General features: G+C 44.5%; 1 protein-coding gene across 1 annotated transcript; it reads right to left on the reverse strand.

The window, feature by feature from the left end:
* Positions 1 to 2,617: 2,617 nt before the first annotated feature.
* Positions 2,618 to 33,467, reverse strand: LOC310646086 (uncharacterized protein; the record flags this gene model as incomplete). The annotated part of the gene is made up of 14 exons (XM_083372304.1): positions 2,618 to 7,403; positions 8,306 to 8,423; positions 9,064 to 9,253; positions 10,001 to 10,110; positions 11,242 to 11,403; positions 12,250 to 12,425; positions 14,106 to 14,294; positions 16,332 to 16,398; positions 17,404 to 17,481; positions 18,597 to 18,681; positions 19,094 to 19,135; positions 25,736 to 25,885; positions 26,243 to 26,416; positions 33,388 to 33,467. The coding sequence occupies 14 exons, from the start codon at positions 33,465 to 33,467 to the stop codon at positions 5,719 to 5,721; spliced, it is 3,306 nt and encodes a 1,101-aa protein (XP_083228430.1). The 3' UTR covers positions 2,618 to 5,718.
* Between the last annotated feature and the right edge of the window lie 38,622 nt (positions 33,468 to 72,089).

The following is a 72,089-nucleotide window of genomic DNA, read 5'->3' on the forward strand; positions in this document are numbered from 1 at the left end:
CAAGCCGGTCTCTTAGTCGTTCTTCTAAGTTCGAGAACTTGCAAAGGTGTGAGGTCTGCCTTAGGCCCACGATAAACTCTGAAGCTGTCTCTCTGGGTAGCTGCACTCTTTGGTCAAATTTAAAACGCCACACCATCTCCGACATCTTGGGCTGAAAATGCCTGGTCAGCTTCTTCTTAAGGTCTGCAAATGATACTGCTTTGATGGGTTTCAGTGCAAAAAGATTCTCTGCTAGGTCAAAAGTTGCTAGTCCACACACGCACAGCAACGTGGCGGCTTTTAGGCCTTCCTCTGCAATTTGGTTTGCTTGTAGATAGTTCTCCACTTGCGAGAGGTAAGATGGCCATTCTTCTGGATGCTTTACATTGAACTCTCTGAGTTTGCAGACCTTCGGCATCTTTTCTCAATTCCTGTGTTCTTGGATCCTGCTTCTTAGGCTCAGGGAATGCGTCCACTGAGCACGCGGCCGCTAGTGTGGCTTTACTAGCTGGCCAAGAGAGGGGGGGGAAATGCCTCTTCCCTCCAGCGTGGACTGCTGACCCCTCGTTGACTTCAGCCCTTTAAACAGCGAAGCAGGATCCCACCCTCGTCGCCACTGTTAAGTCATGGGCTCTGGTGAGCAGGAATGACGACACAAGACTGAGTACAGAGAAACTCATCCTTTTATTCTTGCTGGAACTGTACTTAAGCTTGGGCTGCACCAAGCCACAATATATAGCCTAGCCCTAAGGTGGCAGCCTATAGGTTTGAACCCATGCTTGCCGCCTGGGGCTGACCAATTGCAGGACCGGAGACGGCCTGTCTGGGTTGCTGGAGAGCTCTCCAGCAACGCACGTGGTGTAATACCACAAGCCCAATACATAACAGTTGCCAAGACTGAACAACAATGCTTTAGCCAGCTGTAGCTGTAAGAGAACTTTGGCTCTAAGTGTCAGAGTTGACCTGAGTGACAATCCCCAGCCCAGAGACCTGTGGATGCCCTTTGAGGTGCTGGGAAAAGATGTTCAGTAGGCTTAAGGGATGAAGTGTGCTCCTTAAAATTTGTATTAAAAACATCAGATCATAGCCAACTGTCCTAAATGGCAGGCCAAAAGGGGAAAGAGTTAGGGTGAGATATGTTGCTCACATGCCAGAAGTGTCCATTATCTCAAAAAAATTGTATGACTCTTTAAAGACCTTTGAGCAGGTTTAGACTTTGTGTAAGAATTAAAAATGAAATCAAGAGAGGTGGAAGTGTCCCTGATACCAAGAAAGGTCTCTAGGGATAGAGAACTTTGGTGCTTTGGATGCCAGAATCCCTATTCAGGTTGCTAGTCAAACTTCTGTGCTGATAAAAGAATCCATGAAGACATTGTCTGCCCTGGAAAATAAATTTTTGAATGGTATAATTTAGCCCTTATATAGAGTCATAGAATCATAGGGCTGGAAGGGGCCTTGGACTCCAACGCTACCCAAAGCAGAAGTCCTTATCCTTTTTTTAATAAACTAGATGTATCTAATGGCAGAAAGTGAAGAAGAACGAAAGAGCCTCTTGTTGCGGGTGAAGAAGGAGAGTACAAAACTTGGGTTGAAACTAAACATCAAGAAAACCAAAATCATGGCATCCGGCCCTCTCAATTCCTGGCAAATAGATGGGGAAGAAATGGAGGTAGTGACAGATTACTGCAGATGGGGACTGTAGCCAAGAAATTAAAAGACGCTTGCTCCTTGGGAGGAAAGCCATGGCAAATCTAGACAGCACACTAAAAAGCAGAGACATCACCCTGTCAACAAAAGTGCGTATAGTCAAGGCTATGGTTTTCCCAGTTGCAATGTATGGCAGTGAAAGCTGGACCATAAGAAAGGCTGAGCGCCAAAGAATTGAAGCCTTTGAACTATGGTGCTGGAGAAGACTCCTGCAAGTTCCTTGGACTGCAAGGCGATCAAACCGGTCAGTCCTAGAGGAGATCAACCCTGACTGCTCTTTAGAAGGCCAGATCCTGAAGCTAAAACTCAAATACTTTGGCCACCTAATGAGAAGGAAGGACTCACTGGAGAAGAGCCTAATGCTGGGAAAGATTGAGGGCAATAGAAGAAGGGGACGACAGAGAATGAGGTGGCTGGATGGAGTCACTGAAGCAGTAGGCGTGAGCTTAGATGGACTCCAGAAGATGGTAGAGGACAGGAAGGCCTGGAGGAACATTGTCCATAGGGTTGCAATGGGTCGGACACGACTTCGCAACTAACAACAACAACAACAGATGTATCTAGCTCCCATTCAATGTACAATTTAGCCTCTGGATCCCTTATCATCTTTGTTGCTCTTCTCTGCACTCTTTCTCAGTGTCTTTTTTGTATTGTGGTGAGCAGTACTGGACACAGTATTCCAAGTGTGGTCTTAAAGCAGTATAAAGCAGTGCTAACATTCCACATGATTTTGATTCTATTATACCTCTATTGATATAGCCCAGGACTACATTGACTTTTTTGGCAGCTGCAGCACAAGGCTGGATGAATTGCTGAATTACATGCTTCTTAGCCTTGCTGATTAAGGTTTCTGCTTTAAGGGATATGAATTGAGAAAAATGAGCCAGGATTTTGACAAATACAACCATATTTCTTTTATTTAAATATTTACAACAATAGTTTAGAAATGTCATGAACGAAAGATGGCCTCTTTAAAGAGTTAATGTGCAAGAGGCTGTGGATGGTTTATAACTCGTCTTCCAATCACAACAGCTGACCAACTTGGGAAGAAGAAAAATGAATAAAAACAGATTTATAAGGATAAATAAGAGAAATGGAATGAGTTTTAATCAGCTTTTAAGAAAACAGAAGTTCTTCATATAACCCAAATTGCTACCTTCAAGGTTATTCAGCAGGGGTTAAAAAGAAAATCAAGATGGTGGTTGTGCCTGAATGATCAAAGCCTTTTTTACATGTGTTGCAGGTGTAACACACATAAAAAAGGAGTGAGGTTTGACTGTGTGATCGCAGCAGCCATCTCAACTTCTTTGGGGCACCTCATGCTGTGGAACATCTCCCCACCCAACCTGGCTTGCAAATGAAAGATATTTAAAATTGTTGTTGTTGTTGTCATTTAAGATTAGTCCACAACTATTAGAGGCAAATAAAACTGCCTTTATTTTTTTTTGAAATGAGAGTTTTGCCACAATCCAATTACTTTTGCTACATAATCTTTATTTGTGTGTGTGTGTGTGTGTGTGTGTATGTGTTGTGTGAATATCAAGACCATTGACTGCCTTGCATTTCTCTCAGCAACAGGACAGAAGCAGTTTGTTCCTGCTGGATGGATATATATATATACACATACATAATGCCTTCCCCTCAATCTTAAATAATTCCCAGAAAATCTTAATCCACAATCTTTTCTCTGTTTCTGCAATCTCTACTTCCATCCTCTCCTTCTACCAACTTCAATGCTTTTTCTTTCTTTCTTTCGACCCACACTCTTTCCCACTGGCCAGAGATATCTTTTCCTTTCCACAGATCATGGTCACCTTTCTGTAAACGGGCCCTCCACCCCCTGAATTCCTGCCTTTGGAATTCTAGGTCCCAACATCTCTGGATGGATGGACTGCCTGCAAATTAAGCTAACAGTAACCTGGAAATAGTAATGTGTGGAAAGTGAACTCCTTCGGGTGAGGAGCAACACAAATGCTCAGGCAATCTCTGCTGTATAGCTGAGGGCACCAAGGCATGCTGTTGGAGGAAGAAAAGCATGGGGCTCAAAGGAGGGGACTCCTTCTGATGCCAAGAGTATTGTGAGAAATGTGCTTCCTGTTTAATGAAGAACCACATTTCTTTGGAAGTAGTGCAGGAGAAGGGCAACAGAAGTCAATGAATGGTGTTTGAAAGGACTCATGAACTTCTGCTAACCTGGCATCTCCTGGGACACATGAGCAGATCTTCCAGTGTGGAAAATAGTCAGTTGTCCACCGCCTCAATTTTACTTGTCCAACATACCTCTTACCTTGTCACATACTCACACACTTGTCCAATATGTCACACTAGGGGGTCAAAAAGGTCAAGATGGTGGCCACAATGTGTGATGAAAGCCCACCTTGCTTTTCTTCACAACAGGGCTTTGTTTGCATAGCCATGATTAACAGCTTGACTTTTTTGACCCCATTCCCGTAGCCATCCCAGTCTACATTGTGCAAAACTAAAACATTCTCAGTTTTAACAGTGTGATAAAGACTTCCATCTACATCTTCATTGCTGAATGACAACAACCCAGAATCTCAAAAATCCCACTGTGTCAACTGCTGACAACTGCGCTTTTCTTCTGCCTTCATAAGGTTGTAGGAGAAGCAAAGATGCCTTACACCCCAAGGCAGGAAGAACAATTTCACATGACTCTTCAACAGGATGGGGAAGTTTGATAAGACTGCCAGAATGCATGGTGGGGAAACTACCATTCTTTGCAGGTATTGCACTGCATTGCAAATGAAAGAAGAGTTTCCTGACATTTTTCTTAAACCCATCTTTGGTGGAGTTTGAGATTTTCCACACTTGGGCTGCATCTGGAGTCTGCCTTTCTTCATCTCAAGAGTTCATGCCAGGCTTTGCCAATGCTAGAACAGCAGACATAAGTCACACACACACAGGTATGTGCATGCACACACAGATTCAGGGACAAGGCTGAAACTTCAAGCAAAGGCAGAGGATGAAAACATAAACTGGGAAGAAGAAAAAGATTGGAATAGCAGCTAAAACTTTTGGATTTCCAAGTGATGCATCATGTTAGGTAGATGACTATGGCCTAATTGGTTGGGTTGGCAATATATATAAACTATGATTGTATTGTTGTAATAGAAACTGTATTGTATCACTTTAAATGTGTGATGATTGGCCAACGCTGTTTTTCCAATGGCCATAAGAGGGAGCTAGAGACATAGCTTCTTTCTCTGTGTTATTCTCTCTGTTACATTTGCTGTTACTTGCTGATTATTGTGGTTTGTGGGTTTATTACTGTTTGCTGAACCTGAAGAACTGTGTTTTGACTTACAGACTGGTAAGAAGACTCTGTATTGGATAATCTTTGGACTATTGTTATTTGCTACCATCTCTTTACTCGTGTATGGCCTGGACTGATTTTTTTTCAACTGTGCTATTGTATTATTCCACAAGTAAAACTTTTTTTACACACCTCAGTGTATCTGTGTGGTTGCTGCATAAACTTGACTATTCTTGGTAACCGCTTTTTCTATGCAAGCTCTCTTTAGCTCAAGAGGTACTCTGCACATCCTTATCACATTCAAAAAACAAACTATTGTTAATGAAGTATAACAGCTTTGTGGCATTTTTCAATGTGTTTTCAAAAATGCAAAACAAAATTGTGAAAACTTTAGAAGGGTAAAATTATTAGTTCATTATTAGGTTTGGTGTGACTTTTGAATCAAACTGAACAATTTTGTGTGTGTTTTTTTTCCTTCTTCCTTCCTTCCTGCTCATCTCTCCATGATGTAAAGCTGGAAAATATTCAACTACTTCAGCTACAAGAAATACACTGGAAATTGTGCTAGACAAATGCTGCCTCAGATGAACATAATTCCTGTTCTTTGTACCGGGCAGGAAAAAGACTAGCTTAGAAAAAAAAGGTCCTGCTGTTTGAAGGTCCTGCATGTGGGCCAGCTGAGGCAGCTGTGAGATTCTTCCCATCCCTTATTTTACAGAAGACCTTCATGCTCCCTCCCTCCTGCCAGGTGTGGGCCCTTAAACGAAGGTCTCCTCTGCAAACATTAAACTGTTGTGCTCCTCAGTTGGGACACTGGGGCAGGACTGACTTCTAAGCCACTCAACTTTGCTCCGGATCAGTTCCTTCTCCACCATTTCTGTTCCTGATTGGGCAAAGTCTTTGGGATTGTCCTGGCTGAAGTACTCCCAGACTGTGTGGCAAATGGAAGCTGGGAGAAAGAAGTGGAAAGTGCCATTGCTCTCCTGGCTGAGCTTCCCTTCTGGATGTGTCGGCAGCTGCCCTGGGTCTTCTGCCAGAGGAGCCCCTTGCAAAATCTTCTCCTGTGATGACTGCCCCACAGATCCTTGGTGGTACCTCCTTGAAACAGAATGGAGTACCAAAGGAGTGTTTTGTCCATAAAAGACTGTCTGGGGTATGTGAACTTGTACAGTTTGTAGGCTCTTGGAAGTGGCTTCACTGCTACTATGTTTTCCATCCAAGCTGGTACCCTTCTTGCTCATAGTTGCAATTGCTTCCTCTGGCACCACTGGGGAATCATTTGGACTTCGCTCTTTGGCGGACATGTACACTGTTATCTTGGTGCGCTTCCAACTCTCTTGACTGTGAAGAGCAGATTCTGCACATTTGACCTCTAAATGCTTTGCAGATTTCTCCCTCTGTACATACTGGTTCACTGGAGCAGAGCCTTCAGGAAAATGGTGCCTGTGGTTAGGGTCTTCAGAACCGTGTCTTCCAAGAACCAGAGAGGGCATCTCAGTGAACTGAGACTCCTTCTGGTTTTTGTCCAAGCTGCCCTCATTTCCTAGATTCCCAGTCACATTAAGGGGCATGAAAACCTGCCCTGCACCTCTGCTGTGGTTTTTCTCTTTATCCTCCACTTGCCTATCAGTGCAAGAGTCCATATTGCTAGGGCCTAAGGGCAAAGGAGGAGTAAAGGGTTTGTGCCATTCTTTCAAAGACCTCTTAGGTATTTTGGGGGACAAAGCATGGAGCCTGATGGAAGTACCAAACATGAATGGCAGGGTGGAGACATCCATGGGGCTGAAGGCAGAGGACTCAGAGCAGTAGGAGAATGCACTGTCTAGGGAGCTTAATGAGGAAGCTGAGGGAGAAGTGGTGATGGAAGACAGGCTGGAGAAGCTGGACCAGTTGGACAAGTTTGTCTGCTGAGTGCTGATCTTTTTTGCCATGTTGCTGCACAGAGGTGATTTGCAGAAGCTTTGCCTTGCTCTGCTCAGCCCAGGGCTCAAACCTTCATCAATAAGCTTCTGACTCTCCAGCTGCAACTGCTTGAGCCTATGGATGTAATCGCCATGGGTATGCATGATGGTGGCATCACAACTGGATTGCCGGGCCACTGGCTCATGGTCCTGGGCAGGAAACTGAGAACTCAGGCAAACACTGGGCTCTGAGGAGCATCGGTTCCTTGCAGGGCTGAGTGAACTAATGGATCCAAGAGAGCAGAAGGAACTTTCTTCTTCGAGGCGGTCATAACTGTCAGTACTTGCATTCTTCCTGGCTTTATTCTGGTAACAAGCTGTGATTTCACTGAACAAATCCCAGTCTTCTTGTTCCTCACTGAGAATCAGCCCTCCAGATGGGCTGAACAGGCCATCATCTCCTTCAAGCCCATAATGTTGTTGGGCTCTTTCTTGGTAAATGGTTGCATATTCCATCTCATCTGAGGAATCGTTGTGCTGAACTGCAGAGGGAAGAAAGAATATTGAAGGACAGAAGATAGAACCTATGGGAGCATTTGTTGCCTAAGCCTGAAAAATGCCCCTCCCCCACCACCCCAATTATCTTTGACATTGTGTGGAGAGTAAATTACTAAGAAGCGCATTTCTAGAAATTTATTTTAAAAGGAGTTTTCACAGGTAGGATGGCCTAAAAACATTTCCAATGGTGTGACTGCATCTTGTTCAGAAGCAGATACAAATTCAGCAATAAAAGATGCAACCCTGTCAGAAAGTGGCCATTTCCTCTTGGGTCCTTTTCTTGTCCTGGTCCTTGCAGAGTTACGGCCAGATGAGGAGGCCTTTAATGATATGATAATCTGATTTAATAAATCTTTCCCCCTGTTTCTGATTGGTTGATGCTTAATAAGAACAATTTCTGAGTCATCTCTTGATGGATTTAGAGTGCTGCTTATGGATATGCCTGATTTTAATTTTGAATACTATTTTTAGGGTCGGCCATCTGCAGTTTCTCTTCAACTAAAAAGCTTTTGATGAGGGTATGTAATAAGGAAGAACCAGGTTCTGAGAATCTGAGACATTTGAAAGAGTCTTGTTTGGAGTTGTCCTTCTCTCTCTCTCTCTCTCTCTCTCTCTCTCTCTCTCTCTCTCTCTCTCTCTCTCTCTCTCTCTCTCTCTCTCTCTCTCTCTCTCATGGTTGAAGCCCCACCCTCTTTCCACATGTACTGAATATGCAGTGCACATGAAAAGAGGACAACGTTGCAATCATGCAGTTGTAGTGCCTTTCTTGATTTTTTAAAATTCCCTCTGCAGTTGGCCCTGCCCTTGCTAATGCTGTTAAATGTGGCCCACATCTTTGTATCCCTGGAAAAGATAAAATAAATTAATACTCTAGCAACAATCTTACCTAGTAAGTCATCCACACTTTGGGACTTTTTCTTTTCTGGCCTTTGGAACAGGGAAGCAATGTCCCCTCCAAAAATTTCAGCGGAGTTTTCAATTAGGAATTGCACCAACATGGCCACCTACCAAAAGGAACAGTCCCAGGTCAGAATGGGAGAAACAGCCTTGGGTGTCATACTGGGAGCCCTGAAGAAGACAAAGGCCCGAGTTGCATAGCAGGCTAAGCCAGGATGTTTGGTCAATTTTTGCTTCTCTAACAATCCATGTTTATGCAGGTTGAATGTAAATGGGAAGCAGGACATAACAGAATAACAGACTTGGAGGGGAACTTGGAGGTCTTCTAGTCCAACCCACTGCTCAAGTATCAAGGCTAGACTGACTCCAGGCTTGCCCAGACTGCTGAGATCCAGATGAGCTGAACTCCCACTCCCTTTATTCCCAGCCGTTCCCACTGATGGCCAGGGGGGTCTGAAGTATGTGGGGGGGGGGGCGCAGAGCCCAGCCTGCCTGGGCTGCAGGTTGGGGAAGTCAGGTTTTCATCATGTGATTTTTCTATCTCGGGCTGTGTGGCAAAGAGCCAAAGCACATTGTCAGCTCTGAGATACACTGAAGTTGTTTAAATGCAGAGTGGCCTTCAATAAGCAGAGCTATGGATGAGGGAAGACATATTAGCAGAGAGGAAAAGCTGTTGTCCTTTGGGATTGAGTGACTCTTGGGAAGAGCAGATTTGGGAAAAGATGAGATCACCCCAAGAGAGGTCACCTTCTTGGTTGACTTGCTCTCCTCCTCAGGTCCAGTGGGACTGGGAAGCCACAGCATATTCGGGGCGATGCAAAGAGCCAGGTTGAAGGCATTCATCTGATTCTCCACCGCATTCCGCTCAATATGGTGCAAGACCCCAAACAGGTGTCTGAGCAAAAGGAGATTGGCCTCCGGAAGTTGCTTCACTAAGCTGTCCAAAGAAAAGAGACCAAGGTGAACCCTCTGGAAATCATGGGTGCTCAGTGTGCAGATCCCCACAGGCACAGAGACTCCTCAAGTGAACTGCTTTAGTGGTGGGACTTCAGCAGAGGTCCTCCCCTGCCTGGAAGTCTTCAGCAGAAACTGGATTTCTGGGGGAGAATTCCAAGAACTGGATGCCAAGAGGAGAACTCAGGAAGGCCTATCCCTCCTGCTGGTGGAGAGTAAAAGCCACCACTCTGTGAACAAGAAGAGAGTTGCTACACAGTGGCAGGTTCTTTTCTCCCTTCAGCAACTGATTATCTGAACTGACTGATGTTTGCAGCCTCCATGTGGAAATGTGTCAAGAACATTGAGCTATAGAAAAGTGAAATGCACAGACTATGGGGAGGCCTCGTTAGGTTCATGACTTCACAGGGAAATGGAATCTCTGGTTGCTGAACCCCAGCTCTTAGCAGCCCTGGCCAGCCTGAAGGTGCTGAGGGACACTGAAGTCATCATTCAGAGGCATTGCCAGCTCACAGGCTGCCAAAGGGTATGCATGATATGGCCTCCCTGACCACCTTGCCCAAGCAGTGGAATACACATGCTCTGAACAACTCCATGCACGTGATGCCCTGAGCATGTGAAAGTGGTAACAACCCAGCTTCATACAGGAGTCCATTCCCCACGATATGTGGCTGATTTGGGCCTGAGGTCATGGGCGAAGCCAAAGATGATGAGAGAAAGTGCCACCCACCTCTGGATAGCTTCAATCTTGTGTGCTCCACTTTCCTTCTCCATGGCTTCCATCCATAGATTATGCATGTCTGAGGATAGAACACTGTCAGGTATGTTTCGCAGAAAGTCCTAAATTTAAATACACACATGCAGAGTAGTTTAGTCAGTCACACAATCAGCAAGTTAGCTTTGAGTTTTCTTTGAAAGCACTTTTATCGATTCAGCCTTCAGGAATCAGCCATTTGGCCTCAGGATTCTGAGGTCACAATCTGAGGGTGGCAAAAATGGTCTTGAGAGTCACATGTGGATGATGAGTTTCCATCTTCTTCCCATCTTCCATAAGGCAGTTTGGTACAGCCACCAAACAGGACACCAACAGAGAGTTAAGACTGCAAAAAAAACACAATTGCAACCAGACCTGTATATTGTGTGGGTCAGGAGGAGGGCTGAGAAAATATCTACAGACCCCCCCCCCACATCCTGGACATCAACTGTTTCAGCTTCTACTCTCAGGATGCTGCTAAAGGGCATTGCATGCCAAAACTGCTGGACACAGGGACAGTTTCTTCCCTCATGCTATCATTCTGCTGAATACCTAATTCTTACAATGCTGTCTAATGTCTATGTGTATTTACCCATGTAGCATTATTTATCCTTCTGATTACCTTCTTTACTGTTCCCTCTTATTGGTATTACTACTACTACTACTACTACTACTACTACTACTATTATTATTATTATTATTATTATTATTATTATTATTATTATTATTATTATTATTATTATTATTATTATTATTATTATTATAGAGCTTCTGCACTGGAGATAAATTTCTTGTGTGTTTAATCAGCTTTGGCCAAATAAAGTATTTGACAAAGGTATCTCTCCCTCCCCATATTAGAGCAGAAACTGATTTTTTGAAGAATGGAGCTCTCATACCTCTAATTGCTCTGCCCATCATCTTCTGCTTCGCCCTTCTTTGCTGAGAGAAAATAATCTTTTTTGAGCTGTGCAAACTCATCAGCTCATGTGCCAGGTGGGTACCAACAAGGCAGCTGTTGGACCACTGTTCGTTTCTGCTGCAGGCAGCATCTTTCACATGGCTTTGGTTCCTGGAAGGCTGAAGCACAAGACCCTTGGGCTACATTGGACTTGGTAAATCCAAACTTTGCTGAAATTCTTTCCCTAGGAATTATGGAAACCAGCTTTCCATGAACTCTGAATTCTCACATGACGGCCCACTATGGTGGCCCACTTTACCGTAATGATTGCTGCTGCCACGAAGACAGATTCACCATCCACTTGGACATCATCCCCTGAGTTGAGCTTGTCTTTCAGCTCCTTGCAATTCTTGGCATTGGCAGAGCGCCTGAAAATGCCCCGAGTGGAAGGACCTTCGTGGTAGAGCAGATACAAAATGTCCTGCAGGTGATGAAGGCAAAGATCACACCATCACTGTAATATTTCTCAAAAAAATTGGGCTGTGCTGGTGGGGGAATTCTTAAAGTGGTTGAGATTGAGAAATTCTGCTCTAAGGTTTTATCTAAGAAATCCAGTTAATGAAAACAGGCAAAAGCAAGAGCCATTTGCTTTTTCCAGAGGGTGGGAAGTAGATTAGATGCAACTCTTAGCATCCCCTCCCCTGGAGTGTCTTTGGTTGAGCTTTGGTCTACACTCATGTGAATCTCAGGAGTGAAGCCCCGTCCATGCTTGGACTTCAGGGAGAACACTGGTCTCCCCACACCTCAGGATTAGAGTGCCAACGTGTTTCCCTCCACAGTGGCAAATGGATAAAACTGTATGCCATTAAAGAGACAGATGAACTTGGTTGTGTTGGAGTTTTCATAAAAATATAGGTAAAGGTAAAGGTTCCCCCGCACATGTGTGCTTGTCGTTTCCGACTCTAGGGGCCGGTGCTCATCTCCATTTCAAAGCCGAAGAGCCAGCGCTTGTCCGAGGACGTCTCCGTTGTCATGTGGCCGGCATGACTAGATGCCAAAGGCACACAGAATGCTGTTACCTTCCCACTGTAGTGGTCCCTATTTTTCTACTTGCATTTTTATGTGCTTTCGAACTGCTAAGTTGGCAGAAGCTGGGATGAGTAACAGGTGCTCACTCTGTTATGCGGCACTCGGGATTCAACCCGCCAAACTGCCGACCTTCTGATCGACAAGCTCAGCGTCCTAACCCACTGAGCCACCACGTCCCATAAAAACATACCCCCTTCAAATTCAAACTCTGATAGATAAGCCAAGAAGAACATCTCACCATGATGGGCTTGGGAAGAGTTCCTTCAGTACAGACTGATGTTAACGACAAGCCAAAGAGTTTTCGGGGGTTGGTTGGGGACTGAGAGGCAAGACTGCCCATTGGCGTGCTGACACTTCGCCGAAGAGCCCAGTCGATCAGAGACTTCTTGCGCTTGAAATGTTTCTGCAAAGGGGCTGAGAGCACAAAGGGACATGGGTGCAAGTGGTCAAATGGCCCTTGCATTTCAGGACAGGTCCTGGTCAAGAAGACCGGTGGTCACAAAGGAACAACTGAAAGCAATTAAAAGTGGCTCACGAAGAGCTGAATGATGGACTTCTTGCCTGATGAATGTGATGTATTACTGAATTTCTATCCTATTTATTATCCCATTTTCATCTCTGCTAGGTCAAGGCAGTGTACATGGGGATTACCTCTCATTTTCTATCCACAGTAACAACCCTGCCTGCTGGGTTGAACTGAGAAAGAGCAACTGTTCAAAATTCTCCAGAAATGTCCATCTCAGATTTTCTATAGTCCCAGCTAGCATCTTCACCACAGGAGTATCCTGCAGTCTTTTATTTAATTGGATTTCATTCCATCCACCTTCCCAAGCATGCTTTTTAATCAAGATAAGGATAACAAAGAACTCACAATCAGATTCCAAGCCTAAGCCAACCCTAGCAGGACAGTAAGGGGGTAGAACTTGATTGGAAAAATGTCCCTGAGCCAAGAAATCCTCAGATTTCCCTATACCTGATTCCTTGATGATCATTTTGTTGTGCCCTCCCTGCTCCACCCCACCCCAGAGAAAGAAATGGGGTTTGCTGATTTGGCACTAGAAGAGGAGGATAATTGGAGGCTCAGTGCTGAAGCACTTGGATGGCCTTCACAAACAACAATCAGAACCTCAATTTTCCCCAGGATTTGGCCTACTGGAGAAGACCTACTTCTGCTTAATAGGGCAGGGGTGGTGACATCTTCCTCAGCCTGATTAGACCACAGTCACAGTAAATATTAAGTCAGCCTGTGTGGCCAAAGACGCTCACAAGTTGCCAAACATGGCACTAATGGCCAGGCAGCCTCTGCAAAGTGTTGGGGCAGTCCAGCTCTCCAGATCTATGGGGCTGCTTGGATGGCTTTCCCAGGTTGTCCTTGAGGACACAGCCATGGCTTCCAGTGGAATGCTGGCAAAAGGAAGAGAATCTTGCACCCATGTTGAGAAAATGGCCTTAAAGTGACAGTGGGAGTGTGCTGAGCAAGGGTGTTTCACCCTGTGGCTCTGAATCTTTACATAGCCCTGGGCAACATTATAACAAGAGACCTCAAGCTTCCTCCCAGCAAGTGACATTGTCAGAAACCATATTGTTTAAGGGGGCTCTTTCTCTTTCTTCTATTATTCTGGGTTCTGCCATACATCTGGAAGGGAGGGGGGAAGATACTTGTTTCTTTCTATTGCTACAATGTAACTCTTTCGCTGTCTCTGAATACTTGTTCTTTGAACTGTCTCCCCTTGATCTCAGCTTGAAACGGGGTGGGAATGCACCTCCAGCCATCTGGCTTATCTCCTGTTTCAGAAGGGGAGGTACGAAGACCCAACAAACATTGCTACAAGCCTGAGGCAGATGGCATTATCAGCTCTTTCCCACAATGCACTTAACACCTGGGGATTGGCCCATTTGAATTGACCGGATGAATTATTGGGGTGGGGTTTGCCTGGGACTCTTTTAACCTATTGATCTGAGCAGGAAATCCTCAGATCCTGTCTATTATGCCTGCTATCAGCTTCTCCTAATAAAAGTTCCTTTTGGAAGAAACTTCTTCCATGAGTTCTGCTTTCTTAGGATGAGGTTTTCAAGTGGACTCTGACATTTTACCTCTCCGCAACTGCACCGGAGCCTGGGGTTTGGGCTTCAGGATGAACTGGCACTGCCGGTCATTGGGCAGCTGGTCCAGCAGTGAAGTTTCATACTCATCAGGAAGCAGCACGCCATTGCCAGGGCCTTGCAACTGGTCCACGGAGCCTCGGAGGCAACTCATGATAATGCTGAAGGGATGCTCATGTCCTATGGCAACAACAGACTGGTTGCATCATGTACTGAAGACAAAGAGGCCTGGTGAAGTTTAAGTTTGGGAAATAAAAAGCAGCAAAGAATTGACCGACTGGGATTCTAGTCTATATGAATAAAGGAGGCTGAGCCTAGACATTACCCTCCTCCCCTATGTCCAGTGCCCAGGGGAAGGATATCTAACCGATCATCCCAGGAAGGCCCACTGCAGTCACTGGTCAAATCAAGTCGGAATAACCCTTGGTCCTCAGAGGTCTGATTTTATCATTGGCTTGACCCCATTCACTTTAAACTGCTATCAGCTGAATTATCCCATCCTGAATTGCACAGGGGACTCTCTGACTTCTGCTGAGTATGTATATCTGCAGAATGTCAGGTGGCCCAAGCCAGTTGTGGTCCAGATGTTGAACAAGGAAATGAGATGAGGCTGAAGCTAAAGGGGAAAAAATAATAATAATCTTTCCTTGACAGCAGGACTTTCCTGATAAGGATGTGTGGCTGCAGAGCAAACAATTGTTTGCGTGACAACTAGATGAAGTCCCATCATTCCCTTGCAAAAAACCCTCCACCACTGATCCACTTCTGAGAAGCTTCCCCATATGTTCTGACTTTAAGAAAGGAGAAATATTCATGTACACAATTGTTGAAGGAAAGGGCAGTGCAAAGAGGGGCAATTGCTGCCAACCACCCAAGAACTGGAATATACAAAACCATTTTTTTTCTTGCCACAATCCTCTGGGCTTCAGTCCAGAGGAGAGCATAGAAATGCCAATGCAGCCCCTGGTGCCCATCCCATTCCCTACCACAGTAGTTCTCAACCAGTAGTCCATGGACCCCTAGGGGTCTGCAATGTCATCATAGGGGTCTGCGATGGGATGTGGAAATTGAAATGTAAGAGGGGTAAATATTAAAGAGCATGATATCCTCTAATGTTTTTGTTATACCTTTATTGGACTGTAATGGTTTCAGTGCTGGGCTTCTTCCACCCAACGGGAGAAAGGGCTCAGCAGGGGTAACGCATGTAAAAAAGGAGCAGGAGCTTGACTGTGCAGTCACGGCACCATCCTGAATTTCGTTTAACTCCCCATCTCTTTGAGGATACCCCTGGGGCTTAGTTCTTACTGTACAATATGGAACAGAATTTGCCTGTGACAATGAAGCGAACCCCAGTCAGGCATTCTAAAGAAAGGCAGAGGAGGCCACTGGACAACTCATGGTGGCTGGGCATGACTGTGAAGGGCAGTTACCCACCAGAATAACCCTTCCTGTGTAGACCCCACCTCAAGGCTTCCACCCATCCCAAACCCTGCACTATTTGAGTTCCAGTTCATGAGATTCCTTTGGGTCCACAACAAGGGCTCCCACTGCAGGCAGCTGTGATGGGCTCATTGGTTGGCTGCACCACAGGGACTACTTCGAAGGGAAAGGCCCAAATTGGTCTGTAGAAACCACATTGCTTTTTTGACAATAAAGGTCTTCTCACCTGTTTTGGCTCCAGAGGTCATAGTCCCAATTATAGTCCTTTGGCAGTTATGAAACAGTCTTTAGGAATTCTGAGAAAGAATCCTATGGAACAGGTCATTTCCCTCTTGGCCTGTCTTCCATTTCAAAAGGAAAAGTTTTTGGACTTCTTCTCACTTAGCTGTCAATCCAGACTAAGGCTCATGGTTGCATTAGATACATGAAGAAGTAACCCCAGGTGTTGTTATACCATCAGGACCATATGTCTGCCCTGCTGGCTTGGATTGATTGATTGATAGGAGGTGGTTCAAAAACATCTGAAGGGCCACATATTTTCTAACCCTTGTCTATAACCAATAGTACTCTGTGTGTGTTTGTGTGTGTGTGTGTGTGTGTGATTTTGATTGTACTAAGAAGTCTTTTTGGCTAGAAGAATACAGATAAGATCTTTTGAAAGCATTGTGGATTTAGGTAACTCTACCCCAGCTCAGCTAAGGTGAACCACCAATACCAGCTGAAGTTGCAAATATTCTCCACACTCCCATCTCCATTCAAGAAAGGAAGAGTTCTTACCAATCAGAGGGTATGCAGGATTGTCCCTTCCTGAAATAACCCACAGGTGATAGTCACTTGATCTACCCTGTGAATGGAAAGATAGAAGGCTAGTGAAGATCAAGCTGTAGAAGCAGTAGAGCAATTGAATGCAAAACAATATAAGAATAAACAGGCCAGGCTTGGAAGGAGGGAGGAAGGGAATCAGGAAACCCAGGGTTATAAATCTCATGGAAAACAGCCGAGTGCTGACCTTGGAAGGAAGGGAAAAATGCAGGAAAGGAAGAGACAAAGAGTCAGGAAGATACAAGTCAAAAAAAAAAAATCCACCAGTGTGTTGCACTACACCACCTCATTTATGCAAAGGGTTACAGAGCGAGCACAACTGGATCAGTGAACCATTCTTTAATTTTACACAAACATACACATACTCACACTCTTATAACCCAGCAAAAACATCAGTAAATATAGCTTGCAACTCCGTCCTCTCATAGTTGTGAAAAGGACAATTTGGAAAAGGCTTTTGGGACAGCAGCTCTGCCCTTTCTGATCCTCCTGGTAAAATTCATCTCAAGGGCTGTGTATCTAGGTCACGCTGATGTATGAGTAATCCATGAGGGCACTACTCATTCTAACATGCAAATAGTTCATCTGTTTGCATGACAAGAGACTTCCTTACAGTGGCCCTCTCAAGAATTTCCCAGCTGTCCTCAAAGAGAACATTTGACCCGTTACTGGCTCAACTGAGCCAGGCCAAAAATGGTCACATGGGACAATACGTGCATAATTGCTTGTGCACAGGTTACCTTAATATGATATGTTATGATTTATGTGGGACAACCATCTGTTTCTTTGTGAAGTATCCAGCCCCTAGGGATTTTGCAAAGTGCATTTTAATGAAGATACTTCAATACTTTCTCTACTTCAGCTGACTTTCTTTGTGGGGTAAATATGAACCCAAATGGACAGATCCAACTGGTCATCTGGATCTGTGGACGCTCTCTTTCTCTCTCTCTAAAGAAAAACGGGAGCCATTCCTCTCCTCACCAATATCACTGAACCATTTTTGACAGGAAGTTACACTTATACTTACAGGAACCCCCAACTGTTCTGTGGTTTTTTTGATAATATTGTCAGCAGTTTCCATGTTGGAGATGCTTAATGCGGTGTTCTGAACAAAACAAATAAACATTGTAATAATTCCTATTTCTTTCTGAAAAAGAATATTTTAATGAATTAATATTATCATATGAAACATATTTACAGCAATATTCTTTAACGTATAAGATCACTAATTTGTCACATTATGATATTCCAGTTCCAAATTCCAAAGGACTTGTAGATTAGCAATATCCATCTTGAAGAATCCCTTGGCTTTCTACAGCAATAAAAAGGAGCTTTAGACTCTGTAATCTGGAAGCTTCAGAAATGGCTAATACAGCATATGCATTTTTTTAAAAACAAGATTTTATTTGAATATATAGCCATTCTGAAATATCGATTGATTGATTAAATATTATGTGCCATCAAGCCAACACTGACTCTGGCAACCAACTCCAGGATGATCTATGCCCAATGTGGCTCCTCAGATCATCCAGCCATTGCCACTCGAATCAACTCTGTCCACCTTGATGTTGCGTGTCCTCTTTTCTCTTTCCTTCCAACTTTCCCTGCATCAAAGCTTTCTCTAGAGAGCTAGATCTTTGCAGATGTGCTCAAAGTAGGATGACTTGAGCCTGGGCACTTGTGCCACAAGTGAGAACCCTGATAATCCATGCGCCTCTTTCTTGGCTATGCACAGTACTCTCGGGAGTCTTCTCCAACACCAACATTCAAAAATGTCAGTCCTCTTCTTCGAAGTTCGACTTTCGCTTCAATGGAGCACCACAGAGATTATCACTGCTTGCCAAAGTCTGAACCTTGTTGCTATGGCCATATTCAAACTCTTCCTGCAGTTGTAGAATGATTTTGAAGATGGCATTAACAAAAACTTGGTATTAACATTTTTCTTCTGCCCAAGTACTTAAACAAACAAACAAAAAAGGCCAACACATGTATCTGTGATTCTAAAGTCTCATTCTTGATATGGAAGCAGGGGTTGAATTTAAATTCCCTTATTTTTTAAAATATATTTAACACTTTAATGATGGAAAGACAATTACATTTTGGCTAAAGGAAGTTCTCCATCTATTGATATTATTTTGGAGGCTTGGATCCCCTCATTCATTAGTTTAAGCTGCAGTTTCTCTTTCAGCTTTTAACAACAACAATTTCTTTATTACTCACAGAAGAGCTTTTCTCCCTGTCCATCACCAAAATCTGCATGGGAAAACTTTTGGGGTACTCAGTCTGCTTCATGTCATAGATGTGCCTGTAATTCAAATATGGATGGTGAGTTCAGAAATGTGCTTCACAGAATAATTGTATTAAGTAAAATAGAAAAAAGCTATTTGAAGTCCTCTGAAGAATTCTAGTATTCCTCTGCCTGGGAACTCCCACACAGATTCCATTGGGATGCCATTAGGTGAAGATGAGGATTGGCCCAGAATGGACTAAAATGGGGAAGGCCACTATGGGAGGTGGGTGGGATAGAAGGAGCAAGTATGTCATAAAATGAAGCTGGTGTTCCCCATTTTTTACAATCTAGGTATCCTTTTATCTCTAGGATGTTAAAATAGGGAGCACAAATAAAGGCAGGGCATCTCATTCTTGGCACACTGGCAGGGCCTTCCTTCAGGATGCAGTAACACAGAGCAGAAAAGAAGGAAGAACACATCTTATACCAGAGCAGCATGGACAGCCATCTTTCCTTCACTTCTGAAGAGCTGGAAAGAAAGAAAAAACATTGAGGCAGGACAATATCACATAGCTTTTGTGAACTTTACTATATTAACCTGCAAAGCCCCTAATCTTAGGTGTGAGATGGCTCTTGGTTCTACTTCTGTCAAGGAGAATAGAATAGAATAGAGCTGGAAGGTGATGGATATGATCCCTGTTGCCCAAGAGGTGAGTGCCGTGGTAGGAAATGCCAAGAACTACCCATCTCTTATCCCCCCATTGCCAGAGTCCCAGCACGACCACTGGAGCCCATGCCACTTTACCCATCCCCCAACCAGCTGTGATACCAGCCCTGTGTCCCAGCCAAGTTTGTTGCCACGGCCTTGGGATGCCAGTTCCAGAGTCCAGCCAAGAGAAGTCCAGATAGTGGTTCGACCACATCCCCAGGACCAGCAAGTCACTCAAGCCCTGAAAGCTGCCCAAGCCCAGCAGAAGGTACAGGAGGCTCCACCGAGGTTCGAGCCGCCTCCCATCAAGCCCATCTTTGATGGGGATCCCAAGAAGCTGACCTTGTTCTTAAACCAGGTGTGGGATCATTTTGATTGCTACGCTTATGCCTATCTGGATGGGGCTATGATGGTGAATGCTGTGGTGGCAAATTTAGAAGGGTGAACGAGCTCCTGAATTGCATGACATTAATCTATTCATGGAGCAACTGAGGCAGTGGTGAGATTCAGCCAGTTCATACCACTTTGGCAGAATCGGTAGCTAATTTTTTGTTGCCCAGGCCCAGAATGGACTTTCGGAAGTGGCATCCACACAGAGAACTGGTTGTTGACATATTTGAATCCCATCACTGAACTGAGGAGTCAGTTTGAAGACAAATCCCGAGTCCTACTGGCTGAGAAAGAAATCCACCACCTGAAGCAAAGAGGTCGCCCCACAAGGGAGTACATCTGTGAGTTCAGGAGGGTTGCTAACCGGCTGAGGCAGTCGCCTGAGCGGTCACTGATCAACTACTTCAAATGGATTAGATTATGCTTGCTTCAAGCCTGCATCATTCGAGGTATTCCTAACCTATTGCATGAGTGGTACCGTATGGCAGTGATGCTGGACATCAAGCTGGACTGTCCCTGAAAATCAAGCACCACTGAACTCAAGCCACCATGTGTCCAAGAAAAACACCTCTATGGCCCAAGCCTCTGCAGCCACTAACATCTCCCAAGCACCAGCCAGGGCTCCTATCAAATGCTACTGGTGTGATCAGGTGGGTCACTATGGTGTGGAATGCCCAGCTCCTCACCCTCAACCCAGGAGCATGCCAATTGCTGCCACAAAACCATGAAGAGCTCCTAGAGGGGGAAGAGAGAAAAACAACTGGGCACATCAAGACCTGGGTGTTGAAACCTCCCCTCCCACCAAGCTCAAAACCAACCCCCAATCTGAGCCACAGCAAATGCCAGCACCATACAACAATGGCAAGGAAGATGAGGAGGACCCCATGGTGAGTCAGCCCATTCCCTCTTTTGCCATTCCCACCAGGCTGGTAGTGCCCAAAATAGGATCTCACACGAATTTTAACATCTTAATAGACCCAGGATGCACCCAGTGCTTAATTAACTTACCTACCATACTCAAACTGGGTATCTGAGCCAAGCTATCACCCCTGCCCATGAGGGTTGAGCAGGCACCTCATCGGAGGTGCCCCAGCCATGCATCTAACTGAATCTGTGCATTTGGAAATGGGTCAGCATTGGAAAATCATCTGTTTTGTGGTGGTTACGAATATGACTGAAGCAGTAATTTTAGGGCTAGCATGGCTCGATAAATGGTGCCCTAACATCTGGTGGGAGGAGGGAATGCAGAAGACTGGGGACAGGACTCCTCCCACCTGCCACTGACAATAAAACAAAGACACTGGCCATCAGCAAGATTCGAGGGGAGCCCTGTGAGACCCTAAAGACTGTAGCTGAAAAACTGCTGGGGATTCAACTGGTCCCCACAGAATACTGTGATTTGGCGGAAGCATTTAGTGAGAAGGAATGTGGCATCCTGCTCCCCCACACCAGGCCATGGACTCTGCTATTGAAATTCTGCCCAGTGCCAAGCTCCCAAAACCAAAAATGCACTCTATGACAGGGCTTCTCAACCAGTGGTATGGGTACCACCTGTGGTACATTGGTACCTGGCAGGTGGTATGCAACCATCCTAGAAAAGTGGTAATGGGGGAGGGGAATGAGCTGAACCGGTGGTAGCACAAGCCTGAGCGAGAGATGACTGGAGCTGCAGGGCTGTCAGGGCTCAGCGGAAGCGCCAGGATCAGTGCCAGGATCCAGCTGGAGCTCAGCACTGATCCCGGCACTTCTGCTGAGCCCAGAAGAAGCACCAATCAGCTGGAATGTTGCAGCATCTCCAGGGTGTTGTGATTTACATTCAGATGCTTGGCAACTGATTCATATTTATGACGGTCACAGTGTCCCAGGGTCATGTGCAGTGACCAAAACCTGCTGCAATCACCCAGCAGATGGGGGGAATAAAAACCAAACAACCCCCCCACCCCACCCCCGCTGCCAATCCTCAACAGAAATCCTCACAACAATGAAAACCTTGGACAGGAGGAAGAGTGCCGCTGGGTGGGCAGGCTGGTGTCTTGCTCGGCTGTGGCTTGGGGGGCACTTTTTTCAGTGCCATTGTTACTTCGAACAGTCACTAAGCAACCTGTTGTAAGTCAAGGACTAACTGTACTTCAGCACTTTTTTCCTTTTTTTATTGAAAAGTTTTACAGTACATTTTATTTATTAAAAAAAACAAAACAAAACCCCTCCCAACCCCCTCCCCTCTTCCCAACCCTCCCCAACACCTCCCTCCCTCCCCCTCCCCCCTCCCCGACTTCCCAGAGCTAAATACAAGGTATAAAAGTAGAAACAATCATAATCTACCATATGCAAACAACAATAAACTATTAAATCTATCGCACTTTAACTCTTATAAAATAACTACAAGCAATATAAATATCACCTCAATACTTATTCAAATGCTAAATGAAACTTTTTAGTCCCATATTTATTCTGGATGTAATCAATCCATTTTTTCCACTCCACAATATATCTCTGTTGCGAATGGTCTTTCAGATATTTCCTTTTTTTTTATCAAGTCACCTTGCTAGGTGACTCGGTTGTTGCCATATCCTAAAAGTGGTAGAATGGGTGGAAAGATTGAGAAGCCCTGAGCTGGATGACATGAGAGATGTGTGCAAATGAAGACAGGCCAGGAGAGCAGGCCAGAGGGAGGTAATGGGGTGGCTCCAAGGGAGGGGCAGAAGGCATTGAGAAGCCATGCCTTGAGGACTGAATTACAAAAAGGGAATGTGTGGGCAGTGCTGGTTGCTGAAGGCAACCATTGCAATGTACTGCTATTGCCGGTGAATAATTCTCTGTTTTGCATTGTGTTTCATGTGGACAATTTTCTCAATTTGGTTTGTGTTTTGTTGCCTTTGTTTTTGGACCACTTGGCAGGTTTGTTACCAATATTGTTTTCTTCTGAGTCTCCAGCCTACTTGTCAAAAGGGATTTTGTCCTTGTGCATTTAACAAGGACAAACATAGGCTGGGACAGAACACTGTATTCAAAACTGTCAAAGTGTGAATTTCACAAAACATGCCTTGACTATCTGGGCTATCAGATTTCGAATGAGGAGGTAGAGATGCCAAAGTTAAAACAGTACTGGAATGGCAACCCCCACGAACCCACAAGCAGCTTCAAAGTTTTCTTGGGTTTGCTAACTTTTATTGTCAATTTATTCCCTATTTTGCAAAGATAGCCATGCCAATCACCAATTTACTCAAAACAGGAAAAGGAGGGGGGAAAACTCCAGGCTTGTCAGTCATTGCAGTGGTCATTAGAGTGCCCAGCAGTGTGTGAAAAACTAAAGAGACTCTTTGCAGCTGAATCAGTTCTTAAGTACCCTGACCCTGGACAACAATTCATCATTCAAGCTGATGCAAGCAGCGTGGCTGTGGAGGGCATTCTCTTACAAAAAAAATCACAAAGGGGAGCCTTTGACCTCAGAATCCAGAATCCAGGTATTGCAATGGAGTCATAATGCTAAGGAAGTGGGTCACTTTAGATTTTTAAAAACAATGTATCTGCTGTGTTTTTTGGAAATTGGCAAGGTGTATACTGGTGGGTTGTAAAGGAATTTGCTGCTTGCTGCGGTGGCAAATATCCCTATAGGTCTTCCACGAAATGAGGGAGACCGCAGATCCCGAGTCAACTTCCATTTCACAGGGAACCCCGTGCAGCTGGACATTGATTTTAACTTTTGGTCTTAACACTTGATGGACCGCTCCCGCCCCCTTATTCCTCCCTACAGCTAGTACTAGGGACCTAGGGGGCTTTTTCCCGTTGGCCGTGGTCAGACTCATACCTGCGGATGTCACTTCCAACTCGTGCAGGTTCTCCTGGTTCTGGCTACGGCATACGGCTCTGAGGTGTCCGGTTTTGCCACAGCCGTGGCATTTGGCACTGCGGAAACGGCAGGAAGCTCTTGGGTGGTTTCCTCTGCAGCTGGCGCATTTGACCCGATTTCCTTGTGGGATGCCACCTTGGTGATTTTGCTGTTTGGTGGGCCCCCGCAGCCGTTGCGGTGGGTCTGGAACCTATGTTGGACGGCGTCTATATCTGTTGAAACGTTGTTTTCCCCGAAGTCGCTGGTGTACGGACCCGTATGGTCCAATTCCTAGTGGTCCGGTTTTCTCGCGGTGGCTATCCTCGTAAGCCATGACTTCCATGGTGACCTCGGCCAAACTCATGGTGGGCTTTGTGACCAGCTTCTTCTGTAGGCGCTCGTCCTTCAGCCCGATGACTACCTGGTCGCGGATCCAGTCCTCCAGATCCGGGAACCGGCATCTTTGTGCGGCATGCCAGACCCCCGCTATGAAGTCAGTGGCTGATTCGTCCGGGAGTTGACAACGCCGTGCGAATTTTACGTGCCAGAATAGTGATTTGATTTGGTCAGCATGAAATGCTTACTGAGTCCTTCTGTGAGTTCCGCATATGGCACGGAGGCGATGGGTTCTGGACTGAAAAGTCCTACGGCCACGTCGTACACGGCTGGCCCACTGAGGCAAAGTAGTGCCGCTGCTTTGGACCAGTTGTCCGAGATCTTGTTGACCAGCAGGAACCCTTTGACCTGGCCCCAGTGCGACTCCCAGCACTCTGGGTGGCGTATATCGAACTCGCGGATGTGGCCGAAGTTGGCCATACTGTCCCGGTCCTGGGTACTGCTTCGCGAGCATTGAGGAAGTTGTACTTCCCGCCCAGTGACTTCAGCTGTGACTAGCTCTGAGCCGTGGAAAAAATTCTCTTCCCTCGGCTAGTGACTTCAGCTATGCGAAGCAGTGGATCCCATCCTCGTCGCCAGTGCTTTGTCCGTCGTAAGGATTACGTGAGACAGCTGGCTCAAAGTAACATTTTATTCATGAGGAACCGGGCAGGGAACAGAATCACAGCACCTCTATTTATACCCCAGCTGGCAGGCTGGCGACCAATCCGAGCCGTGCCGGTTTCCCGCTGTCAGCGCGGACCAATTGGCGGTGGTGAGCTCTGACAGCCCTGAGCTGTCAAGCTGTATCGCGCCTGCGCAGTTACCTGCGTTTTTGACAGCTGAGAACTGTCAAGCGGTTGCGCTTGCGCGGTGGCTACCGGCAGCTTTTGACAGCTGTCAAAAGCTGCCGTTGTGCTCGGTTGGTTTTACCTCATAACTATTTACATGTAATACCTAACCGTTAACCATAACATATTAATACACAACACCACTGACTGAAGACATAATATCTACCAGAATCTTCAATAAAAATGCAGATAAAAAATTGGATTTGGGAAAATCTGGTGTGATCAAAGATCTGAGAGATTTCAAAGGAAGTTACTCTATGATGTGGTTGTTTTATCTGAATATCAGTGCATCATAATTTTATAACTATAATCTTAATCAAGACTTTTAGTAGTTTTTGTTTACTGTCCTGATTCCTGATTGTAACTTGTTTTGTGAGACAATAGTGATATGTGATAAATAATCCATGATCTTATTGATTTGTGCCTTGACAGAAGGCACAAATGAAAAATCTCTGTGTTGTCCTAGGATCTGAGCAGGGTCTTCTCCAGTGGGCTGTGTTAGAAATTCTAAGGAAAGATTTGTAGAGACAATCAAACACATTCTCATTCTGCCTCTCAAGGCAGCAGAAGCAACCATAGGAAAAGAGCAGCCACTGTTATGTCCAGCCTTGTGCTGTCCGGGGTGTTAGACCTCTCTTCTTGGCCAATAGGATGAGGGTGAAGTTTGGAAGCACCACCGTTAAGGGTGGCTGCCAGAGGGAGATGCCATGAATTTTACCCACAGTTATTTTTCTCAATTGCTCTTGAAACTGCTTCTGTTTACCTACATGGGTAAGCACCCCTCACTGTGATTGGAGTTGTTTGGGTGAGGATTGGGTGTATGGAATGCCCCCCTTCCCCTCACATCTCCTCAGTTGCAACTTTGCCCTTGTCACAACCTAGAAGGCACCACTTGTTGATGAGGGCAGAGCAGACTGGTTGAGTTCATCTCTTGCCATGGTGGTCCCTTCAAAGAAATGGGTTTATGGACATTACCTGAAAGTGATGACATAATTTACAGTTGGCCAGCCAATCACAAAAGATGTATCTGCGCTCATTTTCTTCTCTGACACTTCACTAAGGCAGGATCCAGTCCATACTTCACTCAGAGGAACTTTTTTCTTCAGTTTCAAGCTGGAAGAGGACCTGCATGTCAAGCCAGAGACACCCCTCTTAAGCATATTTGCAGAATTCAGAAATCCCAGCTAGGGTCCCTGATTTGTCTCCTCCTACACATAACCAAGAACTCTTCCACAGAGTCACAGACACACTCACTCACCTAAAGTGACATGCTTATTAAACAGCTCACACTCAAGACCCTGGGTTCAGAGTTCCATGCCATGATTTCCTTTCTGAAATAAACCCTAATTGGCTTGATTTGCCTTAACTCATGGTTACAAATCAGAAGGCAGGGTTCACACCAAGGTTTAATGTTGTATGATCCCAATGTTAGCTAATAGTAAAGAGCATTAGCTGGTGCATCAAATGGGCATTCACACTTACTTGGATTTGGCAACAATTAGCATGTTGCTGAAAAGGAACAAATGCCTCTCTTGGGTTTGCAAGCCCAGAGAAAGCTGGACACGCTCATCCAAGATGAAGATGGAATTTGGGTTGCTAAACGCTCCAGCTGGTAATCCATTATCTCTGTGTGAGGATGACAAAATAATTTCCCTGCTGGAAAAGAGAGCAGAAAATGAATTGGGATGATAGTAATACTTTTGCAGTTTTGCAGTCCAGTTTTATCTTCAGCGAGTACTATTATTTTCAAGGAAATATTAAGATCTTTCTCTTGACTACAATTGCATGATGAAGCCCCATTGAACCAAGTAGACCTTTTTATTCTTCCTCCAAACCTGCCCTTCACTGCTCTTAAATTCATTTGCCCATTTCTCCTCTTGTTGTAGGGGAAGTTACATCGTGTGTATAACAACCTCATGTCTTCTTCTGGATAGGCATGTCATGTCATCCACTATTTCTTTATTTCTTTATCTATTTATCTATTTATACTTATAATTCAGATTGCTATGGCTGCCCAACTCACAGTGACACGGGGTGGGGGTGGGCAGCTTGCTGTCTAAAAACAAACACCATGTAATCTACATGAAGCCAACAATTACATATTTCCACAGGGCAAAGAGCTTCAGTGTATAAAACAATTTGGAGAGATATTTTTAAAGTAAAATATTTATTTCTTTAAGAAATTAAACTAAAATATGATGTTCAAATGATTGGACATTTAATACAGTTGTTACTTCATTTATCCTCATTTGCTAGAAAAATGCTTTGCTTTCATCTGGCATTCTGTTACCAGATCATGGCAAATGAGAGGCCCACAGCTTTCTTTTTCTCTTTCCCCTTCTCTGTCCCCCAATCCTTTCCACAAATCACAGGTGTTTCCAGGGAATCTTGAGACTGGCCTAATTTGCCTCATTGATTGAGAATTATGGAGGCTGAAGGATTGTAGGTATGTGGAGTGAAATAAAGCTGCCTGAATCTGCTTGGTCCTTCATGGCCCCTGCTTGTCTCTCCCTTCCCCCTTGGTCAAATCTCCATCAAGTTCCAAAGCTAAGATCTGCCTCTCTTTGACCCCATGAAGACGATGTGCCTCTCCAGAAGAGAGGAGAGGAGGCCAAAATACAGTGCCGGAAGGGGCAGTTCACCATCACCACTGCAGTTCTCTACTTCAGTATGGAAGTTTGGAGGCAAATATATTCAATATCGCAGTTCTGTTTTCTCCAGGATGGGCCCCAGTTACACAGAATATAAACCCTGAAGTCCTTAGCCTTCCCCATCTCGGTTGGGGAACCTGGGGAGCTGAAGAGTGAAGGTTAGGCAGAGCTGCCACCACCACTGTTTTCCCCTGTTTGTGTGTGTGTGCGTGTGTGTGTGTGTGTGTGTGCGTGTCTGTGTATGGGAGGGGGACTAACTGCAAGAAATGACAACCTTGAGGACAGGGAAGGAATGAGCTAGGGGGCTTGAAGTCTTCTGAAAGAGGACAGTATAAAAAAGAGATTCAAAGGAACCCCACCTTGATTTTGATTAAGGTCAGAAGGGGCAGAGAGAAACCGACAAGCAGTCAGGATTGTGCTACAATGTCCCACAATAAGAGAGAGAATTGCTGGGATCTGTGCTGTGCCTGTTTCTTGGCTTGCCTTGCCCAGAAGGACTGAAGGGAAGTTTAAGTATGAGGCTCCATCAGTTGCCTTTTGCTTCCTGGCGCCTTTGAAGGGCCTCCAAATAACACCAAGGATTTGGGTCTCCTGCTTGAGAAATTAGGGGAAAGCCTGAAAGCATAACACCTTGTTTCACATAATTGGCAATTCAGGTATTTCTTTAAGTTACCTGAAATCTGTGCAAGCTGTTTCCCCAAACCAGGGTGCTAAGCGTAGCCTTAAATGAAAATTGCTCCTAAAAGATTGTTTGGTTCTAAATGAACATCATCTGAATTTTTAACTTGGCTTAAAGCAATATTTATTTCAGTAAAATACTGTCAGAAAAGATTATTTATGAGGGCATTTTTGGAAACAGACACGATAAGTGTATGTTCTTTGTTTATCCATCATCTTTTTGTGGCTAGAAGGGAAATCTCTGGATGATGTGATGGTCATTCGTCATTGGAAGAGGAAATGAGTTGGGCATGTAGAGTTGAAATGCAAAAGGCAGCAGTGACTGAGTGGTCTTTGTGCCAAGCTCAAAGAAACCAAGAAAGCCTCCAGGGATCAGTACAAATCCAAGTTTAAACTAGCAAAGAAATGTCACAAATAAGCATGAACTGACAATCAGGCAATAGTGGGAGGATTTCAGCTTTTCTCTTTGCCAAATATTTTTAATGCTCGATGATTCTACTGAGCCAGCCCTGCCTGACACTTTAACCATTCAAGCTGCATAATTAACATTAAGGTGCAATCTTGTGATAATTTTTATGCTACTGGGGTATCTTCAATTTGGATACCCATAATGGCTCAGTGCCAGTGTAACATCTGAAGTAGACTGCATATTCTGACAATGAAGGTTGTCAGATGTCTTGAGAGGCTTGCAAGATTGCAGGAATGCAAAATATGCATCCCAGTTGTGGAGACAAAAATGTTTTTGCATTGCCCTCCACAGTTCTTCAAATACAACTACAGGATAAAATCAGATTGTCTTCACTTCTACAGACCTTGAAGTGTTAAAAGGTTGCCTGGATATGTACTTCAGGCTGAAATTGGGCTGGGAAAAATAAAAGTTGCCTTAAGCTCTATTACTGGGAAGCAGAATGAGGCAAACCTTCCTGTCAATGGGAAAGAGAGTTCACTAAGCATTGTGGAATCATAGGGTTGGAAGGGACCTTGGAGGTCTTCTAGTCCACCCCCCTACCCTTCTTATACCATCCTAGACAAATGATTTCCAATCTTTTCTTGAAAACCTCCAGTGATAGAGCATCCACAACTTCAGAAGGCAAATAGTTCCACTGATTAATTGCTCCCACCACTAGGAAATTTCTCCTTACTTCTAAGTTGGATTTCTCTTTAATGAGTTTCTACTCATTACTTCTTGCACTGACCTCAAGTGCTTTGGAGAATCGGTCTACCCCCTCTTCTCTGTGATAGCCTTTCAAATATGGGAAGATGGTTATTGTGTCACTGCTAATGCTTATTTTCATTAGGTTAGGCACACCTAGTTCCCTGGTTCATCATACAGTTTAGCTGCCAGTCTCCTAATCATGTTTCTTGCTCTTCTCTGCACTTTTTCTAGAACCTCAACTTCTTTTTTTTCTATCATGTTGATCAGAATTGGGTGCAATATTTCAAGTGTGGCCTCACTAGTGCAGTATAGAGCAATACTATTACAACTTCTTGTGATCTTAAAACTATCTTTCTGTTAATGCAGCCTAGGACCGTGTTGGCTTTTTTGACAGTTGCAGAACACTGTAGCTCCTAATAGTGGTCCACTAGGACATTTAGATCCCTTACACAGTTACTGCTGTTGAGCCAGGTATCCACTCTTCTGTACGTGTGCATTTGGTTTTTCATGCCTAAGTGCAGGACTTTACTTTTCTCACCACTGAACTGCATGTTGTTGGATAGGACCCAATGCTCAGGTCTGTTGAGATCCTTTTGAACTTTGAGTCTGTCTTCCAAAATGTTAGAAAATCCCCTCAGCTTGGTGTCATCTGTTTCCACCAATTTTGAATGCACATGTCAAAATGGCTAAAGGCCTTGACGTTCCACCACATCTTACCCACTATGAAAACATCTAAAGAATTTCAGAGGAAGAAGCACACCCCAAACAGTGGGGGTACGCCTCTTCCTTCAGAGCTCTTCTAGCGACCTTTGTAGGACTGTACAGTAATAAATTTGGAGTGGACTGTAATTTCTGAGGCTGCTTCAGATGTCAACAGAAACAGTGATTCATACTCCTAGGAGTCATTTGAATAGGATCAATGCACCTTCTGAGCCAGAGAGGAAATGCCTGTGACTCTTTTTTCTAAGTTGCGTAGACCTGGGGCTCCGCAGGAGGAAGGGCAGCTCATTTCTACTTCCTCTCTCTGTGTGGATTCTATGGATGGCACCTTCCCACTGGCTCTATTTCGTCGAAATGGATTCTATTTTCAACATGACTTGGAAGATGACCTGATTTTACTAGGAATCTGAGAGGTTGGTGGAGTAAAGGTCACTGTGGCCCGTTCAATGGACTGCTACAAGGAACAAGGCATTTCAAGGCAGTTCAATCTGCTGGCTAAATCAGTCGAATTAATTCTTCTCAGGCCTCACAATGAAGTTATTTCTTTTTATTTCTTAATGAGGACTGGAAATATTGGAAAACCTGATCTGTACTTCATTCAGTAGCTCCTTTTTAAAATATACCCTTTTCTAAAATTGTGCCACTTTTCTTGAAGACCAAAAGTTGCAAAGTTTAGTCCTCTCCTGCTGGTAACAAGTTGTTTTCTAAACTGATCTCATTTGGCCAAATACCTGTCTTTGTTTTAATGAAATGCCCTGATTCTCTTTGATGTAAAATGTAAGACCCACGAGAATGAAGTTTCCAAGTATACAGAGACCGCCCTAAAATATTGGCCAGTGCTATTGATTGAAGGAGGGGAGTGGGGTTAGTTTGCAGCGGTCCAAAATCAGGAGTCAACTGCACTTTTCCCAACTAACAAATAGTATTATGAGGCAAATGTTTTGTGAGCTGCAACTTCATAACATTGTGGTGTTATGAAGCACATAAACTTTCCATGAGCATTAAGAGTTTTAAGAACTACTTTACTGAAAGGCAGAAACTTTTGTGGGTTAATGACAGGGGACTGAAAAAGGAGGAGAAGCAGGTGTGAGTGATTCTCTCTATTCAGTTTTTATAACTCAGTCCAGTTGACTTTAACCTCTCTGCAGACAAAGGATTTTTTCCCATCTGAGAGAATTTTCTGTGTGCTGAGAGGAGAGCTGTTTTTCTTGGCAAACTCACTGAAGTGCTTTGCTACTGCTTTTCTCTGGAGTGAGCTGCTTTTTTTTTACTTCTTAATGCAGGATTTCCTGGTGGTACCCCATTTAAATATTAATATGATCCAAATTTGCTGATCCTTTTTTGATATCTGTCAGGTTCAGCTACATGTTGTAGATATTATGTAGACATAAAGTTCTGGAACCTATGCAGGGTACAGATGCATAGGTGAGGATCCCTCACTGGCTCAGAACTACAGCAGGAAGAATGTTTGCCCCTCAATGATTCACCCGGCCCTCAATTTCTATTCTGTTGAAAATATAGATGTTGCAATGTTATCAACATTGGTTGGGAGGGAAATTTTTTATTTATTTATTTATTTAGTGGATTTATATGGCTGCCCACCTCACAAAACATAGCTCTGGGCAACATTCAAACATAAATGAAACAGAAAACAGAAAAGCAGAGAAACCCAAGATTGTACCAGGTCAACCATGACTTGATATCCCATCCCCTCCATGGATCACAATTTGCTATTTATGAAGCCACCACTTTCTAGGCCCAGTATTGAAAGCCCAAGATTATATAGGACAACCCCAAATATTGTGAGTAGTCCAACACTATTTAGTTTTTAAGAAGAGACTGGACAACTATTTGTCTGAAATGGTATAGGGTTTCCTGTCTGAGCAGGGGGTTGGACTAGAACAGGGCTTTTCAACCAGTGGTACGGGTACCACCTGTGGTACATTGGCACCTGGCAGGTGGTACGCAACCATCCTACAAAAGTGGTAATGGGGGAGGGGAATGAACTGAACCAGTGGCAGCACCGCACAAGCATGAGCGAAAGATGGCTGTCAGGGCTCAGGGAAAGCGCCAGGATCAGTGCTTCTTCGGGGATGTCAGGGTTCAGTGGAAGCACCAGGATCAGCACCGGGCTCCAGCTGGAGCTCGGTACTGATCCTGGAGCCCAGAAGAAGCACCAATCAGCTGGAATGTTGCAGCATCTCTAGGGTCTTGTGATTTACGTTCAGATGCTTGGCAACTGATTCATATTTATGACAGTCAGTGTCCCAGGGTCATGTGAAGTGACCAAAACCTGCTGCAACCACCCAGCAGACGGTGGGAATAAAAACCAAACACTCCCCACCCCACCCCCCGCTGCCAATCCTCAACAGAAATGCTCACAACAATGAATACCTCGGACAGGAGGAAGAGCACTGCCGGGCAGGCAGGCAGGTGTCTTGCTCGGCTGTGGTGTGGGGGGCACTTTTTCAGTGCTATTGTAACTTCAAACAGTCACTAAGCGAACTGTTGTAAGTCGAGGACTACCTGTACTTCATCACTATTTTCCTTTTTTTTTTGGTCATCAAGTTTTTGACACCTTGCTAGGCGACTGGTGGTACTCGGATGTTGCCTGAAGTGGCTGACAGACCACTCAGAGACAGCAGGCTAACATTAACTGGTTTATTAGGGAATCGGACAAACAGGTGTTCGGGGTTCGTACTTTTATAGCCGGCTGCCGGCCGGCTAGTCCAATCAGCGGCCGTTCTTCTCCCGCCAGGATTCCGGGGCCAATCCGCTGTCAGCTGTGTTTGACAGCTCCTTTGTCCGCGTGGCTGGGCGGTTCCGCGTTGTGTTGACAGCCGAGAGCTGTCAACTGGCTGCGCCTGCGCTTTCGCTGGGGAGGGTTTGACAGCTGTCAAAACTCCCGCGTGTTCGGCTGTCATGGTGTTTACCTCACAACTAAATATAACTGTTTAACTCATAACGATAACGATCTTACATATAATATATTGCCATATCCTAAAAGTGGTACAATGGGTGAAAAGGTTGAAAAGCCCTGGACTAGAAGATCTCCAAGGTTCCTTCCAACTATTATTATTATTATTATTATTATTATTATTATTATTATTATTATTATTATTATTATTATTATTATTATTATTATTATTATTATTACCCCTGACTTCTGTTCCCCCAGACCTCGGGTGGGCTGGCTGAAACAGCCTTGACAGAGTTCAAAACCCACCCCTCCAAACTCCTCTTTCCCCCAATTGCAATCAATAAATCTTTATTATGGCCATCAACCAGCCCAACTGCAAGATTAAGGGAAGAACCCCCTACCTATGACAGACCTCCACCCTTCTGTTTCACTTGCCACCCCCCAGATGTCATAGGACAATAAAGCCATGTTCTAGGAAAAGGTTTGCATCCATGTCTCTTACCTGGAACAATATTTTGATTTGCTAAGTGCTTTGCTGAAGACAGCTGAAGTTGAACGTCTTCTTTGAACGATGGGTTTCATTTTCTGTGGGAGAAAAGGACAGGGTGGGTGAGTAAGCTGTCATGGTGCAGGATAAGCTACATCAATGTTTCTCAACCTTGGCAACTTTAAGATATGTGGACTTAAACTCCCAGAATTCCTCAGCCAGCTTTTGGAGCTATGCTAAAAGGAAAAGAATATGACAGAGAGTAATTCCAAGTGGGTGGTGAAGAGGAGATGGCTCAATTAAAAAACTTAATGCTTGGAATGCTGTGTTGCTAGAGAGAAGATCCAACTTCAGGTGGAGGTGCTACTTGTTGTATGTGCAGTGACTTTGTTCCTGTTGGGGAAAGTGATCAAGCCAAAGAACCATCACTACAGGCTACACAAAGACAAGTGAATAAAGAGTAGATAGCATAGGACTTCCGGTGGCTGCGCAGCGCAGTTAAAAATTACAGACCGATATCGCTTTTAAATACAGATTACAAGATATTTGCTAAGGTTTTGGCTAATAGACTGATGAGGGTTCTGCAACAGGTGATTCATGGGGACCAAACGGGGTTTATTAGTAGTAGGCAAATAAAAAATAATGTGAGGCATATAGTTGATGTGTTAGAGTTTTTGGAAAGGAACAACCAGATCTCTGCGGCGCTAATTTTTCTAGATGCTGAAAAAGCTTTTGATCAATTGAATTGGCAATTTTTGTTGAAAGTTTTAGACAAAATGGATTTTGGGGGAAATTTTTTGCAACCGATTAGGGCATTATATCAAAAACAAACCGCCCGAATTATAGTTAATAATAGCCTGACAGAGGCATGTAATATCGAGAAGGGCACAAGGCAAGGGTGTCCGTTATCGCCCTTGTTATTTGTGTTAACATTAGAGATATTATTGGTTAAAATACGGAATTCGGAAAAAATTAAGGGGATACAAATTAGAGATCAGGATTATAGATTGAGAGCATTCGCAGATGATCTGGTTGTTACAGTCACCCAGCCAGAGAACTCTGTTGTGGACCTGATGGAGATAATAACACAATATGGGAAGGTTTCTGGATTCAAAGTTAATATACAGAAAACCAAAATTTTGGCCAGAAATATGACAGTTTCGCAAAAGGCTCTCTTAGAAGGATTAACTGGATTTGAGATTGTTAAAAGGGTTAAATATTTGGGGGTGCTTTTGTCGCCCTCTAATACAAAGTTATATAAAAATAATTATGAAAAACTATGGGGGAAAATTCAAAAAGAACTGGAGAGTTGGGAAAAATTGCAATTGTCTTTGTTGGGACGGATTGCAGCAGTGAAAATGAATGTCCTGCCTAAATTTTTATTTTTATTTCAAATGATACCTATTCTTAAGAAAGACTCTAATTTGGAGGAATGGCAGCGAGGTATCAATAAATTTGTGTGGGCAGGGAAAAAGCCACGAGTTAAACTTAAGATTATGCAGGATACTCGTGAGAGAGGTGGCCTTAAAATGCCTAATTTTAAACTATATTATGAAGCTGCTGCATTAGTAGGAATAAGTGATTGGATTAATTTGACACAAGAGAGATTATTAAATCTTGAGGGCCATGATTTGTTGTTTGGCTGGCATGCATATTTGTTGTATGATAAGAAGGTAGACAATGTGTTTAGAGTGCATATTTTAAGACAGGCATTGCTGAGAGTTTGGAAGAAGTATAGACATAAGTTAGATTGCAAGATACCACTGTGGGCAATTCCAAAACATGCAATAGAAAATATACATGCTGGTTTCAAACATGATGTGACTACGTACAAGGAGATCCTAAGTTTGGAAAGAAATGTCTGGTGTTTGAAATCATATAGCCTCTTGCGAGAAGAGAAGGTTGTTCAAAACTGGTTTCAATATACTCAGTTACGGGCCAGATGGAAAGAAGACCAGAAAATTGTTTTACAATGACTGATGAAAATTTGATAAAGCAAATTAGAAATCAGGGTCCAGCACATATCAAACGGATATATCTTGCATTGATAGAGATTGACTCAGAAACAGAGCTTGTTAAGGATTGTATGATAAAATGGGCCCAAAACATCCAGGAAGTTATCACAATGGATACGTGGGAAAAGATTTGGGTGAGGAACGTAAAATTTACACAAGCTCAAAATCTAAGAGAGAATTTTTACAAAATGTTTTACAGATGGCATTTAGATCCTAAAAAGCTTGCAAGTATGTATCCAAATTATCAGCCTAAATGTTGGAGGTGCGGTGATGAAGATGCAACATATTTTCACATATGGTGGACATGTAAAAAGGTTAATGCTTTTTGGATAAAAGTCTGGTGGAACATGCAGAAGATCTTTAAACAGAGGATAAAGTTTTGTCCGCAACTTTTTTTGTTGGGAATAATTACAGATGCTACAGTTGTGGACACCAAGCTGATGTTGCATTTAATTACGGCAGCAAGACTTTTGATAGGTCAGTATTGGAAGAAAGAGGAACTGCCGACCATAGAAGAGTGGACTTTAAAGGTTTCTGACCTGGCTGAGATGGCGAAGATTTCGGCCTATTTGAAAGATCACTCGCAAGAACGCTATATTATGGAATGGAGAAAATGGATTGAGTTTATCCAGAACAAGTATAGGGTTAAGAAGTTTTATGTAGCATTTGAATAAGTCTTCTTTCTTTTTTTCTTTTTTTATTTTAGTTTCTTTATATATATTTAATATTACTAAGGCTTGTTTTATCCTATATAAGCTAGAGAGTGATGGATTTTAGAGTTTATAGTTGTTAGTATATGATTGTTTATGATTGCTTTATATATATATACCTTGTATTTAGCTCTGGGAAGTCGGGGGGGAGGGGGGGAGGGGGGAGAGGTAGGGGGGGAGAAGGGAGGGGGAGGGGGTTTTTAAAGGAAAATTGTATGTTAAAACTTTTCAATTAAAAAAAATAAAGAGTAGATAGCATACAATGAAAGACTGAGGGAAGGAACCAGGTCAGATTGCATGAGGGTGGGCTTGGTGGACACCAAACTGTTCCCTGGGTAGGGTCCTTGAGAGGGTCCAGGAAACAAACCTGTGAAGGAGACCAAATAGGTCTTCTTGGAACAGCAAAGCACCATTTCACTGACAAGCCACAAACTGGCACCTCTCTTCCCCACCCTGGTGCCCTCTGACTGAACTTCAGCTCCCCTGTATGTAGGTGGTTCAGCTCATGTACTCACAGAAACAGGGCATCCTGGTTTGACTAGAATCAGAATAACAGAGTTGGAAGGGCCCTTGTAGGCCATCTAATACACACACACACACACACACACACACACACACACACACACCACTCAAGCAGGAGAACCTACACCATTTCTGAGAGATGGCAATCCAGTCACTTTGTTGAGGGAAAAGTCTTCATCATGGTTCATTCCAAGCCAGGAATAAACAACATGGTGATTGCTTTAGAAAGAAAGTTGCAGTTTATTAAAGAGGAGAGCCAGACAGGAAGATGGCTCTGGAAGAAAAGAGAGAGAAAGCATCTGTAGGGAGTGAGTTTTTATACCCTCTGGGGCTTTTGTTTGGAGTTGTTTCCTGTTCCTATTTGAGGCTTTGTATTTCCTGTGTCATGTATTCTGACCTGAGTCTGGGTGTGCCCTTTTGCATCTGTTAGTTAATCCTATTATGTTCTGTCTTAGAGTTTGGGTGGGGTATGTAGATTTTAGGTGTTTTTGTCTTTTTAAGCTTCTAGCTGGGGGCCTCCAACCTTCCTGGATTATTTACATCTGCATTTCTACAGAGCTGGTTTCTGTTTGGGGGAGGGAGATTTGGGGCTATTAAAAAAACTGGGCATGCTTTTCTGCCTCTTTAAGATCCTTTGAGGAAATATATTTTTCTGCCCTTTTAATATTTCCTTTTCTGAGGGGCTGACTTCCCACATCTTGAAAGCTTCCATTGATGAAGCTCCCACAACTTCTGAAGGCAGCCTGTTCCATTGGTTGATTGTTCTCACTGACAGAAAATTTCTCCTTGTCTCTAGGTTGAATCTGTCCTTGATCAGCTTCCATTCATTATTCCTCATCTGGCCTTCAGGTGCTTTGGAAAATAGGTTGACCTCCTCCTCTCTGTGACAGCCCCTCAATATTGGAACACTGCTATCATGTCTCCCCTGGTCCTTCTCTTCACTAGTCTAGCCATGCCCAGTTCCTGTAGCCGTTCTTCATATTTTTTAGCCTCCTGATCGCCAGCTCACCTCTTTGTTCTCCGCTAGTTGGTTTTGCTGCCCACAGTTGGTTCGCCTCTCTGCTCGCCTCATTCACTTCGATGAGCCTCCACTCTCTTGGGTAGGCCTCTCTGGTGCATCTGGGCCTCTCTCAGCAGGCAAGTTTGCTGTAGGCCGCTTCTCTTGCTGGTGTTTCCCTCCTAATTTCTCCAGTCTTTTTTCTTTTTCTATGACTTATCTTTCCCTCTCCACTTCTCATACCATTTTGTCTTAGTTTAATAGCAACTTTGCTCCCTGCGATGTAACCATGCTTCATCTGTGGCCACCATTTCGAATCATAAGACTAGCATCTTACAAAACCAGAGGCAGAAAAAAAAATCTGCAGAAACCCACATCCTCACTTAAAGTGGAAATGCCATCCATGGGAATCAGAAAACATAGATAATCATGGGCAGAAACATTTGGAAAGGATCCAAACAGAAAAAACAGAATAACAGAGTTGGAAAGGACTTTGGAGGTCTTCTACTCAATCCCTCTGCTCAAGCAGGAAACCCTAACCATTTCAGACAAATGGTTATTCTTAAAAACCTCCAGTGTTGGAACAGAACAGAACAGAACAGAATAATAGAAAAGAACCTTGGAAGTCTTCTAGTCAAGCCCCCTGCTTAAGCAGGAGAACCTATACCATGTCAGACAGGTGAATGTCCAGTCTCCTCTTGAAAATCTCCAGTGATGGAGTGCCCAAGATCTCTGGGGGTAAGCTGTTCCACTGTCCTCACTGTCAGGAAGTTTCTCCTTAATTCCAGGTTGCTTCTGTCCTTGATTAGCTTCCATCCATTGTTTCTTGTCCTGCTTTGGTGCTTTGGAAAATAGGTTCACTCCTTCTTTGTGGCAGCCCCTCAAATATTGGAACACTGTTATCATTTCACCACTATTCCTTCTTTTCACTAATCTAAACATACCCAATTCCTGCAACCGATCTTCATATCTTTTAGCCTCCAGTCCCCTAATCATCTTTGCTGCTTTTCTCTGCACTCTTTCCAGAGTCTCAACATCTTTTTTATATTGTGAGGACCAAAACTGGATGTAGTATTCTAAGTGTGGTTTTTACTAAGGCTTTATAAAGCGGTACTAACTTTTCACATGATTGAATCCCTTTGATAATCCAGCCTAGGATTGCATTGGTTTTTTTGGGCTGCAGAACCACACTGCTGGCTCATATTTAAATGATTGTCCACTAGGACTCCAAGATCCTTCTTGCAGTTGCTGCTATTGAGCCAAGTTTCACCCAAGTTTCACATTTGGTTTTTCTTGTCTAAGTGTAAAACCTTATGTAGGAAGAAAAGTCTTCATCATCCAAGCAGGGAATAAACATGGCAACTGCTTTGGGAAGAAGGTTGTAGTTTATTGCAGAGGAAAGCCAGACAGAAAGATGGATCCAACAGAAAAAAGGGACTGACCACATGTGGGTAGTGAGTTTTTATACCCCCTGGACTCTATTGTTTGGAGTTATTTCCTGTTTCAAGCTTTGTATTTCCTTTGTCACGTATTCTGTCCTGAGACTAGGTGTGCCTCTCTAGGATTCTTGATGGTTGTGGGTATGTCCTATTATGTCCCATGGGGCTGTGGCTGATGTTGACTCTAGAGATCTTTCTTCTTAATCCCAGTTTCCTGACAAGATTATCACCTCTGCATTCCTGCAGACTTGGTTTCTGCTTGGGACAGAGAGACCTGGGGGCAGGGTTGGTTTCTGCTTTTAAAATCCTTTAGGGAAATATATTCTGCCCTTTTAATATTTCCTTCTCTGGGGAGCTGACTTCCCACACTTACTTTTCTCTACATTGAATTTTATTTTGTTAGATAGGGCCCAGTGTTCAAGTCTGTCTAGATCCATCTGGATGTTGGCTATTTCTGCCAACTTAGCATCATCTGTGTCAGAAACCACTTCAATCCACATCTTAAGAAAGAAGAACTCTTGACGACAAGGTTGTCCAAGCAGGAACTTTTACTAAGACATAGATGATAGACAGGATCTGAGGAATCCCCTCACAGATCGATATTTTTAAAGTGTCCCCAAGCAAACTCCACACCTCAGTTTATTCGGTCAATTCTGGATAGGCCAAGTTCCTCGTGGGAAGAGGAGAAACATCAGTCCATTCGTAGCAGAATCATTCCCACCCCCTCACATTCCATCTGGAGAAACCAGAGGGTTTCATTCCACCCCCCTTTCTTAGTTGCCTGTAAGATGAGGGGGAAAATGCCTCTCATTGAACTTATTGTGATGGATAGCAGGCAGGTGAAATAAACAAAAGATTACATTTGAGGAAGGAAGCAAAAGCAATAAAAACCCATGCTTGTTCCCTCTCCTCCTTGGGAATGGCAGAATCCAGGGGGGGGGGTGTTGAGATTTGGGTTTGCACAGAAAAGACAGTTAGAAATGAAATATAAATGGATTTTGACTTCCTGCAAATTTGATAAGTTCTCCTTTCCCCTCATCTAAATTATTGATGAAGAAATGGAAGAGTCCTGGGCCTAAAACAGAACCTTGGGGTACCCTGCTGCTTACTTCCCTCCATGTAGATGTGGTTTCATTGAGGACTATGTGTTGAGTGCGGTTGGCCAGAGACAGAGAAAGGAGGCACACTTTGGGAAAACGGGGCAGGGAGACAGGAAACCAAATGCTATGAAGGGCTAGGCCAGGATGATGCCAAAGAGAGCTACAACTTGAATTTAGAACCTGTGATCGTTTTCTCTGGTGCTAGAAAGACCCAGGCTGTGAGGAAGATCTGATGGAATGAAGAGAATCTTTGGCTCCCAGACAAGTGATTCCATGTGACCCTTTGGGTGAGCAGCTGCACGTAGGAGCTGCCTGCTCGTGTCTCTCCACCATTAATTAAGGCCCCTTCATTCAGCTCAGTGTCAAAATATCCATTTCCATCTGTAATTCCCACCTCACTTCAGCACCAGTTTCAATGGGGGTCATAAGCAGAAAGGGAAAGAGCAGAATAGCTGTGCCAACAGTTTGCAGGCCTGGACAAGGGTGTGGGAGGAAGGCCTGCTGTGAAGTGTGGATGGCAACTGACCACACTTTCTTTTCTTCCTTACTTGACATTTCCATGCGCAGAATCATTTTGGGTTGACATCTGTGATGCTTCCCCCTAATTTACAAGTTCTCAGCTTTCTGTAATTGCTTTCTGGGAAGCTGATTCCTCAACTACCACATTCAGTGATTTAATTAGTAGACCACAATGAAAACTGCAGTGTTTACATTCCCAGACAGAAGAATACACATCTTGTATTCTTTATTTATTTATTGTATTCTTTATTTCTGCATTGAGGGCACTATATAAAGCCCTCTCATTTTTTCTATTTTCAAATTGTGCTATGGTAATAAAACCCATCCAGCAAGCTGGGGGAAAAAAGTCAATTTTTCTATCCAGTTGTGCAGCTTAGTCCCAGTGATAGGCTACCCAGCTGGAATTATCAACTGGACATTGGCTGAATTGGAACACCTAGACCGGAAAACACGTAAACTTTTGAACATGCACCATGCTCTACATCCACGAAGTGACATCGACAGATTGTACCTGCCAAGAAGAATAAGGGGCAGAGGGCTACTTCAAATCCACCAAACAAAGAAGAAAAGGGGCAGAGGGCTACTTCAAATCCACCAAACAAAGAAGAAAAACAAAGTTTGAATGACTATGTGAATCAAGGTACAGAAAAATTGCTGCAGGCTGTGAAAACAGAGAGCATTATCAAAATAACAGAAACAAAGGCAGAATATAAGGAAAAACGGCTGGATGATAGATTAAATAGATGGAAAACCAAAGCTTTGCATGGACAACATTTGAAAAACATTGAAGGAAAATGTGATAACAACTTGACATGGGCATGGCTTAAGATGGGAACCATCAAGAAAGAAACAGAAGGCTTAATACTGGCTGCTCAAGAACAAGCACTACAAACTAATGCCATGAAAGCAAAGATACAAAAATCTACTGACAATCCAAATTGCCAACTTTGCAACAACAAAGCTGAAACTGTTTCACATTTAATATGTGAGTGCAGCAAAATCGCGCAAACTTTTTACTTTTACTTTACTTTTATTAAATTTGTATACTGCCCTTCTCCCGAAGGACTCAGGGCGGTGAACAGGGCATATATAAATAACAAATACAAAAATTAAAAAGGAATTAAACAAATGCCCAGTTAAAAAATACAATAACAATAAAAGACCCATTAAAAACCCTAACGTTCCCCATCAGGCCAGACCAGCTAGTTCAAATAAGTGGGTCTTCAGACCGCGCCGGAAGGAGCGAAGGTCCGATGCCATCTGGAGTTCAACCGGCAGTTGGTTCCATAGCGCCGGAGCGCCCACAGAGAAGGCCCTCCCCCTGGGGGCCACCAGTCGACATTCCCTGACCGGAGGCACCCTGAGGAGGCCCTCTCTGTGGGAACGCACAGGGAGGAGGGGAGTTGACGCCGGCAGCAGGTGGTCCTCAAGGTACCCTGGACCCATGCCATGTAAGGACTTGAAGATCATAACCAAAACCTTGAATCTCACCCGGAAGACAACTGGGAGCCAATGCAGCCGGTGGCACCCTGAGGAGACCCTCTCTGTGGGAGTGTATTGGGCGGAGGGAAGTTGATGCCGGCCGCAGGTGCTCCCCAAGGTATACCAGCACCTTGAACCTCACCCGGAAGACAACTGGGAGCCAATGCAGCTCGCGGAGCAGAGGTGTAACATGGGAGTATCGGGAGACTCCCAACACAACTCTCGCGGCTGCATTCTGTACCAGTTGGAGCCTCCGAGTGGTCTTCAAGGGCAGCCCCATGTAGAGAGCGTTGCAGTAGTTCAAACGAGAGGTCACGAGCGCATGAGTGACCGTACGCAGGGCATCCCGGTCTAGATAGGGCCGCAACTGGCGCACCAGGCGAACCTGGGCGAAAGCCTCCCTAGTCACGGCTACTATATGGTCTTCCAGAGTAAGCCGTGAATCTAGGAGGACTCCCAGGTTGCGAGCCCTATCCACGGGGGGTAAGGACTCACCCCCCCATAAGAAGAGGTGGAATATTTTGAATGTCCCGGGATGCCGGAATGCACAGCCACTCAGTCTTGTCAGGGTTGAGCTGAAGTCCCCATCCAGGCCCGAAGCGCCTCCAGGCAACGGGACATCACATCGAGGGCATCACTGGGGTGGTTTGGGGTCGAAATGAAAAGTTGGGTATCATCAGCATACTGATGATACCCAACTCCAAAACCACGAATGATCTCACCCAGCGGTTTCATGTAGATGTTGAACAGGAGAGGCGAGAGGACCGACCCCTGAGAAACTCCACAAACGAGAGTCCTAGGGGTCGACCTCTGCCTCCCTGCCAACACCGACTGTGAGCATCCCAGGAGATAGGAGGAGAACCACTGAAGAACTGTGCCTCCCACTCCCAATACCCTGAGACGCCGCAGCAGGATACTATGGTCGATGGTATCGAAAGCCGCCGAGAGGTCTAATAGGACAAGGACAGAGGAATGTCCTCTGTCCCGGGCCCTCCAGAGATCATTCACCAGAGCGACCAATGCCGTCTCCGTGCTGTACCCGGGCCTGAAACCCGATTGGAACGGGTCTAGATAATCCGCTTCATCCAGGACCAGGGGAAGCTGATGCGCCACCACACTCTCAACAACCTTCGCAAGAAAGTGAAGGTTGGAGACTGGACGAAAGTTATTCAACACAGCTGGGTCCAGAGCAGGCTTCTTGAGGAGAGGTCTCACCACCGCCTCCTTCAAGACGGCGGGGAAATTACCCTCACTCAAAGAAGCAGATATAACCGCCTGGAACCAGCCTCGTGTCCTCTCCCGAGCTGCATAAACCAGCCAAGAAGGGCACGGGTCCAATAAACATGTGGTGGAGCTCAGCCTCTCCATAATCCTGTCCACTTCCTCAGGGGTCACAGAATCAAACTCCTCCCAGATAACATCGACAAGACCGCCCGTGTCCTGATCGTCAGTTGGAATCCAGACCGGTTCGAATCCGAGCGATTTTATCCAGCAGATGTTGACCAAACTCCTCGGCACGACCCTGCAAGGGTTCCTCCCTCACCTCCTGATTAAGGAGGGAGCGAGTCACCCTAAACAGGGCGGCCAGGCGATTATCTGCGGACGCGATGAGGGCAGAGAAGTAATTACTCCTCGCCGCCCTCATTGCTGCAAGATAAGACCTAATAAAGGTTCTTAGTCGCAACCGGTCGGATTCAGATCGACTGGACCTCCAACAGCTCTCTAGGCCCCGTTTCCGACGCTTCATCTCTTGGAGCTCCATAGAGAACCATGGAGCTCGTTGGGATCTGCACCGGGTCAGGGGCCGCAAGGGTACAACTCGGTCAAGTGCCCCAGTTGCCGCCCTTTCCCAGGCTTCCACTAGGGTATCCACCGAGTTGTGAGCAACGGAGGCAGGTGGGGACCCCAGCGCTGCCTGGAACCTATCAGGATCCATTAAGCATCCGGGGCGGTACAATCTAATTGGCTCCGTACCCCCACGGCGGGGGGTGGCAAAATGGAAGACCAGCCGCAGGAGGTAATGATCGGTCCATGACAGGGGCATAATGAATGGAGAGCCCCCACCAAGATCATCAAACCACCGTCCAGATAAGAAAACCAGGTCAAGGGTGTGGCCTCCCTCATGAGTTGGTTCAGAAATTACTTGCGTCAGGTCCATGGCCGTCATGGAAGCCATGAACTCCCGAGCTAACTCATCCCAGGGATGGTAGATTGAAGTCACCCAAAACTATAAGTTTGGGGAACTCAATCACCAACCCAGAGAGGACATCGAGTAGCTCGGGCAGGGCTGCCGCTGCGTGACTAGGCGAAAAGTACACCAGCAGCAAGCCCAACTGCGCCCCCGGACCAAATCTCAAAAAGAGAGACTCACACCCGACTATCTGAGGAACGGTGGTCTCCCGCGGACATAAGGTCTCCCTAATAGCTACCGCCACACCCACACCCCTACCTTGAGCTCGGGGCCGGTGTAGCACCTGGAAACCTGGTGGGCAGTGTTCTGAACCAGCCCTCTTCTGGCCTTGTAAAGGCAAACCCCTATTTAAGAAGAAGAGACTGGAGAGCTTCCAAGGCTAAAAGGCATCTGCCAAGATTTAATTACGCAGTTAACAAAAACACAAGAGCTTGTCTTCTCAAGCGGAAAAGTTGCTTTCAGCAACCAGCCCCTCCCCAAACACTCCTTTTATAGAGAGCTCAGGGCGTGGTCTCCCTGTGCCTCCTCCCGAGGAGTCTCACAGCCTTTCTTTGTTTGTTCCTGCTCGACTGCCTCCTGCGTCGGGCGTCCTTGAACAGGGCCAGCTGTGGGTCATCTTCCTCCGCACTCTCGGGCTCACGCAGCTGAGAAGAGGTCCCCGGCTGAGGGCTCTGCAAAGCCTCCAAATCATCATCAGCCGGTTCGTTTCCCTCCTCCCCCACATCTGAGTCATCCGATACATCGGAGCCGGCTGTCGGACCCACAGGCTGGCCCTGAGTCACAACAGGCAGAGATCAACCAAAGGGACCCCACCCTCTGGGCCCAACCAAGTCTCCGTGATGCAAGCCAGGTCCGCATGCTCACCCTCAACTAAATCCCGAACAAGGGGAGCTTTATTAACCACGGACCTGGCATTCAGGTACACCAGCCGGAGCTCAGGAGGCTGCACATCCTCACTCCCGGGACCTCGGGGAAGAAACAGAGGGTCGGAGCGCCTCACCGCTTGCAAGTAGCGGAGACGACCCCCCCGGTAACGATACGGCCCTCTGTTTATGCACCTGCTGCCATTTCCCAGCGTCGTGGGAATCGGTAGTCCCACGACCCGCTCCAGAGCCCCAGAGGCAACCACACCCCGCTCTCCCCCCGCGCGGTCAGACCCAGGCCTGGCCTGAGCCACGGTTGATTGACCACCCCCATAGCCAAACAACCCCCACCCACTCCCACCCCTCTCCCTAACCCCATTAAAAATTTTGCTAAAAAGTTAACCAGGGGCCTCCTATTAAATTTATATTGAAGGCCCCTGCCCCTGCCCGGCCATCTCTCAGGGTCCCAACAATCGGGCCCTTCATCAAGATTGGAGGTATTAAAAAAGGCGGGTCGCACCCCCCCCCCCCCGTCCTCTCACTGATTACAAAGCTAGACATGAACGAGTTGCTAAACTAATCCACTGGGCATTGTGTAAAAAACACAACTTGCCTGTGTCCGAAAAGTCATGGGAACATAGGGTAGAAAAAGTTGTGGAGAATGAGAGGGTGAAGATCTTGTGGGACTTCCGAATACAGACAGATCACCATTTGGAACACAACACGCCAGTTATCACATTTGTAGAGAACCGAAGCATACAGCTGATTGATACTGCTGTACCAGATGCCAGAGTCGAAGAAAAAGAACTGGAAAAAATTACAAAATACCGCGACCTGGCCATCGAAACTGCACAATTATGGATGAAGTGTGTAACAGTGATACCCATTGTCATTGGGGCACTACGTCCAAAAACTTTACAAAACTTTACAAGAAATTGCAACTTCCTGCAATAACTCCAGCAAAGCTACAAAAAACTGTGCTACTCGGAACATCTTACATTTTAAGGAGATACCTGGTTGATACCTAGGATGCTGGCAGCAGCCCGTGTCAACCATTAGTGCCAGTCAATATGAGTGTTCAGTTGACTGAGTTTATTTATTTATTTATTTGATTTATATACCGCCCTTCTCCTGAAGGACTCAGGGCGGTGTACAGGGCAATAAAATAAGAATACATTAGTTAAATAATTTTAAAACCCAAATCCATCAGGCCAGGCCGGCTTGTTCAAATAGATAAGTTTTTAGATCACGCCGGAAGGAGCGAAGGTCGGGGGCCATCCGGAGTTCAGCTGGTAAGCAGTTCCAAAGGATTGGTGCACCCACAGAGAATGCTCTCCCCCTGGGGGTCACCAGCCGACATTCTCTGACCGGTGGTACCCTGAGGAGGCCCTCTCTGTGGGAACGTACAGGACGGAGGGACATTGACGCCGGCAGTAGGTGCTCCTGTAGGTAATCCGGACCCATGCCATGTAGGGCTTTGTATGTCATCACCAGCACCTTGAATTTCACTCGGAAGGCAACTGGAAGCCAGTGCAGCTCACGGAGCAGAGGTGTAATATGGGAGTATCGGGAGACCCCCAAAAGAACTCGTGCAGCTGCACTCTGTACCAGCTGAAGCTTCCGAGTAGTTCTCAAGGGCAGCCCCATGTAAAGAGCATTGCAGTAGTCTAGACGAGAGGTCACAAGTGCATGGGTGACTGTACGCAAGGCATCCAGGTCCAGATAGGGTCGCAACTGGCGCACCAGACGAACCTGGGCGAAGGCCCCTCTAGTCACAGCTCCTATATGATCTTCTAAGGAGAGCTGTGAATCTAAGAGGACACCCAGATTGCGAGCCTTATCTACGGGGGGTAATAACTCACCCCCAATATTAAGAGATGGAATAATCTGAATTTCCTGACATGCCGGTATGTACAGCCATTCAGTCTTGTCTGGGTTGAGTTGAAGCCTGTTCCTCCCCATCCAGACCGGACCGCTTCCAGGCAACGGGACATCACGTCGAGGGCATCACTGGGGTGGTTTGGGGTCGAGATGAAAAGCTGGGTGTCATCAGCATACTGATGATATCCCACTCCAAAACCACGGATGATCTCACCTAGCGGCTTCATATAGATGTTAAACAGGAGAGGTGAGAGGACCGACCCCTGAGGAACTCCATAAATGAGAGGTCTCGGGGTCGATCTCTGCCCACCCGCCAACACCCACTGTGAACGTTCCAGAAGGTAGGAGGAGAACCACTGAAGAACAGTGCCTCCCACTCCCAAGTTTCATGTTTTATGAATAAAAGTTTAATAATAATAATAATAATAATAATAATAATAATAATAATAATAATAATAATAATAATAATAATACAAATCACTAGTCTACAAGGACAGATTATTTATCTAGGGTCTGCAATCTGTGTGTCAGAATCCATTTATATCACATTTCATAAATGTATAGGTAGAACAATGTGCTTATTCTGGGGATTCTGCCATCTCTCTGAGGGGGGGGGAGAGGATGGTTACTTAAAGCGATCTTCAAACAACAGGGAACGTTTGAACTGGGGGAGGGAGGGGGACAGACAGATCTGGATTGCATCTTCATTTACAAGTAAAAAGGAAAGCAATAACCATAAAACCAAGGAGAGTTCCCTTTCCCATGGAAGGGCCTGACACCTAAGTACTGATGAGAGCCTGACCAAATGGATGAGGGGAGGGGCTGAAATGGGAATGCTTTATATAGGATTGAAATGTAACTTTGTTAGATTCCGTCTTGTATTGCCACAATCGATTCCATCCTAGTAAACATTTTCCTTTTGGACTAAACTTGCATCCAAGAGTTCTTATTTCCTAAGATGTGGATTGAGGTGGGTCCTGACAGTAGACAGAATCTGCTTTAAGAGTCAACCTGGAAGGGAAAACCTTACCGGGGGACTTTGCAACAAATACAATGTCTGGCGACGAAGCAAGAGAGGAGGGAAGCCCCATGGAGGGGGAGTCTTCCCCCCAAGTGGAATCCCAGAGACGATGGGAAGCTGAAGCAGCATATTCCCCCGGGGAAGAAGCAGTGGAGCAGTACGACTGAAAACCCCGATGGTCGATGGGCGTTGGAAGGAAAAGTGAGTGGGAAAAGGCTTCAGGAGAAGCGACCCTGAGGCACAGTAACCACCAACTGGAATGGAGGCAAGAGATGGAGAGTTCCCTGCACGCCAGTGAGGAGGAGCGGATCCTGGAAAGGGCCATTGATCTGATGAAAGCAACCCTGAGCTCACTGAGGGAGGAGAGAGCTGAAAATCGCAACCGAGGCAGCGCCTGGGAACACAACTGGAAAGGTAACGGAGGGGATCCAACACCTGAAACCCCGGGGCCATCCAATGGAACAGGAATTGCTGCCGCAGCAGTACCCCCCCAGAACCACAGACGGGGACCAGGATGAGGAGCGATACTGACCACGGCGCAGACAACGCTCCAGCCAAAGACTCCCGCCCCTGGAAGTCAAATTCAAGGGGGAGCCATCACGACTGGGATTTTTCCTAACCCAAGTCCTCAGCTACATGGAAGAGTACGGACGGGACATCCCCAGTGACAAAACACGCATCCGAATTGTGCAATCTGCCTTGGACGGGATGGCTGCAGACTGGGTGGTGAACTTGCATGACTCCAATGCCCCAGAACTCAACGACTTCAACCGATTCATGTCATCTTTGAGGCGGCGGTTCGAGGATCCTTTGGCTGACCGTAAGGCCCGGGAGAGAATCAAAACGGTGAGGCAGGGCAGGCGAGCAGTGGCTGATTATACCCAAGAATTCCGAGCCATTGCCAGCAAGCTGAACTGGCCAGAAGACATACTCCTTAGCCACTTCAAAGACGGTCTAAACTACGACCTGTATGATGCTTGCCTGCCTCGAGGAGACCCACCCCATCTCGACGACTGGTACATCCTGGCAGAGGAAGTGGAAATATACCTACTGAAGAGACACTACAGAGGAAAACCATGGGGCCGCCTGCCACCCGAGCAAACACACGAGGGGGAAAAACCACCAGCCACAGCCAAAAAATCAACAGGTTGCTTCAACTGTGGGAGAGAGGGCCACCGTGCTGCAGAATGTTGTTCAAAAGCCCCCCCACGAAAACCAGAGGCATCATCCTCCAAGAAGCCGGGGAAGCCCCAAGGCAACACAAAAGAATCTTCCATGAAGGGGACAGAGGCTGTAGAGTCCACAATTCCTGCCAGGAACTGGGACTGGACTCCGGCCTGCACGGCAGGGGCGGTGGACAACTCGGAAGACAGCTCAGAGGGAGAACCATTGGTAAGTGGACCCCTTCCACCCATACTTAAGACAGTGACTATATTAGCTTCCCCTATGCCTGAAGCAGCCAAAATAAAAGCTCTGATAGACTCTGGGTGCATCCGCTGCCTTATCAGCCCAACGCTGGTGGACAGATTGAGCATCCCAGTGAGGAGGCTAAAACAACCAATCTCTTTTAGTCAATTAGATGGGACAATAGCAGGGGGAGGACCAGCCACCCTAGCCACTTTACCAATCCATCTATCACTGGGGCCCCATGAGGAGGACGTAACATTTATAGTGGCCCCAGGCATGGAATGCCCAATGATTCTAGGACTGGAATGGCTGAAGAAATGGAACCCCGGGATAAACTGGAGGACAGCAGAACTCAATTTCCCAAAGGGGGGGCAAAAGAACTTAGACTCCAAAAGCACCCCCCCAACCCAGAGGGAGGAGACAGCAGCAGTGGGGAAAGAGAAGGGATTACCGGAGGAAAACCTGGCTGAGGTTTTCAGTGAGGAAAGAGCAGATGAGCTTCCCCCCCACCGCCCCACAGACTGCACCATAGAATTCAAACCTGGGGCAAAACTCCCAAAACCCAGGATGTATGCCATGAGCCCAAGGGAAATGGCAGAAATGGAAAGATTCATAAAGAAAAACTTGGAAAGAGCCTGCCAAACCCAAAGTAGCCGCCCCGGTTCTGTTCAGGGAGTAGAAGGATGGGTCTTTTCGCTTGGTTGTGGATTATAGAAATTTGAACACAATTAGTGAATGTAATCTGTACCCCCTTCCCCTGATGAAGGATATGCTATCCCACCTATCGAAAGGAAAGATTTTTACCAAACTAGACCTGAGGGAAGCATACTACCGTATTAGGAGCAAGGAAGGAGATGAATGGAAGACTGCATTCAACTGCCCAATGGGGTGCTATCAATTCAAAGTATTGCCATTCGGACTGCAAGGGGCCCCCGCAGTCTTTATGCAATTAATTAATGACGTACTGAAAGAGCACCTATATAAGGGGGTCCTGGTTTACCTCGATGACATCCTTATCTTCACAGAAACCAAAGAGGAACATATCAAACTAGTCAGAGCAGTCCTAAAGAAGTTGTGAGCTGCCCACTTATATGCTAAATTATCGAAGTGTGAATTCCATCAGGAAAAAATCGACTACCTGGGATATCGCATATCTCCAGAGGGCATCGAAATGGACCCTGAGAAGGTCAGGGCAGTACTAGAGTGGGCACCCCCTGCACACGGAAGCAATTGCAAAGTTTCCTGGGGTTTGCAAACTTCTACCACCAATTCATCCCCGCATTTGGCCAAATAGCCATGCCCCTCACAAATTTGTTGAAAACGAAGGGGGGGGTCACCCGTGAAACCCAGCCAGCCTCTAAAATGGTCAATGGAATGTCAAGCAGCATTTGAGAGGCTAAAGAGACTTTTTTCTGCTGAACCTGTCCTAAAACACCCAGATCCCGACAAACCTTTTGTAATACAGGCAGATGCGAGTGATGTAGCGGTAGGAGCCGTACTATTACAAGAAAATGATGGGGGGACGTTGCAACCATGCGCATACACATCCAGAAAACTCACAGAAACAGAACAACGCTGGCCAATATGGGAAAAAGAGGCATTCTCATTGAGGTGGGCATTACTAACATGGCACCAATTTTTAGAAGGAAATAAAATACCTTTCCAGGTCTGGACAGACCAGAAGAATTTGGAAGCACTAAAAACGCCCAGGAAGCTCACTCCTAAGCAAGCCCGCTGGTCCCAACACTTTCACCGATTCAATTTCACTCTCAAACACTTACCAGGGGAAAGAACTTCCTGGCAGATGCATTATCCCACATGCCCCAATATAACAGCACAAGAGTTACTGACTTTAAACCACTTGTACCGGAACAACAACTGGCAGCACCAGTCACCACCAGGGCACAAGAAAAAATGAAGCTGAAGGTAGATAGCCAAACTGGAATAGAATTCAGGAAATCTTTGGAAAGTGATGAATGCTTCCAGAAAAATAAACATGTGTGCACAATTAAAGATGGACTGCCATGGGTGGGGGAGAAGCTATATATACCGGCCACACAGAGAATCAATTTCATGCAACTGTGCCATGATACAAAATCAGCAGGACACTTTGGCTTTGTAAAAACCTTACACTTAACTAAAAGGCAATTTTGGTGGCCATCTATGAAAAAGGACATAGAAAGCTATGTGGGTAGCTGTCAAATTTGCGCGATGGCCAAAAGACTGCAAGGGAAACCGCCAGGTCTGTTACAACCGGTGGCAAACCCCTCAGCCCCATGGAAAGAAATAGCCATGGATTTTATCGTAGAACTGCCAGAAAGTAATGGAAACACCATAGTCTGGACTGTCACATATCTGTTCTCTAAGCAAGTACATTTCATACCTTGCCAAAAAATCCCGACCGCAAAAGCATTAGCAAAACTTTTTGTACAGCATATTTACAGATTGCACGGGGTACCACAACGCATCATATCTGACAGAGGGGTGCAATTTACGTCGGCATTTTGGAAAGAATTTTTATCCCTCTTAGGAACCACCCAAGGAACTGTCATCTAGTCACCATCCTCAGACAGACGGAGCTTCTGAAAGACTTAATAATGTACTTGAACAATATCTAAGATGCTTTATTAATTTCAGCAGTCCGACTGGGCGGACCTACTGCCTTTCGCAGAAGTAGCATACAATAATGCAGTCCACTCAAGCACAGGTTACACTCCTTTTCAAGTAGCTACAGGCCAGAGTTTCAACCCAATACCAGAACTAACCCCAAAAGAACCGGTTATCCCTGATCTGAAGGAATGGATTGCTCAATTACAAAATACATGGCCAATCGTTAGGAAAGCGTTGGAAGATGCCAGAAAAGCATACAAGACACAGGCAGACAAAAAAAGAACCGATCCCACACCATTTAAGGTAGGAGAGATGGTATATTTTTCCACAAAATACCTGAAATCACTCCAACCCTGTAAAAAACTAGGACCAAAATATATTGGACCCTTTCCAATTAAAAGAATCATAAACCCAGTAACAGTTGAATTAGAACTACCCAAAAATCTTAGACGAATACACTCAACCTTCCACTGCAGTCTATTAAAGAGAGAACAACAATCACCACTACGAGCAGAAATCCCACCACCACCACCCCCCATCATGGTGGAAGGAGAACAACATTTTGAAGTGAAAAACTTCCGGTGGCGGCGCGGCGCCAGAGACAGCCTTTTCGGGCTGCCTGCGGCTCAGCTGTGTTGTTTTCACCCGAAACAGCGCTGATCAGCTGTTCGGGTGGATTGGAAGCCCCCTCCTCGGGAGAAGAGGAGGGGGTGAGGCCCCAGGTAGGGGTTGAGTTCTCCGGGGCCGCCTGAGCTTAAAGCTTGGGCGGCTGAAGGATTGAACTCCCCCGTAGCCTGGGTTGCTCCCAGCTGTTCAGCATCTCTGCTCCGTGATTTCTGGAGTGGAGCCAGGCGTTTGCGACCACCCCTGCCAGAAGGAAAGACCATGGAATAAAAGGAGCAGGCAGAGCGGTACAGGAGGATAAGGTGAAGAGGACTTTTATTTTTACTCTCTAGCTTAATGGACTTTATAAACTTAAAGTGAAAGTGCGTAACAAGTGAAAGTAAAAAGATGGCGGCTAAACCTCCCTCAAAAACTCTTCGGAGTGCTGGAACTTCTCCGGTGCAACAGACATCTTTGCAAGCTTTGCTTCCTCCTGCTGCATTGACATCGAAGGATTTACAAGATGCTCTTGAAAAACAAGCCCAGGTAATTTTGGAATCAATGGGTGATAAATTGGCAAAGATGGAGGAGAAATTGGAGAAATTGGAGGAGAGAATAGAAGAGAGGATGGAAGAGAAGTTCAGTGCGATGAGGGTAGACATTTTGTCTACAGTGCATAGTGTGGCTGAATGTGTGCAAGATCTGGATGAAAAAGTGGAAGACCTGACTCAAAAGAATGCCATATTAGAAGTAAAGGTACTGGAGAATGAAGATTTAAGAGACAAAATGGACAGAGAATTGAGTCTTGTTCAATATTATCAGATGCAGTATGCTGTTAGAATCAGAGGCTTAAAAGAAAATATTAAGGAAGACCTAAAGCAGCTGATTTCTGAGGCTCTGGAAGCAGTATTGGGTCAGCCAGCATCTGAAATAAAGGGATGCATGGATAAAGTGTTTCGTGTAAATTCATGGATTGCTAGACAGAGAAACCTACCTAGAGATGTGGTGGTTTATTTTGCAAAGAGGGAAACTAGAGATGAAGTTATTCAAGCTGCCTATGATACTATAGTTGTGATTGCTGACCAAGAAGTTTTGGTTTTAAAAGAAATTCCTCCAAAGATTTTAAGGAGAAGGAAGGATTTTGCATTTCTTGTGCAGGAGCTCAAACAACGTGATATAAGGTTCAGATGGGAGATTCCGGTTGGATTGGTGGCGATGCATGAAGGCAAAAGGTACCGTCTGGTCACTGTGACACAGGCGCGTGATTTTTATAATAATGTTTTAAAAGCAACCCCACTACCACTTCTGGAAGCTGCAAAGGGATCTGGAGAAGGAAAACTTCAAGAGGCTGAAGCTGGACAGACAGAGGAGAATGGTGCTGGAGGAGATCAAGCTACAACTTCTTTGGCTGATCCTGGAGAGCAGAGGGTGACGTGTGCTGCTTTAAAACGAGCAAAAAAAATAAAAGAACAAGATCAGCAGAAGTCTATGGAACTTTCAAAACGTACTTACAGCCAAGCAGTGGGAGGAGCACGGCCTAAAGGAGATAGTGGGCCCATTAAAGATGTGCTCCAACAGCTTTGGGATGACATGCATGGCGACTAAATTTTTAACTTGGAATGTTAATGGACTAAATTCACCACAGAAGAGGAAGAAAGTTTTTCAATATTTAAAACAATTCAAGATAGAAGTTATATGTTTGCAAGAAACGCATATTAGGGCTATGGACCAAAAGTATTTATCGAACTTAAGGTTGGGCACGCAATTTGTTGCTTCTGCAATGAATAAGAAAAATGGAGTGGTTGTTTATGTTAAAAGTGCTTTAACAGCGGACTTAATTGAAGCAGATAAGCATGGAAGATACGTTATGATAGAGTTGCTGTTAGAAGGTAAAAAGACGCTTTTAGTTGGATTATATGCTCCTAATCAACAACAAGCTGATTTTTTTAGTTTACTTCACACAAAGCTTACTCAGTTGGATTATAAATCATTTATTTTTATGGGGGACTGGAATGGTGTTTTGGATGTACAGATGGACAAGGCTGGTTCTTTTAAGCGCGTTCCAAGTCATGCTAGACTGCCTAAATCCTTTTTTGAAATGAAGGATGATTTGGAACTGCAAGATATTTGGCGTGATATACATTTGCATGAAAAGGATTATACTTTTTTTTCTGACAGACATCAATCTTTTTCCAGGATCGATTTTATTTTGCTGACTAATGACTTTTTTTCAAGGATTAAAAAGGTGAAGATATGTGCAAGAACTATTTCTGATCACAGCCCAGTCTGGCCAGAGATTAATAAGGAGAATAGAGATAGGCGCTCGTGGCGCGTAAATGAGAATTTGTTTAGAAATCAGAGAAATGTGGAAGAATGTAAACAGCTGATGAAGGATTTTTTTGAAATTAATATGAATAAGGACACTTCTATGGACATGGTTTGGGATGCTAGCAAGGCCTATATGAGAGGGGTGTTGATATATATGAACAATAAACACAGACGTACTTTGGAAGCCAGGAGGAAAGAATTGGAGAATGAAATTAAGGAAAAAGAAAAGGCTTTGATTTTGAATCCAGCGGATGTGAAGACTAAGGAGGTTATTAAGCTATTAAGAGGACAATTTGATAAATTAATGGCTGACCAAGTGGCAACCAATTTGCGGTTTGCCAGGCACAACACCTTTTGCAATGCTAATAAACCAGGTAGATGGCTAGCTTATAGACTGAGGAAAAAGCAAAGGGCTTCTAATATAGATAAAATTGAGCATAAGGGAAGGGTTGTGTTTCAACAGGATCCTATTAAGGATGCTTTTGTGGATTTTTATTCTAAATTATATGCTAAGGAGAAGATTAATGAAAAAGACATTGATGTATATTTGGAGAATGCTAGCATCCTGGTTCTTACGCAAGCACAAAAAGAGGGGATTAATCAATTGATAACAGAAGAAGAAATTCTTATAGCAATTAAGGAACTGAAGGTGGACAAGGCGCCAGGTACGGATGGTTTGACTGCGGCTTATTACAAAAATCTACAATTAGAGATGATAAAACCGTTAAAGGAACTGTTCCAGACAATTCAGAGGGGGGGGGAAAGGTGCCTCCGTCTTGGAGAACTGCTTTTATTTCTTTGATTCCGAAGGAAGACCAAGATGCTACTCAAGTTAAAAATTATAGACCGATATCACTTTTAAATACAGACTACAAGATATTTGCTAAGGTGTTGGCTAATAGACTGATGAGGGTTCTGCAACAGGTGATTCATGGGGACCAAACGGGGTTTATTAGTGGTAGGCAAATGAAAAATAATGTGAGGCATATAGTTGATGTGTTAGAGTTTTTGGAAAGGAACAAACAGATCCCTGCGGCGCTAATTATTTTAGATGCTGAAAAAGCTTTTGATCAATTGAATTGGCAATTTTTGATGAAAGTTTTAGATAAAATGAATTTTGGGGATAATTTTTTGCAACCAATTAGGGCATTATATCAAAAACAAACTGCCCGAATAATAGTTAATAATAGCCTGACAGAAGCATGTAATATTGAGAAGGGCACAAGGCAAGGGTGTCCGTTATCGCCCTTGTTATTTGTATTAACATTGGAGATATTGTTGGTTAAAATACGGAATTCGGAAAAAATTAAGGGTATACAAATTAGAGATCAGGATTATAGATTGAGAGCGTTCGCAGACGATCTGGTTGTTACAGTGACCCAGCCGGAGAACTCTGTTGTGGACCTGATGGAGATAATAATACAATATGGGAAGGTTTCTGGATTTAAAGTTAATACACAAAAAACTAAAATTCTGGCCAAAAATATGACAGCTTCGCAAAAGGCTCTCTTAGAAGGATTAACTGGATTTGAGATTGTTAAAAGGGTTAAATATTTGGGGGTGCTTTTGTTGCCCTCTAATACAAAGTTATATAAAAATAACTATGAAAAATTATGGGGGAAAATTCAAAAAGAAATGGAGAGCTGGGAAAAATTGCAATTGTCTTTGTTGGGGCGAATCGCAGCAGTGAAAATGAATGTCCTGCCTAAATTCTTATTTTTATTTCAAATGATACCGGTTCTTAAGAAAGATTCTAATTTGGAGGAATGGCAGCGAGGTATCAATAAATTTGTTTGGGCAGGGAAAAGGCCACGAGTTAAACTTAAGATTATACAGGATACTCGTGAAAGAAGTGGTCTTAAAATGCCTAATTTTAAATTATATTATGAAGCTGCTACGTTAGCAGGAATAAGTGATTGGATCAATTTGACACAAGAGAGATTATTAAATCTTGAGGGCCACGACTTGTTGTTTGGCTGGCATGCATATTTGTTGTATGATAAGAAGGTAGATAATGACTTTAGAGTGCATATTTTAAGACAGGCATTGTTGAGAGTTTGGAAGATGTACAGACATAAGCTAGATTGTAAGATACCATTGTGGGCAATCCCAAAACACGCAATAGAAAATATAAATGTTGGTTTTAAACATGATGTGACTACGTACAAGGAGATTTTAAGCTTGGAAAGAAATGTCTGGTGTTTGAAACCATATAGCCTCTTGCGAGATGAGAAGATTGTTCAGACTTGGTTTCAATATACTCAGCTACGGGCCAGGTGGAAAGAAGATCAGAAAAATGGTTTTACAATGACTGATGAAAATCTGATAAAGCAAATCAGAAATCAGGGTCCAGCACATATTAAACGGATATATCTTGCTTTGATAGAAATTGACTCAGAAACAGAACTTGTTAAGGATTGTATGATTAAATGGGCCCAAAACATCCAAGAAGTTATTACAATGGACACGTGGGAAAGGATTTGGGTGAGGAACGTAAAATTTACACAAGCTCAAAATTTAAGAGAGAATTTTTATAAAATGTTTTACAGATGGCATTTAGATCCTAAAAAGCTGGCAAGTATGTATCCGAATTATCAGCCTAAATGCTGGAGGTGTGGTGAAGAAGATGCAACATATTTTCATATATGGTGGACTTGTAAAAAGGTTAAGGCTTTTTGGATAAAAATTTGGTGGAATATGCAGAAGATTTTTAAGCAAAGGATAAAGTTTTGTCCGCAACTTTTTTTGTTGGGAATAATTACAGATGCTACGGTTGTGGACACTAAGCTGATGTTGAATTTAATTACGGCAGCAAGACTCTTAGTAGGTCAATACTGGAAGAAGGAGGAACTGTCGACTATAGAAGAATGGACTTTAAAGGTTTCTGACCTAGCAGAGATGGCAAAGATCTCGGCTTATTTGAAAGATCACTCGCAAGAACGTTATGTTATGGAGTGGAGAAAATGGATTGAGTATATCCAGAACAAATATGGGACTAAGAAGTTTCATGTAGCATTTGAATAAGTCTTCCTTTTTTTTCTCCTTTTTTTTCTTTTCTCTTTTTTTATATATCTTATATTAATAGTGTTTGTAGTTATCCTATATGAGCTAGAGAGAGATAGATCTCAGAGTTTATGGTTGTTAGCATATGGATGTTTATGATTGGGGTTTTTTTTGTTTTTTATACCTTGTACTTAGCTCTGGGAAGTTGGGGGGGAGGGGAGGGGGGAGGGGTAGGGAGGGAGGGATAGGGGAGGGGTAGGGGGGATTGTTAAAGATAAAATGTATGATAAAACTTTTCAATAAAAAAAACGAAAAAAACATTTTGAAGTGAAAGAAATCTTAGATTCCAGAAAACACCATGGAACGGTACAATATCTAGTGGCATGGAAACACCTCCCCTCCTCAGAAAATGAGTGGGTTAACAAACTCCATGTTAAAGCACCTAAGTTGCTTAAGAGGTTTCATACAGAATATCCGAACAAACCAGGCTAACATTTATATGTTTTCTTTCCCCACAGATGGACTCATCTTTTTTTTGAAAGGAGAGCCGAATATCAGAATCCATTTATATCACATTTCATAATTGTATAGGTAGAACAATGTGCTTATTCTGGGGATTCTGCCATCTCTCCGAGGGGGGGGGAGAGGATGGTTACTTAAAGTGATCTTCAAACAACAGGGAACGTTTGAACTGGGGGAGGGAGGGGGACAGACAGATCTGGATTGCATCTTCATTTACAAGTGAAAAGGAAAGCAATAACCATAAAACCAAGGAGAGTTCCCTTTCCCTTGGAAGGGTCTGACACCTAAGTACTGATGAGAGCCTGACCAAATGGATGAGGGGAGGGGCTGAAATGGGAATGCTTTATATAGGATTGAAATGTAACTTTGTTAGATTCCGTCTTGTATTGCCACAATCGATTCCATCCTAGTAAACATTTTCCTTTTGGACTAAACTTGCATCCAAGAGTTCTTATTTCCTAAGATGTGGATTGAGGTGGGTCCTGACACTGTGCTCTTCAGGCAGAAATTAGGTGTCCAGTTCAGCCCTTCCACCCTATTGAGCCTCCGTGCTATCAGCCCCCTCTACCACAAAGATCCTTCAGGAGAAGGGCAGTGTGGACAACCGTGGGATCTGGCAGGGTGAGATCTGTGAACCATAAACACAAAGCTTTTGCTGTGTCCCTGCACAACAGATACAGTGCCCTTTCTGACCTTAATAGGGACATTAAGGAGACAAGTAAAGGTATCTGTGATAATAACTCAAATAAGCAGGGGATCGTGGTCCAAGATGAAAAACTTGTTTTCAACAGGGAGAAGTGCGAATCTGGTATTACACACCAGTCATGCAAGAACAGAAAGGCATCCAAAAAGAGAAGCCACCTTCTGGTTGGTGAATCAATTATAAGGGATGTAAATTTAGGAAAGGACACAGAGGTTTCGAAAGAGGTTAAGTGTCTTCCAGGTGCTACTGCCAGTAGGGACAAGAAGCGTATTTCTAAAATCATCAAGAATGCCAGCAAGGACTGTGATGTGCAGGCTATTGTACATCTTGGCACTAACAATCTGTCCCAAAAAGATGTACTCTCTGTGCAGAATGATTTCCAGAGCTTGGGGCAGGAACTTAGCAGAATAGACTGTAGGCTTACTTTTTCAGAGGTTTTACCAGTGTATAAGAAGCAAAATGGAAAAGGCCAGCGTATAGCAGAATTTAATATGTGGCTAAAGGTGTGGTGTAAAAGAGAAGGCTTTGGTTATATTAGTCACGATGTCTGTAGCTGGTCCAATGAAAAAATGTACAAAAGAGATGGTCTGCATCCATCCAAGAAAGGAACTGAGTTACTTGGCAATAAATTCACAGCTTTTCTGGAGGAACACTTAAACTAAACAATGGGGACAGTGAGTTAATTGATACAGAACATCACTGTCCCTGGCAATCTAAGAAAATAGGGGAAGTCAGGCACCACACAAGTTATGTAGCAAGTAAACACAGGGTCAGTCATAAAGGACTCAAATGTCTATACACCAATGCACAGAGTATGAACAGTAAGCAGGGTGAACTAGAAATTCAGGTAAATGAGGGCGGATATGATATTGTTGCCATTACGGAAACATGGTGGGATGAAACCCACAAATGGAACACACAGCTAGAGTGATTTAAACTATTTAAAGAAACAGACTAAACAAAAGAGGAGGTGGAGTTGCTCTCTATATAATAAATAACTTTATCTCTACAGAAATAGAGCACAACAATGACGAAAACTGTAAACTTGAATGCATTTGGGTCAATATAAAGGGGGAAAAATGACATTGCCATAGGTGTATACTACAGGCTGCCAAACCAAGCAGAGGAAATAGATGAACTTTTTGCTAGTCAGCTAATTAAGGTATGTAAGAAGCACATCACAATAGTAATGGGGGACTTTAATTACCCTGATATTAACTGGGAGACACTCTGCACCAAGTGGAAGATCAAACAGATTCTTGACAAACCTAGCAGACAACTTTCCCTCTCAAAAAGTAGAGAAGGGAACTAGGGGATTACCCATATTGGATTTAATTCTCAAACAGAGATGAAATGATAGAAAATGTCGAAGCCACAGGAACCGTGGTGGGAAGTGATCATGCAATATTGGAATTCACCATTCTGGAGGCACAAGCAATAGAACACAGCCAAACTAGAGTCTTGGACTTTAAAAGAGCTAATTTCAATAAACTTAGAGAGACCTTGGGAAGAATTCCATGGATGAGAATCCTAAAGAGGAAAACAACTCAAGAAGCTTGGGAAATTTTGAAAAGTGAGATAATAAAGGCCAAACAATACAAATACAAATACAATACCAAAAAAAGAAGAAAAATAACAGCTCTCAAAAGAAACCAGCATGGCTGCATAAAGAACTCCCTGATAAATTGAAAGATAAAAAGGACAAGTATAAGAATTGGAAAGAGGGGCACATAACTAAGTCAGAATATCAGCATATTGCCTAAGATTTTATTCTTATTTCAGACAATCCTGATAAAACTTGGGGGACTTTTTTTTAAAGAGTTGGACTCCTTAGTTTTGAAGTTTATATGGCAGGGGAAAAAAGCTAGAATAAAAAAGAAAACTTTGCAAGATACTAAAGAAAATGGGGGTTTGGGTTTACCTGAGTGGACTTTGTATTATCAAGCATCTGTACTGACATGGGTGAAAGAATGGATAATGCTTAGGAATAAAAGGTTGTTATGCTTGGAGGGACATGATTTACAGTTGGGATGGCACGCGTTTCTATGGTATGGGAAAAACAAAATTCATAGATATTTTCAAAACCACTGTATTAGAAATGCTTTGATAACTGTATGGGAAAAAATCAAAATGAAAATATATGTAAAAATTCCAAGGTGGCTATCAACAATTGAAGCTTTTTTACATGTGAACTTGTTAGATTTTGAAAAAACGTGGACATATAAAGATATCTTAAATATTGATGGGATATTAAAATCGAAGCAAGAACTGGAACATCAGGGCATCAACATGTCATGGTGGGTACGTTTACAAATACAAAATAGATATGAAAAAGACATGAAAATGTATGGATTTTATAAAGAACAAAATGTGTTTGATAAGAAATTATTAACTGTTGATGAGAAACTAATTAAAAATTTGTATAATTTTTTGTTAACTTTAGAGATGGAAAGTGAACAAATTAAAGGGACAATGACAAGATGGGCGGAGAACTTTGGTTATAATATAGAGTTAGAAGAATGGCAAAAATTATGGGAGAGAAATTACAAATTGACAATGTCAACTGCATACAAAGAAAATCTGTATAAAATGTTTTATAGATTAGTGAAAATGTTTAAAAATGTATCAGGCAAATGTTGGAAATGTAAACCCTAATATAGGTACATATTATCATATTTGGTGGACATGTGATAAAGTAAAAGCTTATTGGAGAAAAATACATGCTTGGCTAGAAAATATATTAGGAGAACATGTAACATTTAATCCCAAATTATTTTGACCTCCAAGGTCCTTTCCAAATAATAATAATAATAATAATAATAATAATAATAATAATAATAATAATAATAATAATAATAATAATAATAATAATAAAGTTGGAAGGGATCTTGAAGGTCATCTAGCCCAACCCACTGCTCAGGGAGGAGACCCTATACCATTTCGGACAAATGGCTGTCCAGTCTTTTCTTAAAAACTTGATTACTGCTGCAAGACCATTATATGTCCAAAAATAGAATCGTGTTGAACTAGTCACAATGAGGAAAGTTTGATAAAAATGATAGAACTATTGTAACAGTAAATGTGATTATTGCTACAAGACTATTATATGCACAAAAAATTGGAAAGATTCTGAAATGCCCACAATGGAGGAAGGGTTGGTGAAGATGACAGCAGTAGCAGAGATGGCAAAATTATCTGGTTTGAGCAAAAGCTCAACAATTGTTTCTAACTTACTGTAACTTTGCCGTTATTAGAAATCCTTCATGGACTTTTTGCTGAAAAAAAGAGAAAAATGAACTTGTGATATATGAATTTGAAGATCAGAAAGGGTAACTTATGAAAAGGAGAGAGATGGCAAAATATAAATATTTCTATAACCAGTATTAAGAAGATTGTTCTTTATTTATCATAGTTGTATAGTCCTCCACCCCATCAAAGTGGCTCTGGGTGGAGTAATTTTTTATTTTCTCCTATAGTTTTTACATTGTTAAAAATTTCTTCAATAAAAATGATTTTTTTTTAAAAAAGGTGACAGTCTCCCCTGTAGACAGATTGAAATGCAGATCTACAACTGCCCTACAATCAGAATTATTAGACTTACTAATCAAATAGGTGACTATGCCTACTTAAAACTAATCAAGGAGAGAAGCAACAGTGAGAACAATTAACTAGTGGAACAGTTTGCCTTCAGAAGCTGCAGCTGCTCCAACACTGGAGGTACTTAAGAAGAGGCTGGCCAGACACTTGTTTAAAATGGTACAGGGTTTCCTGCTTGAGCAGGGGTTTGCCTAGAAGACCTCTGAGCTCTGTTCCAACTTTGTTAGTCTGTTAAAAGTGACCTCAGCTAAAATCCTCTCATTTTCTATTGGGAACACCATATTTTAAATAGCAGATTATATGTCAATGTTTGCAGCTGTGCTGTTTTAAAACCTGTAAGCAGTGAGGGCCAGAGCGACAAAAGAAACGGTGCCCTAAAAACAATCATGAAAAGCACTTTAAGTTGGGGTCAATGAAGAGCAATGAAGAAGAAGATTATTTCATGCAACCTTGCAAGAAAAACACTGGTTATTTCTGAGGGTTGATGGTCAACTAGAATTTCATCAGAGCAGAAGAGCAAGGATGGTCCCCCTGTGGAAGCCTAAATAAGTAGGTTTGGTTTTATTTTGAATGTGACTTTGATTGGACAGGATAGATGCATAAAATCTTAGGTCTGGTATAGCTTTCACTATCGCCCTTGAGATGACATCTTGCACACTTTGATACAATAATGTTAAACTCTTCTGTTCATCTGATACCGTTAGCAGCTGTTGGCCGGCACCCCATACATGTTTCCAATGACTTTGCCAGAGTACAATCACTTATAAGCCCAAGTAGATGCTTCTTAGTTTCATGCTAGGCATGGCCTAGAGCAGGGGTTGGCAGCCTGAAACAGTGAAAGAGCCACTCGGAACCGGTTCCATCACACACAAAAAAAAGTGGGAGCCGCAAAATGTGCAACTCTCCAAACGGGGCGCCGGAGGTTTGGAGAGCTACGGAAGAAGGCAGCAGCTCTCCAAATGGGGCCGCAGAGGTTTGGAGATCTGTGCAGCTCTCCAAACCTCCAGCGCCCCGTTTGGAGAGCTGCTGCCTTCTTCCACATTTCTTTCAAATGCGGAAGAAGGCAGCAGCTCTCCAAATGGGGCAGTGGAGGTTTGGAGACCTGCGCAGCTCTCCAAACCTCCGGCGCCCTGTTTGGAGAGCTGCTCCCTTCCGCGTTTCTTTCAAATGTGGACGAAGGAAGCAGCTCTCCAAACGGGGCACCGGAGGTATGGAAAGCTGCGCAGGTCTCCAAAATGCGAAGGCAGCTCTCCAAATGGGGCCACGGAGGTTTGCAGAGCTGCCTTCTTCCGCGTTTCTTTCAAACACGAAGGCAGAAACTCTCCAAACGGGGCGACGTTTCTTAAAAAAGCAGATGAAGGCAGCAGCTTTCCAAACGGGGCCACGGAGGTTTGGAGAGCTGCGCAGCACTCCAAGCCTCCTCCGCCCATTTGGAGATCTGCCGGCTTCGTCCATGTTTGAGGAAGCCAGCAGCCCTGCAAATGGGGAGGAGGAGGTTTGGAGAGCTGGGCGTGCAACTCTCCAAACTGCCGTCGGCCGTTTGGAGATCTGCTGGCTTCCTCAAACATGGACGAAGCTGGCAGCCTTGGAAACGGGGCGGAGGAGGTTTGGAGAGCTGCACACGCAGCTCTTCAAACCGCTGTTGCCCCGTTTGGAGAGCTGCTGCCTTCGTTCACATTTCTTTTGGCCCCGAAAGGCATCAGCTCTCCAAACCTCCACCGCCCCATTCTCTCAATGGGACTTTTTTGCAGAACGGCAGAGGAGGACTGGGAGCCGCATGAGATGGCTTAAAGAGCTGCATGCGGCTCCGGAGCCACGGGTTGCTGACCCGTGGCCTAGAGTCTGCATTGGAGACACAATTTCTGCCTGCCCAATGAGGTTCTGTTTTCCTGTGCAGACATTCTTGCCACTGGGGCTAAACCACTTCTCTTAGCAGCTCCTCTGACCTCTTACTAATTAGGAAAATACTGTGGGAAGGAATAGCTCAAGGTCAGGATCAGAGGAGCAAGGAGACTGAAGCATTGCCAAAGGAAGATCTGATGTATTTATTTGTGTTTATTTATTTATATATGTTTTATTTCCTAACTTTTAGAGTTGAGCCTGATGGATGGTGACTGACCTGCTGTGCCCCTTAACCAAGCAAGTCTCACTGAAAGCATTTGTGGTTACATCTTTAGATGGTTTGGGAGACAGCTTAATCCATTTCACACTAATTCGGAAACTGCCTAGTTTTCCTGGTGGGATACACCTGAATTCACTAAACCTGAATTCACTAAACCTGAATTCACTAAAGTCTCCTGTCTCACACTGAAGATCTATGCAACTCAGAATGCGATTTTACCAAATTGCGTCTCTCTGTGTATTTTTAATAAATTGGATAAGATATACAATCATAATGCCCAGGATAGCAAGACTAAGCCTGCCAAATATCTGGCAAAAAGGTCCAACATGTTTTTGTATGCAACTAAGCCTAAGATTTTAAAATGTAATTATTCCTTTTTTTAATTGCTTTATTGATTTTTTAAAACATAAGTCACATAATAATTGGTTAAAAGTGTGTTTGCTAGGTTTACATTTATAAAGAGAAATCATTAACAATAATTCATAATCCACATATTCAAACAAATGTTTCTCTTTTCAATATTCTCTCTGGTAGGTCCCATCATCTATATTCTTAATTTTCATTTTAATATTTTCCCTTTGACCGGTATCTTTCCTAATCAATATGTTTTGCTGAATCCAAAAGTTTTTCCATATATTTGTTTTTTCCCCAACCAATTATACAATTTATTCCAGATTCCATAATAAACTGCTTCACTCTTATCCTTGAGTTCTAACATAATTATTCTTCAGGACATTAAAAACGGTTTAAATGAGCAAAAGACACAGAAAGTGCAAAAGTGTAATGGAAACTCCATTGGCTAATGGATGTGAAACAAGACAGCAAAAGATATGAAACTGGCATTTATTTATCATCCTTGATCCCACTGATTCAATCAAAATTGTCTAATACTCCTATCAATTATGAGTTTGATAGATTTATATCCTTGCTCTCCTCCAGGATCTCAAGGCAGTCTAGAGAACTTTCCCTCTCCAACTTCTCCCTTCAAGAATAACCCTGTGAGACAAATCAGGCTGAGTGGGTGAATGGTCTCAAATCCCCTTGGGCGTTTGTGTCTCAGGATGGAGGAGAGCCTGAGTCTCCCAGTGCCCTTTCAAGAACTGAATTGCTACACCTTAAAGCCAAATACTAACCATTGCAAAAGTCCTGACTGGATAATGATTATTTGCTAGGAGTCTGAAGGCTTTTAAGGCCAACAGATAGATTTTCTCTGTGATGATCTGTCCCTTACCTGGTCCTTGCAGTATATATTCAGGTATATTATTTGCCACCGAATCTTTCACCTTTGCTGCTGCTCTCTATCCTTCCCACCTTTCCCCTAAAAGTCCAAGAGCTTTTTCCAGAGTTCTGTGTCCAAAGTGGGATAATTTGAGCCTGGTCACCTGTGCCTCAAATTGAAAACTCTGAATTGGCATTAAAAACTAAATCTATCAGTTTTAATAGGCACCTATCCATCTGGTTCCTTCCATCACCAGCAAAGCTCCAATAAAGGTGAACTCTGAAGTAATCTTTTTCAGAAGCAACTCACTTTGGACCAGATTCTTCCAAATATTTCCAAATGAACTCAATCAAATGTGACTTTCTCACCTAATTCAAGCAATGTTTGAAAGCTTTAGAACTTAATGCTCGTTGTGGGAACAATTCTTGCTTCTTTTCCAATCCTGAGACTTTAGAAGCTTTAGAAGAGAAAAGAGCTGATTAGAGCAAGCATCAAAGGCCCACAAGCTGAACCATGCAGCTCAAACATTCCTGCAATGTACCAAGACTTCAGTTATCAGCAAGCTTTGTTTTCAGCACTACTTTAGTGGTAGGACTGAGCTGTAAAGGACATTACATGGGTACAGTTAGATAGGAAAGTTCTTAGACAGGCCCATATTCCATCCTTGCCTATTTAGGACTTGTTTTTTGAGCTTCTTATTGGCAGGGGGGCATCCTGATAAATGAAGCCCAAAGTGCTGCCTAAATTCTAATGCAGAATATTGCTTAGAAATATTTGCTGTCCACCTGGATGATGTTTGCCTGTTAACAGTGTCCTGGGTTTTTTGGCCAGTGACAGGCAGAAACCCTGCAGACTGGATAAGGTATCTCTGTCAGTTGGCTCCCCTCATTTCATACTCGCCACTGCCGAATCAGGAGTGGAACTGCTGCTCTGCAGGATGTTCTCTCAGTTCACGTTCCCAGTTCTTCTCACGGGTGGGGGGTGGGGGGTTGCAGGTCGTCTTGCTGTGTCCTGTTGCCTTGGTGACATATCCATGTTTACTCAGACACACTCAGAAAGTGCTTGAAAACTTGCAACACTGCACTGTGTTTCTGTGTTAGTCATCCCAAAGCTGCCAGTTCCAGTGTTGTGTTTCTTGGCATAGCGAAACCTGAGAGCCTGAGAGCCGCATTTCAAACCCATGTATGGCCTGACCCTGTCAGCGTGGCTCAGTGAAGGGGGCCAGGATTCCTGCTCGGCCACCAGCCTGGCAGACCATTCCCTGAAGATAGAGTGCAAAACACTCCAACTCACCTGCCTCTCCCTGCGTCAGGAATTGCTTCTGTCTGGCATGACAGAATAAAACAGACGTCAAGTGCTAACCTGCTTTTTGTTACTTTTTCTATGAGCTTGCCCAGAAATAGGATTCAGTGATCTAACTGAGATCAGTTCTTGCTTTGAATCTACTGAAACCTCTTCCAGTCACGAGGCTCCAGGGGTGCTCATCAATAACATAGGAGCAAGACAGGGGGAAGGATCCAAAATTTCATCACCATGGCAAGGACCCCATCCTTGCCTCAAGGGAGGGACTCTGAGATTGTGGAGACAAACCAAGAAGATTCCCCCAAACTGGAGGATGTCTGGATCAATATGGCAAGATGACATTCCTAATGGAGGTCAATCATGCCGTCAGCTATGCCCAGGGAATACTGGCAGTGAGGTGGCCATTCAGAAGGAGGAGTCCTATGAGAAACATTGTGGTATCCTGTGGCATGCTTTGAATGCAGAAGCTGATGTGACAGTAAGTGTGCTAGACTTTAAGACACTACAAGATTATGTTCTTTTTACTAGCAGAAATGAAGACATCTGTGTTTGAGATCCTATGGTTTCTCTACATCTTGTCTGCAGGCAGTGATCACACACAATCATTCAAAAGACCATCAAAAGGGGACTGCCCCCTTCAGAGTTAATTTCAGATGATGAGACAGATAAGTGGGTTAGGACGCTGAGCTTGTTGATCAGATGGTCAGCAGTTTGGCAGGTCAAATTCCAAGTGCCGTGTAACAGAGTGAGCGCCTGTTACACGTCCCAGCTTCTGCCAACCTAGCAGTTCGAAAGCACGTAAAAATGCAAGTAGAAAAATAGGGACCACTACGGTGGGAAGGTAACAGTGTTCCATGCGGTTTTGGCGTCTAGTCATACCGGCCACATGACCATGGAGACATCCTCAGACAAGCACTGGCTCTTCGGCTTTGAAACAGAGATGAGCATCACCCCCTAGACTTGGAAACGACTAGCACGCATGTGCGGGGGAACCTTTACCTTTACCTTACCACACATTTCATTTTACTAGATCATTGCTGTTAATGGGCCAAGCAAAGGGAGAAGACAGATGAGGCAGGTGCCCTTGAAAATATTGAAGAGTACTTTTATATAGTTGAGTCAATAGGCAAGGAGCAACACGGCATCAAAGCATCTCTTTATTGTCTCCAGAAAACAACTGCTCAGCTACAGGTAATGGCTGGCACTTATAAACATAAGCCCTCTGGTGTTCCTCCAATTACCTGCCTGAATTCTCCTGCCGCAAATACAAATCCCCCCTTAGATGGCCGTCATCCTCAGTCTGTTCAGTACTCGTAGTCCTTGAAGTAGGCTGAGGGACTGCGTGTCCTATTGGGCTGGCACAATGCCAGGGAATCACCTGTCTCGGGGGACATATGATCCTGCCCCAGTCCACCAGACTTGCACTGCCTGTTCACATCGCCCCCAGCCGCTCCTGGCTCTTGTGCCTCCATTTTGCCGGAGGCAGCTGTGGTAGACCGGGGCAGACTTCCCAGCCTGCGTGTTTCCATCTCTCCAGAGGTGGCCGCGGTAGATTGGGGCATACTTGGGGGAATGTCGACCTCGGCATCTTCCCCACATGAGGTCTCAGTTTGCCGATGCCGTAACTGGTTGATGTGGCGTCTAACCACATGCTCATCCCCCTACATGACCTCATATGACAAGGGCCTCTTTATTTTGGTCACCCTGGCCGCCACCCAAAGTGCCCCGCTCCTGTAGTTCCTGGCCCAGACCAAGTCACCCAGCTGCAAGTTCCTGGGTGGCTTTGGTTGAGCCGTCTCAGCTGCTGCTCTATGTGGGTGAAGTCTGTCAAGCTTCATCATGAGCCGTCGACCCCACCTCAGCTCTGCTGGACTGCGCCTTGTTGCAATGCAGGGGGTTGTCTGTTGACACAGGAGGAAGTTCGCCAGGCACTGATTCCAGTCCCCCATGGTTATCTGCTTGAGCGACTCGTTAGTCGTCCTGACCATCCATTCTGCCTGGCTGTTGGAAGCAAAGTGGAACGGAGAGGACATTGCATGCCGGATCATGTTGGCACTTAGGAAAGCTTGAAACTCTTCTGCTGTGAATTGTGCTCAGTTGTTGGCAGACCATTGTGGTGAACAGTCGGCACAGCTCATGGATGACTCTGGTCAATGTCATCTACGAGACCGGTACCACTTCCAGCCACTTTGAGTAGCTGTCCACTACAATGGGGAATACTTGCCTTTGGAATGGCCCCACGAAGTTAATGTGCAGGTGAGACCATGGGGTGTGTGGGGTCTCCCAGCGATGCACTGGCACATGTGGCATCTCCGGCCGGGTTTCTTGGCACACCTGACAACTTTTAACACAGTCCTCAATCTTCTTGTCCAGGTCTGGCCACCACAAGTAGCTCCTGGCTAATGCCTTCATCCTCACGATTCTGGGGTGCCCTTCATGTAAGGAATCCAGCACCCGGGAGCACAGGCTGGGTGGGACAATGATCCTACCCCCCACAGCAGGCAACCCTTGTGAGCTGATAGTTCATCTTTCCGGCATGCATAGTGCTGGAACTCAGGGCCTGGCCTGCTTTCTGGCCACCCCCTCAACACCCAGTTGAGAACATGACTAAGTGTTCTGTCTGTGGTGGTTTCAGCTGCTACATCCCCTGCATGTAAAGGGGTTTCTGGTAAGTCCTGGATTGCCAGGATATGCAATGCCAGAGCTGGGTCCAGATCTGTCTGCAGTAGGGGCAGTCTCCTGAGTGGCACATTTCCCTCCCTGGCTTGTGGACTAACCTGTATGAGTAGGCAGCCATGAAGATTGACCACCGCAGCATCCACGGGGACAGGGTCTGTGGCTTCTGCTTGTCAACCATAAAAAGACCAAGCAACGATCAGTGTCATCTATGAGACCGGTACCACTTCCAGCCACTTTGAGTAGCTGTCCACTACAATGGGGATTACTTGCCTTTGGAATGGCCCCATGAAGTTAATGTGCAGGTGAGACCATGGGGTGTGTGTGTGTGATGCACTGGCACATGTGGCATCTCCGGCCGGGTTTCTTGGCACACCTGACAACTTTTAACACAGTCCTCAATCTTCTTGTCCAGGTCTGGCCACCACAGCATTGACCACCGCAGCATCCACGGGGACAGGGTCTGTGGCTTCTGCTTGTCAACCATAAAAAGACCAAGCAACGGTCAGTGTCATCTATGAGACCGGTACCACTTCCACGGTTTTTAATCCGTGTAAATGGTAAATGGTCGGCCATATAAGAAGTTGTGCAACTTCTTGATGCCTGCAACAATGGTGAGAGCTTCTTTGTGGATTTGAGCATAATTCCTTTCAGCCACTGATAAGGTTCTGGAATAGTATGCAATGGGGGCCTCGCAACCATCTGTCATCTGGTGGCTTAGCACTTCCCCAATTCCGTAGGGCAAAGCGTCGAAGGCTAACGTTACTGGTAGCTTCTTGTTGAAGTGAGTCAGCACTTAGCTTGAGGATAGCGACGACTTGACTGCCTTAAATGACCTATTGTGGGTACTCGACCAGACCCGGGCAATTTTTTGTCCAGTAGGCGGTGAAGTGGTTCTGCCAGTGCAGCCTTGTGTGGCAAGAATGAATGGTAGAAGTTCAGCAAGCCCAGGTTCTGGGGGCTTGTTTTGCCTCTGATGGGTGGATTCTGGCAGCATCAATCTGGAATCCCAGGAATTAGATGGATTCCACACCGATTTGGCACTTGTCCTTTTTTTAACTTTAATCCTGCTTCCTGGAGACATTGAAGAACATCCCTAAGCCATTCTGCCAGGACCGCCGCTGATTCTCCTGTGATCAGGACATTGTCAAAGTACGGGCAAATGCCAAGTATCTTTTTTAGTGTTTGTTGCATGATACTTTGGAACAACCCGGGGGCTACGCTTACCCCAAACTGCAGGCGGCACACCCTAAATGTGAGTAACTATGGTTTGTGCATAGTTACACAGATGGTAGCATCATCGACTAGCAACTGTTGGTATGCCTGGGCAAGATCTAGCTTCGCAAAGACTCAACCTCCTTGCAGCGAAGTGTGTATATGGCTTACCACCAGAACTGGGTAAGCATGCTGTTGCAGTGCCTTATTTATGGTACATTTATAATTGGCACATACTGTATGCGCACTTCCCCATTTGGCTTGACTGGAGTCACTATTGGAGTCTCCCACCGGCTGCTGTCCACAGGCTGGAGTACTCCTTGCTGCACTAGGTTATCCAGTTCTGCTTCAACATGAAGGGAACTCTGCGTGGTTTTAATCAGATGGGCATTACCATTTGGTCAAGGTTGAGGGAAATGGGTGCCCCCTTGTATTGCCCCAGCTCCGAACTGAACACGTCAGCATATTGCTGGCATATTCTGGCTAACTCATCTATTTGGGTTCGATGGATGCCGGTCACGCTGATGCCCAGGGCTTCGAACTAGTCCAGCCCTAGGAGGCTGGTGCATTGTCCTTCCACCACTACTATGCTGAGGAGACCCTCAAATTCCTTGAAATTCATGTGGATGATGACAGTCCCTTATGGGGACTCTACAGCGCTGAGAGTCCG

The sequence above is a fragment of the Vipera ursinii genome (assembly GCF_947247035.1).
Source record: "Vipera ursinii genome assembly, chromosome: 12".
Classification (NCBI taxonomy): Eukaryota; Metazoa; Chordata; class Lepidosauria; order Squamata; family Viperidae; genus Vipera; species Vipera ursinii.